Below are 72,089 nucleotides of genomic sequence, written 5' to 3' on the forward strand. Positions count from 1 at the left end.
TTTCTCGATTTATTTTTAAAAATTTATTTCCGCCATTTTACTCATTAGGTTAAGTACTTTCGATATCAGTTTAAAGTTTTTTGTTATCTGTGATACTTACGGAAAAATCGCCTGTGCACACTTAACGATTACACCCTGTATAATGATGCGCTCAAACTGTTAATCTACATTTAATTTAGATTATTATTTGAATTACTAAGTAATGTAGAATTTAAATCAAATTCATGTTTTCCTCAGATTTACGATGTCCTCCGATTTTAAGATTTTCTTATCAGAGTATTCAATTTTAATGTAGTTTATTTTTATAAGAGACAATTAAGAACATTAAAAAATAAAGTGTCACGTATTTTTTTTAAACGACGAATGACGAAAAACGACGTAATCGCGGACGAAGTCGCGGGCAACAGCTAGTAATAAATATTCCCTTTGAATTTTACAATTTTGTATTTATGTAAAGGCAAATAATTTCCTGTTTGATGGAATATAAAGCTTTTGAGCTATTGGTGTGCAGCGATTGAATCTAATATATCTAATAATATATCTAATATCACGCTATGAAAAACAATTATTTTTGCTACGTAGGTACCTACTATACAACAAATAAACAAAAGAATTCATAAGAAGCTCGACTGGAATGCATCGGAAGCATATAGTACTTTCCATGCAAGATTCCAATAATAAATTAAGCCTTGAATAATTTAGCCTTTTGTAATTTACTTTTACTTTTTACGCCGATGTGAATATAGCGAAATGGCCAAGCTACATATTTTGACTAAGGTGTAGATTAAGCTTGGCTCTACATGAGATCTGATAACTTTTTGACAGTGCGAGTCATATGGGCTCGTCTTGGCAACATTTAACATGAAAATGTTTTTGGTGGGACATATTTTATTAGTTTGTTATTGATTATTATTTTTCATGTATAATCGTGTCTAGAGAGTAAAATAGTATTATCCAATTTTGTGTGAAGACAAGAAGTATTCAGCTGGTGATTGCTCATAAATATTTAGAGCCACCGTACGATAGTCGAGCGGGTGCCTATAATCAAACATCATTCCTTTAGGCTATTAATCTGAAACCTTACATTTTGTTATGTAATAATATAACAAATTTTGTAATATGCGTTTGTGAATTGGCATATGGAGTGGAATGCAAAGATATTATTTAAATTCCGAGTAATGAACTGCAGATTTCTATAGCTGCCCTAAATTATCATAGATAGGTAGTAGGTATATGATACTGATTTATTAGGTAGTTTTTTAGGTAGTTCTTTTCTTAACTTACCGGTTGTCTGATAAAAATTATAACCATTAAGTTAGTTATTAGCCTTCAAATAAATTATAGCAAATACTCGTCAATTTCAAATATGTAATTAGTGCATTTCACGCAGTGTTTATTCATTCATTAGTAATATGATTTTAAATAATTGATATTCCAATTGATTTGTGTATACGGTTACAAGTTACATGGGTAATTTAACATCACTGTTGTGAGAGAATGCTTTCAAAACACTAGCAGAATATCGATGAATAGCTGTACTAACTATAACTATAGCCGGGTTGAAATATCTGCCTGCATTTGGATTACCCCTACCCTTGAATCATTTAACACATTTTCCTCAGTCGGATTAGTATTTCATTTCAGGGTATATCAGCTTTAAATCGCGGCTGGTTAATTGAATGGTCATAATATCTCTGTTACATATATTATATTATATTATATACTTATAATTTAACTGCTTATGCATTGAAATGAAAAGAATTTTATATTTAATAACCTTTAGCGCAAATCGCAATCGGAAAAGGGAGACAAGTAATGAAATTAAATGAAAGTAATGAAGTCAAGTGAATGTGAGTGTACTTATTTTAGCGCGGATAACACGGGTATTAATGAAAAAGGCTTTTATAAAAGAAGATCCTAATTTCCGTATTTTTAAGCTATACAAAATTGAAAACTGCACACTGATTAGCTATAATTTCAAAGTACTATTTTAAAGTACACTTTTTTGTCCGTGTTTAAATCAAATAAAGATAAATATTTTGTAATTCATAGATTTTAAATTGGCCTTTGTACTGAAGAGAACAAGGATTAGCTCTCTAATTAGATCTCAGCCGATTACTGCCTCTTATTAAAATAATTATAGCCATGAAAACAGTGTTTCAAAGGGAAAAATACCTTATTTGAATTACTCTGTTAATTTGTCGTATATAATTACAATGCATAATGAAAGTTATGATTTGCAATTATAATTCAATTAATGTAAATATTGGGATTCATTAAAATGGGCAACTACATTTTTAATCACCACAGTAAAATATACCATTTTGCCTTTCACATATCAACAAGTCCATTTGAAATTCATGTTAATTTTACAGCCTATACAACCCACGCTTCGCTTCAATTTTACAGAACAAACAGAAGAGGCATTTCTCATTGTAGACTCAATTTGTATATATTATTATAATATGTAACAGAAACCAAATCGCAATTGTTAAAGTACTCAAGTCTTCTTTTATGGGTGGAATTGCATAAAATAAAATGTTATATGTGTCGTATTCAAATGTAATGCATATCGGCATATTTTTTCAAAAATTATTATCAACAATGTGTGTTCAATCTCACTGTGTTCACTTTAATTACACACTTATACAAAAATGCATGTAAAATTTCGTAAATTAGTAATCAAGCAATAAAAAATACTACAACTTATTACAGTAAAGGCATCAGGCATGATCTAATTGGTATTGGACTTCACTCCTCGGTATGTACAAATGAGTAAAACTGAAGATTCATTTGCCTGAAACCTGGGAAACCTTGTATCTGAGCTACTGAAAATGTTTTTAAAAACAAAATAGATATCTCTTAAACATTTATACATTGCATTGAATCCAATATTCCTAGCTATGTCTTTATTAATAAATAAATTTGTCCTTTATTAACTACCAATAAGCTCATCGGAGCTTTCAGTCTTCATCTGAAGAGGCAGACGTTATTTAGTTGTCCATGCAATCCCAGTATTAGATCCATATTTGTAGAACTTACCAGAAATTATTATCCCATATCAAAGTGGTTATATTTAATCTAATTGCGTTATTAGTATTCTTAATACACTTCCAATTAAACAACTGAAGCGTGCTCATCTGCAATGCAATATCGTTAAATGTTTAGCCAATCTATGTTATGTCTAGGAACGGGAGTTATACAGCATATGTCCTATTGTATGTTTATGCTTTGATATACCCTATACAGTCCTTTCGGTTTTGCAGTTTCTCAATTCATATCTTGTGTAAGCATAAGCCTCGACAAAACGTTTAAAAGAGGAATTTCATAGATTTTAAAATATTATATTTGTGTATAAAATATTACAAGTGAATGTAGAACGTGTTAAAAAAGCTAATATCTACTCGCTAAAATTAACATGAAATGAAAAATATATGGCAGAAAGTACCCAGCTTATATTTATTACTTTTATAGCATTTATATGCAATTTAAAAACGTATAAAAAGTTGGAAAATTCCGCCGTGAGGCAGATTCCCGCCCCCGCCTTTGATCCCACGTAAGGATTGAATTTTTTGCGCCTTTTTCAGTGTTTTAAAAATGTAATATAAATACCTTAATATATTTCGTGACTAGTTTTTTTATTTAAAGAAAATGGACCAATGTAATTCTAAGAAATACGTCAGTTTCTTGTCCTGCTCAAGAAGGCAGCTATTCACTTTATAAAAACGTGACCGGTATTAAAATGACCAACGTTTTTATCCTCTCGTAACGCTATAAACAATTAATAAAGTAAGAAATTTGAATACTCCATTTTAGCAGAAGTATTACATCAAGCACTTTAGATGATTGCTTTAACATATTGTTTCAGTGGAAGTCTATAAACCAACAATTATTCAAACATCGATTTCTATTGTTGTCGACGTGAATGGCTAAAACCAAATGGTTTTGAATACAACCTATTGTACATACAGCTTCAATATGCATTATTCTAATAATCTATCAATTGTAAACATTACTCGTATTATCGTTAAATGGTTTCATGTACAAGAGTTTGCTTGATTAAAAAAATGTTCTTACTTTCTTTCTTTTTAATAAATGCATCATGTGTCTATACAAATTCCATTGAACCAAAGTTACACTGGTAATGGTATGTAGGTAATCGCATAAAAGATTCCGGCAATGTTAGAGGTCCAGTTAAAAGGGAATAGTCAGAAATGGGTCTAATAAATTTCGAAATAAACTTTTAGGACTTTTTCTATATTTATTACATTACTGATTTGCAACGTCGCGTTACTGCGTTATCATTTTTAAGAATATTTTGTTCCAGCCCTTGCTCAAATATACATAATCTATACATATAATAAAATCGTAGGAAAGTCAAAACTGTACATTGAATATTTTTTTAAAAGAATACATAATCCATGATCTATAATCGATATAGAAGCCAAAAACATAGTTTTTAGAATTTTTGTCTGTTTGTCTGTTTGTCTGTTTGTCTGTTTGTCTGTATGTTTGTCCAGGCTAATCTCGAAAAGTACTGCATAGATTGACTTCAAATTTTGCATGAATATTACTAACAGGTCGGGTGAGGCTTTTTTAAACATATTATCATGCTATCACCTCCGGGGGAGGAGCTGTGAACCTTTTTTTTTCTTTCGTATTCCGTGTATTACGACAGCGTACAATCTAAAGACTCATGTTTAAATGTTGGTTTCGGGTAAGCCATGCTATTATCTAGCTTTACACAATAAAAACTATGTCATTTACGTAATTTGGGCAGAGAATCAGTTTAATGAATTTATTAGTATACAAATTTGAAACAGCGCCATCTATGAGATTTCGTAAAAATCAAATCAATTTACATGTTAACACTACTGAACACAATGTTAAAAATTAATAATTTAAATATAATTATGTTATTTATTTATTTAACTCTTTAACCCATATCTTCCCTTCCCTATAAGGTGCGCTTATAATTCGTGTGAATATACTACATTTTTAAAAGTGAGGGTAGATGTTTATTATTTTAAGTCAAACTAGACACCATTACAGTTAATCTAATATTGATTGTGTTCATTGGTTACATTTTTAAAAATCTTCGTGTTTTAAAAATTCGATAACGAGGCGGGACTCGAACCAGCATTCTTTAGTGGTCGAATTTTTTCTATTCTTTATAAATTTATTGTTTATGAATTTATATTTATAAATAATAATACAAAAAGCTTAGTTCGTTGATAATTATTATTCCTTCATCATTTACATGTTGTAAGTAAAAATTTACTTTGACTGTTAATACTTTTGTTCAGTATTTACCTGTATGATTATTGCTTGGTAATTAATATATTTTCATGTCGTATACCTAATTAAAAACATAAGTTTGATGTGAAACTAGCTGGATTTATTTTTACACACTCACAGTCTTATATTTTGTGTTAATGTTAAAATAGTATTTATAGTGTAAATCATAATATTTTTTCACAATTAAAAATATTTCCTTTTTTTGATGGCATCGAATTAAACCGCGCTGTCGTTTCGTTCACAAAAAGTGAAGTTATGAGGACCGAATATGTAGCCGCCTCAACTTACGGAAACGAGAGTAACCTGCGTTGTCTGTTAGTTATTGTATAGTCGAGTTTAACGTTACATGGAAATTGGCATCTAATTATATGAATAATACTTATATTAAATCTGTAGAGGTCAATTCTGTACATGAAATATATTTCCTAAATAACTATCACGAGGTGATTAGGGATCGACACTGACGCCAAAAATTTTTGTCCGTCTGTCTGTCTGTATAACCGTTATAGAAACAAAAACTACTCGACGGATTTAAACGAAACTTGGTACAATTATTAGTATGAAAGAAATGTTCTCCATATTATATAAAAAATATCTCCCGACATCATAATTAATGTCTATCTTTTATGGTTGAGCTTAGGAGTTCAAAGCTTTCTGATTATATTTGTCTACTAGCTGTGCCCGCGACTTCGTCCGCGTGGAATAGTGACTATGGGACCTATGACCATGGGCTCAGGGTGGGGCAACAATAATTGTTTTTATTTTCATGCTTCCACTCCCACGCCCACTCCCAGGCCCACGCCAACGCCCACGCCCACTCCCCTTCACAATTGGTACCTACCAGATCAAAGCCAGGGTAAGCGCCCCACCCAGCCCCACCGTGGCTACGCCCATGCTGAATTACTACTTAACATACAATTATTGAGTAAATACGTACTACCATAAATAATTAAAAGAATTGTTATTAAAATTTCTTACTAAACTGAGCTAAAAAACTTACGTACCAACTTATTAAATAAAATCAAGAAATGAAATGCCTAACCTATACCAAATAGTTACTACATAATATTGTAATTAAAAATTATGATTAGTATATAATATCGAAAATCAAAAAAGAAATGCCTAACTAATTCTACGTAAAATTTCTTTTAAATTATGTCATATTATTTTTTAGGAACCAGGGGGGGAGAGGAGCAAATTCTATTTCCTTCCTTTCTTAAATGGATGTTTTTAATAATGTATGGTGTAGCCACTGATCAGCTTAATCGATACTCAATTTTTATCAAATCCAGCAACAAATCCAAATTAGATGTTTCCTGTCTCACGCACGTAACTAAAGGCTGAAGAGAGAGAGAGAGGGAGCACGTAACTTAACCGTTTAGACGAAGAAAAGTGTATAGAAAAAGGAATAAATAATTTCATAAACTTCCCAACGATCTTTAAAAATAAATTATTATATCATTTTTTTCATTCCCACTTTTACCCCTATGTAGGTATAATAAGTGGATGAACCGATTTCGATACAATTTATCTAAGAACCAGCGTCGGAAAATATGCTGCCTAACAAAAAAAAGCCGCATCTAATTCGGTTTACCTCTTAGCCAGCTACGGTGCCATAGACAGACACACACACACACACACAGAAATACATAGCAGTCAAACACATAACACCCGTCTTTTTGCGTCGGGGGTTAAAAATATAATACGACATAATTTAAAGGACATTTTGTGTGGAAAATTTACCTATTAGAAGTAACCATAATGTTAATTTGACCCCGCCCCCCCTACTACCTCAGCTTACCCCCAAACCCTTGGGGAATTTTGATATGATTATCTGGACATGTAAAGGAATAACTGTAGCGTATAACAGATAAATTACGTTTTATCGTACACTGTACAGTGTACAATAGAATGCCTTAGCAAATGTTCGCCGTGATTACTTATAAATTGTCATAACTTTTTTATTTATGAACCGATTGACATGAAATAAACACTAACTGTTAAATGAAGATTACCACAATACATTAGTGAAAACCGCATCTAAATCGGATAAGCCGTTTCTGAGATTAGCGTGCACAAACATACAGACAAATAGACAAAAAAATTTTTAACTACAGTTTTGGGTTCAAGATCGATCTTAGATCGATTTAATAATAACACCTGCTAATTTTTTTCTACATATTTTCATTGTACAGACATCGCTTTTCCACAATTTTATTATATGTATTGATGATGATGATGATTGATGATTATAACACTCTCAGTCCGTTTTAACTTAATTTTTATTTACTCGCATCAGTGCCACCTAAAAAATCTTTATATCGAAATTCGAGCAAAGCTAAAAAATGAGAAATAAGAGTTCTCAAGGATCGTTAGGGGATTTTCCGAGCATTTCCCGGGGATTTTCCGGATGTTTTCCAGACATTTTCCGGACATTTCTCTGGCATTTTCCGGGGATTTTCCAGACATTTTCCGGGGATTTTCCCACGGCTTTTCCGGAAATTTCCACGCATTTTCCGAGCATTTCCCAGGCATTTTCCGGTTATTTTCCGGGATTTTCCCAGGCTTTTCCGGGGATTTTCCGAGCATTTTCCGGGGATTTCCGAGCATTTCCCGGGGATTTTCCGAGCATTTCCCGGATATTTTCCGGACATTTTCACGCATTTTCCGAGCATTTCCCAGGCATTTTCCGGTTATTTTCCGGGAATTTCCCAGGATTTTCCGAGCATTTCCCCGGAATTTTCCGGATGTTTTCCAGACATTTTCCGGACATTTCCCTGGCATTTTCCGGGGATTTTCCAGACATTTTCCGGGGATTTTCCGAGCATTTCTCTGGCATTTTCCGGGGATTTTCCAGACATTTTTCGGGGATTTTCCCACGGTTTTTCCGGAAATTTCCACGCATTTGCCGAGCATTTCCCAGGCATTTTCCGGTTATTTTCCGGGAATTTCCCAGGCTTTTCCGGGGATTTTCCGAGCATTTTCCGGACATTTCCCTGGCATTTTCCGGGGATTTTCCAGACATTTCCCGGGAATCTTCCGAGCATTTCCCGGATATTTTCCGGACATTTTCACGCATTTTCCGAGCATTTCCCAGGCATTTTCCGGTTATTTTCCGGGAATTTCCCAGGCTTTTCCGGGGATTTTCCGAGCATTTCCCAGGCATTTTCCGGTTATTTTCCGGGAATTTCCCAGGCTTTTCCGGGGATTTTCCGAGCATTTTCCGGACATTTCCCTGGCATTTTCCGGGGATTTTTCAGACATTTCCCAGGAATCTTCCGAGCATTTCCCGGATATTTTCCGGACATTTTCACGCATTTTCCGAGCATTTCCCAGGCATTTTCCGGTTATTTTCCGGGAATTTCCCAGGATTTTCCGAGCATTTCCCGGGAATTTTCCGGATGTTTTCCAGACATTTTCCGGACATTTCCCTGGCATTTTCCGGGGATTTTCCAGACATTTTCCGGGGATTTTCCGAGCATTTCTCTGGCATTTTCCGGGGATTTTCCGAGCATTTCCCGGGGATTTTCCAGACATTTATAAAAAAAGAAAAAGAAAGCTAAAATCTTTCATATTAAATGTAGGTATATGGGATATTCATATTTCATACTTAATGTATGGGAGGGTTTTAAGATATTTTTTTTGATATTTCTCGATTTATTTTTAAAAATTTATTTCCGCCATTTTACTCATTAGGTTAAGTACTTTCGATATCAGTTTAAAGTTTTTTGTTATCTGTGATACTTACGGAAAAATCGCCTGTGCACACTTAACGATTACACCCTGTATAATGATGCGCTCAAACTGTTAATCTACATTTAATTTAGATTATTATTTGAATTACTAAGTAATGTAGAATTTAAATCAAATTCATGTTTTCCTCAGATTTACGATGTCCTCCGATTTTAAGATTTTCTTATCAGAGTATTCAATTTTAATGTAGTTTATTTTTATAAGAGACAATTAAGAACATTAAAAAATAAAGTGTCACGTATTTTTTTTAAACGACGAATGACGAAAAACGACGTAATCGCGGACGAAGTCGCGGGCAACAGCTAGTATTACATAAGTAAGATACTTAAGATTATTTCAAATTGTTCAATTAATTAAAAACCTCTTAGAGGAATTTTGCAATGAAAAAATATTAATATAAACAAAACTACACAAAAAATATTAACCTTAAAATATTTCAAAACAAATACCACCTTGTTTTGAATTGGACCATAATTGGAAAAAGCTAGAGCTATATAAATATAAATTTTTTGAACAACAAGCTGGAGCTATTTATAAATTCCGTCCTTGATAATATTACGAATAGCATGATTCATTAGAATGAAAAATTGTTTCAATTTTCAAAGGTAATATTGAAGTGGAATATTGTTACGTAAAAAATATGCAAATTATAAAAATGCTGTGGAAATTTACGATATTGAAAATTATTTGCGAGCCGTATTGACCCATCACGTCTAACACCAAATTAAGAGGATTAGGGTTCGTTCGAATTCAATTGTACAAGTGGCTTACTCCAACATATAACTAAGTTATTGTACTCGTTGGCGCGACAGCTATAAACTCATTGTGAACGATAACCAAATCAAGCGCACCGAGGAATAGTCGCTAGCTGATGGGCTTCACTTTGACAAATGCGTCATGCAAATCCACTTCATTTACATTTCACACTTTATTTGGATACGTATATTTGCCGAATTGACATCTGTTTTTACAGATTTATTCAGAAGTTCAGGGGAGTTCGTCGAATGGAGTAGCTTGTAAGTGCTATTGGTATATTTACTATTTAGGTATGTATCAGTTTAGATTAGTGATGACGTCCACGTTTTGAGATATTTATTGTGCCTCAATAACTTTTTCAGATAATATTTAATAAACTATAATGTATATGCGAGTAATTCGGCTTATTGAAAACAGTATTGAATATTTTCACATCCAAACTGATTTTATTATCACTAACTAACTATTGCTTGTTGTCCCACGTTTGTTTATGTATATGTATCCAAACATGTGCGAACTGATCATGCGGGTTGATTTTAGCCTATCAGGAGCGTGAGGAAACAGTGTGACTGTTGGTACTTGAGCTAAGCTGTGAACAAGGAGAATTGGCATCGTTAACTAGAACCTCACAATAGGACTGTTTACGCACTTTTGGCATTGACCTTTTGAATATGATACATGCATTACTTTCAAGGTTTTGTTCATTCCTATAAATAAAATAATAATTTTATTTTATTATCAGCCTTCTTAATTGTATAAACAATAATTCTTATGTGTATATAATTATAATGGGTATTATGTAGATATGACATTAATCGAACAAACGAAATTGAGCAGTCTGTTTGTTCCTTGTCAATGAAACATTTTCCTTATCGTCCGATTTCTTATTAGATTGTTCCAGAGGTACTCTCACGGCAGAAGAGTTTTCCCTTATTATTTTTATTTGGTTAGAGGCAGAATAGCCACTGAGGCGAACAATACTTAACTTGTTATGTTTTATTATATTTCTTATCACATGTTTTTGTTTCGCTCCTACGCTTCATTGCATTCATTTTGGAATATTATCACAGTATTACAATATTATTTAGGAAATATGGTAATACTGTGATATTAATATGAGAGTATAATAAACAAACAATATTTATAAGTTTGTGTGGACTGGTTATAACCAGGTACAAGTCAATTTTATTATATTTTGTTGTTTTAGTCTTTCGCTTGATCTTTTAAATATTTTACTTTATCACTCATGATGGAAACCAAGTGGATGGCTCACGTGATGCATGACATTTTGGTTGAGGAAGTATATCTTTTTTCAACATTTTTTTGTTTATATTTAAATATTTTTTGTTTCTTGTACCCTACCTGTATACCTATTTTATACCTTTACTTATTGTCTGCATTGTTTAGTCTCTGAACATCTTAACAAAGGAAGTGTGATAAAATTTTATGATTTTTGACTGAGTAAACGGATTTTAATATTTTTTTTAAAGATGATGCGTCTCTCATGTGGTCCTATTAAAATGTGCTTTAGTTTTGAAAATTTTAAGACGGTTAAGTTTTTTGTTTAAGCAAGAATTATTAAAAATTATCTTTACGATATATCTTGTCTTGGTAATTAATTCATAATATAATATATTATATAAATGTTATAAATCTGTGAACTTTCGATCATGCGCATCGCCCACAGTGACCGACGATGTCGAATGCAGCCATTCAATAGAAGATACAGTCCATAATATAGGTAATTGTATGGTGTCAATCAAGCCAATTTTTGATAAAATATTGCCAAGTAAATTAAATCCTGGGACGCTATTTTCATTGAAGATACTTTTATAACTAAATCTAAAGAGATAGCATACAGAATATAATTTCTGTTTGTTGCAATTTTACTTAAAAACCTGTCCAACAATTTTATTTATTGTTAGGGACGTTGGAAGAGGCGTGTATATGTATCGATTAAAATATGGATATACATATTTTCTTTTTAGAGTTATTAAGCTGCAGGCAAAATATACTAGTAATCGTATTTAGAATTATTGTTAAATTAACATTTTGATTTCTCAAATATATGTTTCATCGCGTACAGTGGAAAGGTAAGCGTCTTTACAATGAGAGATGCGAATTTTAATCACAAGGCGATTCTAGGAATTGTTGATAATACGAACTTTATCATAATGAATATTTCCAGAATCATATTTCAGAGAATATAACTTAGTGGAATATAATTGGGTGGAGTATATCTTCTGTAAGGTCAACAAGAGGTTTCTCATATTCGATCTTAAAAGTATATGTATATTATGTGAATGCGACGATTCCAAATTATTAAAGTTACGCTTAAAGTTTGAGTTATTAATTTATTACCGTCAAATTATTCTCATGACTAGTTTTCGTAGATAGGTACCTGTATAAAATTAATATAAGATATTTCCGAATTCTTATAATCAGCTTATATTGAAGGCTCTATAAGAAAGTTTCCTTTGGAAAATTTCAGGTCAGGCGTCACACTAGCATATTTTTGTGTTATATAGAATGATGTTATGTTGGATAAAACATACTTGTGCTCCTGTTTTTGACGTGAGAAGATATTTTATAAAACAAGGGCAAGTCCTGTTACTTTAATGCGATTTTTCTTAGCGAACAAAAAAATCGGAGTATTATCCGTCCAGATAAAGTATTCAGTAAAGTTGGTTACGTTGTTAGAACTTTGCCCCGGGCACGATAAAGAAAGTGTCTTAAGATTCGTAAAGCTGTGAGAGGTTTAGAAGACATTTGAATTTTATATTCTTCGCAACAGAAATCATGCTTACACTTCTTAATTCATACCAAAGAATCGCTAACTCTTGCGTTTATCAAATTTCTTAATGTTACATTTTTGGGTATTTCTGAAGTAGAAAGTAAAAAGTTTTTTCGTTCATATTGAATGATTTTATCTGACTCAAATTCTTACGTTTAATGCCGTTATATTTATTGCAGATCACAATCTATACATATAATAAAATCGTAGGAAAGTCAAAACTGTACATTGAATATTTTTTTAAAAGAATACATAATCCATGATCTATAATCGATATAGAAGCCAAAAATATAGTTTTTAGAATTTTTGTCTGTTTGTCTGTTTGTCTGTTTGTCTGTTTGTCTGTTTGTCTGTTTGTCTGTATGTTTGTCCGAGCTAATCTCGAAAAGTACTGCATAGATTGACTTCAAATTTTGCATGAATATTACTAACAGGTCGTGTGAGGTTTTTTTAAACATATTATCATGCTATCACCTCCGGGGGAGGAGCTGTGAACCTTTACTTTTCTTACGTATTCCGTGTACTACGACAGCGTACAATCTAAAGACTCATGTTTAAATGTTGTTTTTGAGTAAGCCATGCTATTATCTAGCTTTACACTATAAAAACTACGTCATTTACGTAATTTGGGCAGAGAAACTGTTTAATGAATCTTAGTACTATAAAGACAAATTTGATTCAGCGCCATCTATGAGATTTCGTAAAAATCAAATCAATTTACATGTTAACACTACTGAACACAATGTTAAAAATTAATAATTTAAATATAATTATGTTATTTATTTATTTAACTCTTTAACCCATAATAAATCTTCCCTTCCATATAAGGTGCGCTTATATAATTCGTGTGAATATACTACACTCAGAGCAATAAACCTATTATTCCTCTGAGATACTACATTTTTAAAAGTGAGGGTAGATGTATATTATTTTAAGTCAAACTAGACACCATTACAGTTAATCTAATATTGATTGTGTTCATTGGTTACATTTTTAAAAATCTTCGTGTTTTAATAATTCGATCACGAGGCGGGACTCTAATACAAAAAGGTTAGTTCGTTGATAATTATTATTCCTTCATCATTTACATGTTGTTAGTAAAAATATACTTTGACTGTTAATACTTTTATTCAGTATTTATCTGTATGATTATTGCTTGGATTAATATATTTTCATGTCGTATACCTAATTATAAACATAAGTGTGATGTGAAACTAGCTGGATTTATTTTTACACACTCACAGTCTTATATTTTGTGTTAATGTTAAAATAGTATTAATAGTGTAAATCATAATATTTTTTCAAAGTTAAAAATATTTCCTTTTTTCTGATGGTGTTGCCATCGAATTAAACCGCGCTGTCGTTTCGTTCACAAAAAGTCATGTTATTAGGACCGAATATGTAGCCGCCTCAACTTACGGAAACGAGAGTAACCTGCGTTGTCTGTTAGTTATTATATAGTCGAATTTAACGTTACATGGAAATTGGAATCTAAATATATGTATACCTACTTATATTAAATCTGTAGAGGTCAATTCTGCACATGAAATATATTTCCTAAATAACTATCACGAGGTGATTAGAGATCGACATCGACGTCAAAAATGTTTGTCCGTCTGTCTGTCTGTATAACCGTTATAGAAACAAAAACTACTCGACGGATTTAAACGAAACTTGGTACAATTATTTTTCATATTCGTGAGCAGAGCAGCAACTCCATTTTTAAGCTTTCGTCGCGTGTGCGTTCTTAATGCGTGTATCTTAATGGTTAAAGCTACACAGAAATCAAGTATGAAAGAAATGTTCTCCATATTATATAAAAAATATCTCCCGACATCATAAATGTCTATCTTTTATGGTTGAGCTTAGGAGTTCAAAGCTTTCTGATTATATTTGTCTACTAGCTGTCCCCGCAACTTCGTTCGCGTGGAATAGTGACTATGGGACCTATGACCATGGGCTCAGGGTGGGGCAACAATAAAAAATCATTTTTATTTTCATGCTCCCACTCCCGCGCCCACTCGCACTCCCACGCCATATGCCACGTTCAGTCCCAATCCCACGCCCACGCCCACTCCCCTTCACAATTAGTACCTACCAGATCAAAGCCAGGGTAAGCGCCCCACCCAGCTCCACCGTGGCTACGCCCATGCTGAATTACTACTTAACATACAATTATTGAGTAAAAACGTACAACCATACTGTACTGTTGTACTACCATAAATAATTAAAAGAATTGTTATTAAAATTTCTTACTAAACTGAGCTAAAAAACTTGCGTACCAAATTATTAAAGAAAATCAAGAAATGAAATGCCTAACCTAAGTATACCAAATAGTTACTACATATTATAATTAAAAATTATGATTAGTATATAATATCGAAAATCAAAAAAGAAATGCCTAACTAATTCTACGTAAAATTTCTTTTAAATTATGTCATATTATTTTTTAGGAACCAGGGGGGGGGGAGAGGAGCAAATTCTATTTCCTTCCTTTCTTAAACGGATGTTTTTAATAATCTATGGTGTAGCCAGTAGCCACTGATCAGCTTAATCGATACTCAGTTTTTATCAAATCCAGAAACAAATCCAAATTAGATCTTTCCTGTCTCACGCACGTAACTAAAGGCTGAAGAGAGAGAGATAAACCGTTTAGACGAAGAAAAGTGGAAAAAGGAATAAATAATTTCATAAACTTCCCGACGATCTTTAAAAATAAATTATAACTTTCATTTTTTTCATTCCCACTTTTACCCCTATGTAGGTATAATAAGTGGATGAACCAATTTTGATACACTTTATCTAAGAACCAGCGTCGGAAAATATTCTGCCTAACAAAAAAAACCGCATCTAATTCGGTTTACCTGTTAGCCAGCTACGGTGCCATAGACAGACACACACACACACACAGAAATACATAGCGGTCAAACACATAACACCAGTCTTTTTGCGTCGGGGGTTAAAAATATAATACGACATAATTTAAAGGACATTTTATGTGGAAAATTTACCTATACACCAGGGTAGATAATTTTTGAAACAAAAAAAAATCGCAGTAGGATGAAACCCATTAGAAAAGGATATGATAAAAATGTAAGGAAAAATAAATTACGGTCAATCGGAGTTCGGGAAGTGGGAGGGGGGGAGCTTTTAAGAGAAAAAAATGGTTTCTCTCGATTTCTCGATAATAATAACACCTGCTAATTTTTTTCTACATATTTTAATTGTACAGACATCACTTTTCCACAATTTTATTATATGTATTGATGATGATGATTGAGATTATAACACTCTTAGTCCGTTTTAATTTTTATTCACCCGAATCAGTGCCACCTAAAAAATCTTTATATATCGAAATTCGAGCAAAGTTAAGAAAATGAGAAATAAGAGTTCTCAAGGATCGTTAGAGATAAGAGGCTTACTATTGACCGAAAACAACATGTGTTATGCCGAACCTGAAACCGCTTCACAACGAGAATTGCGGCTCACAGCTGACCGCGAACGGCATGTACTATCCTGTGAGACCGAAACCTTCACTGAGGGTATATATAACGTCTCACAGCTGATCGCAAATGGCATATTGTACTATCCCGTGAGACCGAAACCCTCACTGAGAGGGAATTACGTCTCACAGCTGATCACGATCGTCATATTTTATCTCGAGAATTCTGAAACTTTTACTCAATATGAAGACCGTTTGACAAATAATAGGGTGCACCATAATATTATTCGATCTCTCGAAGATGAACATGAGCATAAGCAATGACTAGAGTAGGGACGCGAATATTACCATTATTTGAGACAAGAACGATTAATAAGTTTGTTTAATGAAAGATTAAGAATTGAAACTATTGGTCTCTTTAAACGGACGAATAGCGAGAGGCCCGTCTTATTGCAGACAGATTTCGACATAGTCTTAATGACTTAGAGGTAAACATAGAAGATCAATCTACAAATTCGGTGGTGTGGTCCGACAAAATAATATAAAAGTGGGTTTGCTTATAACCTCACAATTGATTACAGATCATCTTCTGTATAGGCGATATTAACGTAGTATGTTCTTTTTGTAATGCTTTAAAGTGGAGTAAGGAGTCGGCTTTCGTTTGAAGATACGCCGGAACCTTTGAAATCACTACTTTTAAGTTTTAGAGGAACATGTGCAATCTAAACAGTTCTTAGACAATATTAGCTCTTATAGTATTGCGTTTTAAATGATCCTTTGGTGCTCAACAATTATCAGATGCTCCTTTCATTCTTACTTTTAAGATACAAGGTCAAGTTTATCATTTGATAGGATCCCTTTTGCCTGAAGGCCAACCTAAGTTTCTTTAAATATATTTTGTATTCGACTACGACGAATAATCGAATACAAGAAATCAATATTTCTCGAATTTAAAACTGAACTCATTTCACAATTTTAGAACATGTTAATTCATCAGGTTAATCCGTATATATGCGTTTTAAATCGACATTAGAAGCTTTTCCTCAAGATGGTGATATTAATATAAAATTGGTATAAATGCCGATAGACGGAAGTCTATCAACACTCAGGAATTCCCTGAGCGTGTTATAACGCCCAGGCCGCTGTATTACAATTTTTCCTACAGTAGGGCGACGAATGTATTTTCGCATAGCAACGGAGGGGAACTCGTGGGGGGTAAAGTGAAGCGGGCCACGTACCACAAACATGTTTAGTTTGTGGTACCGAGCGCGAAAGAAAGTCATCGTGTTTTTAGTAAAGTTACTATGTAAACTAATGTAATTTATTACTTAGGTACATATTCTATAATGGTGCGCTCAAACTGTTAATCTACATTTAATTTAGATTATTATTTTAATTACTAAGAAATGTAGAATTTAAATCACATTCATTCATGTTTTCCTCAGATATTCGATGTCTATGATTTTCGATGATTTTAAGATTTTCTTATCAGAGTATTCAATTTTAATGTAGTTAAATTTTATTAGAGACAATTAAGAACATTCAAAAATAAAGTGTCACGTATTTTTTTTAAACGACGAATGACGAAAAACGACCGAATCGCGGACGAAGTCGCGGGCAACAGCTAGTAATTAATAAAAATCTGTATAGGCCGTTAAGGCCAGTTATATTCTTGGATTGGTTAAGAAGAAAAAATATGAAGATAAATAGAAAGAATAGCAGAAAAACTATATAAATAACGGGAAAATGTGCAAAAAATTATCCGCGAAGAAAATTCTCGGAGCGTAAGGTTTTTCGCTGGGTCAACCAGTTTAGTATATAACATATTCATCATTTCATTGACCTTTTATTTTATTCTTATCCATCAATAGACGTAGATGTAGAAAAGTTTTGATCGATTCTTATGAATTGTTGCTTCAGGTGAAATTCAGAATGGCAAAATTTCGCAAACTTTGGTATTGCTTTGTTGACCTTTGAATGTCAAATAATTGGTCTTCTTAGAACTGATTCTACGGATTGTTTGAGTTTGTTCGAAGATAAATTGAATGCAATATAAAAATTGAAAAGCCATAGTAAATACTTAGGGAACATAAACATTGCTTGCTAATTAAATAAAACAGTTTTCTGTTTAATGAAAAATTATGACACAAATCCTACATTCTACGGGAGTAGGTACTATAATATTATTATGTTTAATAAAGCCCTAAGCTCATCGCATAATTCCTTCTTCTATATTTGCTCAATGAATCTACCGTATTACAATTAAAATCAGTAAAATCAAAGTTTCATTTAAATACAATTTACACGATGAATTGAAAATTGTATTGATAGCATATTATCCATAATAGGAATCTATTGGGGATTGGCGCAAAGGCTAAGTCTCAACCTATATTGTTTAAGACATATTGTAGCCCGGGAAGTTTATTATAGGGATCTTTCATCTATTATTTAGTAATACTATCATATCTTCTACGGATTTATTGTAAGTACATTATGAATTGATGGTCAATTCGATAAAAATAACCGATAACTCGAATGTTTTGTTGCCCCTACGAAATTGTTATTTTTATGAACTTCAAATATTATGAAAATTATTGTTGTAAGATTATTATAGTATTTGTAAATGCGAAGCTACTAATATTGTAACAATCTCATCATAAATTCTATTACCCATGCTTGTATTAGCAATTTCAATAGTATCTGTGACGAAGCGAAGATGATGTCTGAGATAATATTGCTACTTGACCGTTTTAATGATGGGCCCTTACAGGCAACAAGCATGTATTGTGTTTCGTGTGCTTTGACTGAGTAAACTCAAGGCGCCAAACACTTGAGATCAGAGCAAAAGAACAATGCTCTTTGAGTAAAGTGTACAATATCTTTTGTAATAGACTAAAAGCTTTAAAGACTAAATTCTTTAAAACGGACCGGCAATTTTATGAATTCTGAGGTATGTGGTAATTTCGTATGCCCTTTGTTTAAGCAATACATGGTACTGCGGATGCATTAAAGAACTGACTGTAGATTATAAATATAATACTTCTACTAGTTCGACTCATTTTTAATTATAACTCACTGATCCGATGAACCGTACTTTCCTTCCGACTACGCAATCGAAAAAAATATCTGAATCGTTAAATTTATTTAAATTGTGTATTTGTTTTTAATCAAAGAAAGACCGAGTAATTATGGGTCTGAAAATATAGATACATAATATAGTTAAGGGAAATAAAAAAATATAATTACATAAGAAAAGCAGCATGAATATAAGCATTGTCTGTACACAGTCAGGTATTGTAGGGAAGAGCTTACATCATCGAAATATAATAAAATCATGATTTTCGCTACGGCATGCATCTTGGCAGAAACGATTCCAGTGGGGTTTAAAACTCCCTATCAGAGGATGGGAATATTCAAACTCAAACTCAAACTCAAACATTTATTTATTCAATTAGACTTCTTCTAGAAGCACTTTTGAAACGTCATTAAGTACATATTTTAACATTTACCACCGATTCGGAAAGCAGTATCTACGGAGAAGAATCGGCAAGAAACTCCATAGTTGCTCTTTTTAATCATGTCAGATTTACAATTTTACAAATTACATATTAGACTAGAGTAGATAATTTTTGAAACAAAAAAAAATCGCAGTCGGATGAAACCCATTAGAAAAGAAGGGGAATATGATAAAAATGTAACGAAAAATAAATTACGGTCAATCCGAGTTCGGGAAGCGGGAGGGGGGAGCTTTTAAGAGAAAAAAATGGTTTCTCTCGATTTCCGACAAAACTACAAGTCCTATAGAAAAAAGTTCAATGGCAAAGTTGTAGGTAATTAAAAGTTCTACAACTTTTGTATTCACAATTTTTTCACATAACCTAAAAATTTAGGTGAAAAATTCAAAAAACCAAGTTTTTGGTCTTTTATTTCTATCTACTTCAAAATTTATTTTTTTTCTACGAAATTTCGTGGAAACTTACTTTATTATGTCCCAAATACACTGTAATTTATTTGATTGAAAATATTTATTTTTTCGCCTTATTTTGAATTAATACCAAAAAAACAACCTAATTTTCAATCGAAAAGTCACCCGTCAAAATATCAGCTTTTTTCAAAAACTTGGGGTGCCTTTTATTCATTGAAATCTCTACTTTCATATGGTGTAAAAAAAATAAACACCACCATAGTAAATGTTCTCAGGAAATGCATACAAACAGTCTGAAAATTAGCTTTTACTAAATCAGGCACACTTCTCGAACTACCTGAAATGTTTTTATCGACATCATTTTGCTTTTGAATATGCTGTAAAATATTAAACTTAGAACAGATAATTATTTTTCTTTTGAAATATTACCGAAAAGCCGATACAAGAGAAGATATAGAGTTCAAGAAGTGTGCCTGATTTAGTAAAAGCTAATTTTCAGACTGTTTGTATGCATTTCCTGAGAACATTTACTATGGTGGTGTTTATTTTTTTTACACCATATGAAAGTAGAGATTTCAATGAATAAAAGGCACCCCAAGTTTTTGAAAAAAGCTGATATTTTGACGGGTGACTTTTCGATTGAAAATTAGGTTGTTTTTTTGGTATTAATTCAAAATAAGGCGAAAAAATAAATATTTTCAATCAAATAAATTACAGTGTATTTGGGACATAATAAAGTAAGTTTCCACGAAATTTCGTAGAAAAAAAATAAATTTTGAAGTAGATAGAAATAAAAGACCAAAAACTTGGTTTTTTGAATTTTTCACCTAAATTTTTAGGTTATGTGAAAAAATTGTGAATACAAAAGTTGTAGAACTTTTAATTACCTACAACTTTGCCATTGAACTTTTTTCTATAGGACTTGTAGTTTTGTCGGAAATCGAGAGAAACCATTTTTTCCTCTTAAAAGCTCCCCCCTCCCGCTTCCCGAACTCGGATTGACCGTAATTTATTTTTCCTTACATTTTTATCATATTCCCCTCCTTTTCTAATGGGTTTCATCCGACTGCGATTTTTTTTATCTTTTCACTATTTTCAAAGGCTTCTACCCCAGTCTATATGTAATAATATCATAATATTATATTATCATAATATGCCAAAGAACTGTCCTGTGGTTTTTACGCGACAACCCTCCATGGGTTTTTATCTTCCATATATTCCTTAATACTGTAATAGGCTCTCTTGACAAGTACATTTTTTATATAAGATTTAAATTTAGAACTACTTAACTCTTTAATATTATGAGGAATTCTGTTGTAAAAGCGTATACCTTGGCCCATAAATGAATTTTTAACTTTAGCTAGCCGGAATAATGGCATTTCAATTTTATTTCTGTTTCTTGTGTCGTAACAATGTCTATCTCCTACTTTTGTGTGTAAGTAAGCGTTATTATGTACATATAAAATATTATTAAATATATACTGCGACGGTACAGTAAGGATACCAGTATTCTTAAAGAGATCTCTTAGTGAGTCTCGAGCACGCAAATTATATACAGAGCGTATGGCTCTTTTCTGTAATATAAATATAGTTTCTATATCTGCAGCCCTGCCCCATAGCAGAATTCCATAGGACATTATGCTATGAAAGTAGCTAAAGTAAACCAATCTAGCCGTTTCTTCATCGGTGAGATGCCTTATTCTTCTAACTGCATATGCAGCTGAGCTGAGCTTAGCAGCGGTGGTGGTAACATGGGCCCCCCATTGAAGCTTCTCATCTAATGTCAAACCAAGAAAAACAGTCGATTCCACAGGGTATAATACCTCCCCGTTTAAAATAATATTCCTTTTCACCTTTTTTACATTTGGGAGGATAAATTCTACACAATTTGTTTTTTTTGTATTTAATAGTAAATTATTAGCATTGAACCAATTGGATATGCGTAAAAGAGCAGAGTTTACTTCGTCAACATTTGTGTCATGTCTATCCACATTAAAAATTAATGAGGTGTCATCTGCAAACAGTACTATTTCACACATATCCTGCAAATAATAAGGTAGGTCATTAATATACACTAAGAACAAAAACGGTCCTAAGATAGATCCCTGCGGAACACCTATGTTAATCGGCGCACCGCGAGATTTCTCTCCATTAACGACAACGGTTTGTACCCTGTTCTGAAGATATGAAGCTATAAGATCCTGAGCTAAACCTTTGATACCATAAAAATTTAGTTTCCGTAATAGAGTGGAATGTTCTACACAGTCGAAAGCCTTAGAAAGGTCGCAGAATATCCCCAAAGCATTCTTTGAATTTTCCCATGCTTTGTATATATGTGACAAAAGAGCTACTCCGGCATCAGTTGTAGAGCGCCCCTTTGTGAAACCATACTGTTTGGCGTGCAGTAAACCATTTGTTGCAAAATGACTATTTAATTGGTTTAAAATTAGTTTCTCGAAGACTTTGCTCAAAGTTGGTAATATGGAAATTGGCCTATAGTTATTACTGTCTTCTTGGTCACCACTTTTAAATAAAGGAATAACTTTGCTAAACTTTAGTAAATCAGGGAATATACCACAGTCGCAACACTGATTAAATATAAACGCTAGTTGATTGGCAATGTTTTCTATGATATTATTTACTAAATTTACAGACATACCCCAGAGATCACAGGTTTTTTTTAAATTTAATGTTTTAAAGGTTTTAACAATTTCATCAGCAGTCACGTGTCGCAATTCAAATAATTTGTTACACTCAGCAACGTGATCCCTCAATAAAGACTCTGCAAGCGCTGAAGACGAATTTAAATTCTTAGTTAAACTAGCAGGGACACTACTAAAGAAATCTTCAAAAGCAAGCGCAACATCAGCACTTTTGTCAATGACCCTACCAGAGTTGACAAGTTTTATGGTACTATCGTTTGATCGGATTTTGCCCAATTCACCATTAATAATTGTCCAAACCGTTTTAACTTTATTGTCAGAGTTGCGTATTTTGTCTCTGATATACAAACTCTTGGCAGTGAAACAAACTTTTTTAAATGTTTTTGAATAATTTCTAACATAACTAAGAAATGACAAGTCTTTGTTATATTGTTTCATACCATATAACTCGTAAAGAACGTTCCTGCATCTGTGTATACTAGGAGTTGCCCATTGGCTGAATGGTAAATCCTTGGTAATAGTTAAAGATTTAATTTTAAATATTTTTTCATATTCACTATGAATGAACTTAAAAAGATTTGTAAACATTTCACAAGGATTTTTAAGAAAGGATTGATTATTCAGGTCAGGTAGTTTATTATCAATATTATTTCTAAATGTATGAATGCCTTTTCTAGTTATAGGCCTAACATTAATTCTTTTAAATGTAGGTATGCAATCCCATTCAAAAACTACTTTCTGGCCACAGTGATCCGAAGTTAGCGTGTTGAGAATATATTTTTCTAAACATTTGCAATCACAGTATATATTATCAATACAAGTTGCAGAAGTAGGTGTTATTCGTGTGGGCTCATCAAAAAGTTTATACAGATTAAATGAATGAAACAAATTAACTATTCGTGTTGCCGTTTGTGTGTGTGAAAGTAAATCAATATTAAAATCACCACATACTATTACCTTCTTTTTGCTCCTGCCTAAACGCTTTAATATTTCTTCCATGACTGTCTCAAACAAATTATAGTCACTGGAAGGAGGTCTGTATACGCAAACAATAATGTAACGCTCAAGCTCAACACAGGACAGTTCAATGGTGCGTTCTACAGAAAGGCTAACAATGTCAGTTCGTTCCTTGCATTTTAAACTATTATGTACAAAAATAAGAGAACCTCCATGAATAGCATTTGTCCTAAAGTATATACTTATTAATTTATAATTATCAATATTTATTAACAACTGACATTGTTTAAGCCAATGTTCTGTTACACAAAATATTTTAATTCTATTATGATTTAAAAATAATTCTATTTCTAACAATTTGCTAGCCAAGCCTTGTATATTTTGATGTACAATGGAAAAAGGCTGCTTAGCTGTTGTCTTACATACTAGTTTAAATCTAGCTTAGGGCTAGTTTGTCTATCAACACTTAACCTAGGTTGATGTATATAATTACTACTACATAAAATTATAGTAGATCGATGGTCTGCTACTGAACATGTATCAGACTGGTTAATAATTTTATATGCTATTAACATAGCAAGTTCTCTCTTATATCTAGATGGCAGATACACTGTATTCTTTGTCAAACAAAAAGATTTTGTACAAGAATTTATGTCAAAATATATAAATGCATCACTATGATGATTTGTTAAATTATATAATTTTAAATTGATATTATAGATAAATTTGTTTTGATTTTGTGTCAAACCAGGCAAATATGGCAATGTACACAACATAAATTTGCATTTTGTCTCACTACTAATTTTCAACATTTTTTGAAATCCTATATCAATGTCATGTTTTTTTAAATTAAAACTATCTCCGTATAATATAATAACAATACTATTTTCCTTAAAACTAAAATTATCTAACGAATTCATGATATATGTAAATGAACTATTAGGAGTGCAAAAATTGGTTACTTTATGCCCTAAGTTGTTAAGCAAAGCGCCAAATCCCTGACCTATATTATCTGACAACACAACAATTTCCTGCATGGAAAGATGTTTTGTTTTACTAGATGAAATTGTTGCCATTGGTTGAATACTATGTATGTCAGTGCAGTCAATGGGCTTATGGGGCGACGGTTGCTCATTGTCACTTATAGAACACTTACATACATAGTTATTGGTCATAGACTCGAAGCGATCCATATTTTCATTGCCTAACTTTATTAAGTAATCTGCCTCTTTTATGTGTTCATTAATTTGTAACTGGGCAGCAGAATATTCTTGTTTGAGGTCATGCAATGTATCATTTAATGAGTCTATTTTCTCCTGAAGTTCAGTAGTTTCTACTTCATATATCATTTTATAATGTTCTAAGTCCCTATGGTATCTATTTAACTCTTTCAAAAGGCTTTTATTTTTATTTTGCAATTGTGCTACATTTTTTAATGAAAACCTATTTCTAATAACTAATTTAGTGCGTTTAATAAACCTACTTAATTTGAGATATTTTTTTTAATTTATTGTGTGAATTTAACTTGATTTTTCTATTGTTTTCAAAGCCACTTAACTGTCCACATTCAAGCAGTTCACCAAAAAGACTGTTGGATGAATTGCATAGCCGCTTGGAGTTATCCTCCTGAACCTCCATTAAACTGCATTCCAGTTCAACGATACGACTGAGAGCCTTCTCGTGGTCATTGGAACACTGTTGGAAGCTGTCAACAAGGTCTTGAAGGGCTGTGCATTTGTTTTGGCTGTCCATATATTGAGTGTGGAGTTCAGCTAGCTCGGCCTTCAGACTAGTATTCTTGTTTATTATTTGCTGGATTTCTACCTCGTGTTCCTCTCTCTCCAGCAAGAGTTGTTCACACAGGGATTGAGAAGCCTTTAAATCCTGTAGTGTGGCCTTTAGTTTGTTTTCCATATCTTTGGCCACTGCCTTGCGGGTCAGCATGTTGTAATTTTAGTTGCTGAAACAGGTGAAATAGATGTTAAAAAGTGTATATAATAATATGATACAATTAAAACAATTTTGCTTGTGTTAGATAGGCTTAATATGGTTTAATTATAAGAAAAGAGTAGATAGTGAATGGATAAGATATAGGTTTTGTATTAGAACTGAAGTATATTTTGTCTGGAGCTATTAGTTTTTGTCCTCTAAATTGCTTCCAACTTGTCAAGCAAAGTGAGACGATAACTATGCGCTCATGTATTTATTGTGACGTTACTCATAAAATATGAGCAGTGTTATTAGTTTAAATTAATGTGAATGTTGTGTGTATCTATAAATAAGACATATTAAAACTAGTACTCCCCTGGTTTTATCCAAGAAGAAATTCGAATTTGAATTTCCGTTGCCGTTGACATCCACGTTATACAAAACGCAGCTTCAGTCACGTAATTATACGTATTTCACATTAAATAACACTTGTACGTTGATAAGATATTTAACTATTACTAATTTATACTGTTTTTACAAGTAATTATTGAATTTAATATGATTTTTGAATTTAAAACTAAGGAGCTGATATTCACTCAGCTGTTGACATCAGTATTCGTTGTTCTATATTAAGTACCTATTGAATAGATAAAGATACATTTGGGAAATTTCAGTCACTTCATTATTGATAAAGTATAGATAACTAAGTCATTAACTTAGAAAACTAGAGACTCAATAATTTTATAGAGAATTATTTTAATGTGTGTTGTAATATTGTAATATACATACAACAAATTAAAAACATTCCGTTTTGTTTAAACATTTAATAAATTTTATTTGATCGCAGCTGTGAGTGAAACTACATAGGTATTTGTTTATGAGTTGTTTCGTAGAAGAGCAGATAATACTGAATAAAATTTTAATTAATGTTCACATACAAATGTCGAACTAGCAACCTTAGTCAATTGGAGTGACGAATTCGGGCTTAAAATCAATCCCGCAAAGAGTCATGCGATTATAATTAGTAGTCCTTATCTCGTCTCTGAAATTGACTGGGGTGCGTTGCCCAGTGTCTGTCTTGGTGGCGTCACAATTCCGAAGGTGGTTAAAAATTTAGGTATTTTACTCGACCAAACGCTATCATGGTCTCATCACCTGCAAGATATCAGTCGAAAGGTGTATGCGGCTTCTAGCACTCTCCAGCGACTACGTAACTTTTTGCCCGTCCCAACTAAAATTATGTTAGCTAAATCCCTTCTTTTCCCTATCCTCGACTATGCGGATGTGTGTTCTCCTGTCCTTACGGTTGAGAATATGGAGAAACTTGAGCGTCTACAAAATCTTTTAATTCGCTTTGTATTTGGCCTTCGAAAATTCGACCACGTCTCTGACTACCGCAAACGGCTCAAGTGGCTCCCTATTCGCCTCCGACGTAACCTCCACTGCCTTCAATTACTCTACCGTATGCTCTTTGATCCCTCCTCTCCTTCCTACCTTAAAAACTACTTCATTTTTCTACACTGCGAAAACTACTCTCTTCGATCAGTGGATAGACGTATTCTGTCTATCCCCTCTCAACGCACTCATTTCTACGCGGGTTCGTTCGCTGTCTCTGCTGTCAAGCTATGGAACTCTTTACCTTTAAAAATTAGACTTGCTCCTTCCCTATCCTCTTTTAAATATCAAGTTCGTAACCATTATCTCTCAACTGCTTTTAATTCGGATTAGTATATTATATTTATGTACCTAGTATTAGTATATTTATATATATTTTTATTTATATAGTTACTACTATTTTGTATGTATTTGTATGTATATATAATATGTATGTATGTGTGTCTTTAGTTGTATTAATATAATTAGTTTATTATAATATATAGTATGTTGTGTGTATCTTGTATATGCATTTTATTGTATTATATAATTACTTCTACTCAATCCAATAATTGTTTTTTTTTCTCTTCTGTTTCTCAATTTATTATCTCGCTTCTTTGCCTTCTCCCCGTGGTTGCCTGGCTGAAATCACTGCATAGTGATAAGGCCGCCCTTTGTGCTTTTGTTTATTGTAAACTGTTATTTTATGTATCTGGTTTATTGCACAATAAAGTGTTAAATAAATAAATAAATAAATAATACAAAACTAGTATTTGTTTTCAAAATATTTAATTTCCCTATGCTAATCCCATTAAATACCCACTACGGTTATTTCCTATTGTGCTAATTTGAACTAAATTTATTCAGTATACTTATCACTAAACAGATAGTGTTATATTATGTGTGCTATAAAACAACATTTACGATGCCATACAAGCTTGAAGCAATTTCTTTTCAACCACAAGATATATCTTTTATACCTTGCATATTTCTAATTGTTAAGTCTAATTAAAGAGCTTTTGTTAATCTCGTTTTGTCCCAGCGCTATTGAGGTTACCAGGAAATGCGAGCTTATATTACGCGAGCTGTACACAAAGTAGATTACATTATAATCCTTAAGTAAATGCCATAATGTAAATTATTAGTGTGTTCAATTATATTGCCAGCTGATTACACGGAATACGTTCAATGACCTCGAAAATGATGTAATAACGCATTTGTTTTGTGTAAAGAAGTAAAAATTCATTTTTAATTAGCATTGCTTTGCTGTACTTTAAGCAAATACTGACCTATTATACTGGATATTGAATAGCAAATTACCTAATTTATACTGCAACTGAATCTTATCACAGTACACGGTACTAAGTATTTAGGTATTTAGTATCTTATTCTAAAAACCGCCCGCCCTAACTTGAAATTGATCTAAATTCGAAAACTTTATTAAAATTCCTAGACAATATTCATTTCAGTTCGATTTACTTAAAATTATTTCCCAGAACATAGTAAAAATTGAATTCAATATTCTAAAAATATTAAATGAATAGTGAAAATGATATCTAGTAGTATAGTAGTATATAAGAGTACCATTGGAAAAGTGTGTCATAGGTAATCAAGTCATCAAAATTCGTTTACAATACATACCTTTGTCTCACAAATTGCGACCGCTACTAAAATTTAAAACCCGGTTTATATTATATAACTAAAATAATATTTCAGTTTCAGCACACCTCCTTCATATACCTGGATAAAAAGCAGCTTACAAGCTTTTGTAGCTTTAATCTGTCTGCATACGAAATTTTAGCCAAATCCGATCCATCTTGATAAAATATACGTGTAGAAACTTTCAGAACAAACACTCTTTCGAATTTATAATATTAGTAAGGACTAGTTAAGAATATTTTGTGAGTTTCACAAACTGTAGGATGTAGGGGGTAATTTTTTACTTTTATCAATCAAAAATGATTCACATTTTTTAGTTGTCTGTACCCAGTAACATTTTTAAAAACCAGCTTTTTTATCGTGGGCGATACCGGGCTAAGCCGAGGCATAGTAAGGCTAATTTTATACAACAAAGGTTATACATTTGCTTGTTATGATCATTTTGACGATTCCAGAAGAAGTCTAATAGAATAAATTAAGTTTGAATGAACAATAAAATATATTTAACCTATGAGTAACATATAATGTTTATTTTTAGCATATTTAAATACGTGTAAACAAACAATACATTTACCTTTGATAACTTCTAGTAATAGCTGCATTCCATGATAAAATACAACATTCGTGACGTCGTTAAACTACCTATTCCGTTTATTCGAAGCGCTATTATGATGATATCAATAACTACAAAAGTAGACGATTATTGAAAGGGACAATGGCGATATGAACACTATTGTTTCTGGGTTGCGATTTGAGCTGTGTGTGCTTGCGTCTTTGTCTTAGAAACGCGATTCCTTTGTCCAGCGGAATATTGCTGCCTCAATTGCTTTTCGTACAAACCTCCTACACACGACTATGCTATACTTTATAATGTATGGGTAGCGCTTTGTTCTCAATGATTGTCTTTAGAAACGGTAACAGCGATGGCGATGTGAATGGATTCTTGTAGAATTGTTTCTTTCATTCCTTTTGCTAATGCCCTGTTATTGTGTAGAATCAAAATTATCTAAATTAGGTTTAGTTTAGAATATTGTATCGAACTTCAAAGCCAGTATGTTCATATTTCACAACACGAGTAAAGCGGGAAGTGCGATGCTATCAAAAGGGCCGGCGGTATTATGCCCGTTGTTTCGCAACATGCGGTTACGCGCTCATTTCTTTGAAACATCGTAAAAGAACGATCATTCTTTTTACGCCATTGTTAATCACTTCCTTGTTTTAAATTGTATTTATTTTTAAGTTTTTATGGTAACGTAAATCGTAACTCTTCAGCTCGTATATCAGTCAGAATTTAATCTCTATAATTATTTTAATATCGGAATTAATTACCTATATTGAAATTTACAAACTTAAACCGTTGTGAAATTCAGTATTCAATAAATGGTAATATGATACGATGAAACAAATTATATCCTATCGAATTAAAAAATAATAATAATATCGACTCTACAAAAAAAACTAAATTGTTATACAACTTTTATTTCGGATTTACTTTACACTAATCATTAGTATTTAATTAAATTCGATGCTAAATATGAAGAGCGAAGACCCTTTTGATGTGAAATTTATTTGTTCTAGCAATGTTTTATTTATAACTGAGCGCTTAAATCGGTAACGTCGCAAATGTGTTTCTATTTTGGAACAGAGATATCCTCATTTCTTCATAGTCAACGAGAAAACGATAGGATTTTGATTATAGTTGAAAGGAAATTCAAACATTACAAAGATATTAACTGAAGATATGCCAGCTGAGATAAATAATAACTTTGCAAAACATTTAAGTGCTTAATTCGGTAAGTGAAAATGAAACATGAAAGCGTCAACTAAATATTCTCCTTTAATATTTGTATCAGATTTTGACATAGCGCCTGAAGCGGTAACGTGCGAAACAAAAGCATGTATCATATCATGTTATCTAAGTTATAAAATAACTGAATCATTCTTTTGTTCATATGAATTTTTATATATCAACATTTCAATGACAATAATAAGTGGCTAGCAAAATTAGACATGTAAATATTTTTTGCCCCGAAGATTGTTAACTTTATAATATAACAATTGTTAACTATAAAAATAATATTGTATAATGCAAATTTAGTCTAAAATCTATTTATCTAGATAGCGTAACCACCCACAGCGCCAAAGTCAATTTTAAATTAGGATTAGGCATCAATTTCAATTGGTAATGAAATCTATTCAACCCCGTAGCGAGAAATCAATGTATTGACTTAAAATTTTATTTGACTTCTTGCTTTATCGAGATCGCAATCGATGGCGAGCTCGGAAATCGGTCTAAATGAATGGATTCTCTTGAGAATCAATGAATCGTGACACTTGATGCTGAATAATTCATTTAATCAATTTAATACGAACAACGTACTTGTAATCTTCTGTATTCGAAATACGTGTCCCTGTGGAAATAAAATCATTGTTCTGAAACATGTGTCATATTTCTCGCCATTTTTGTATCGCGTGTTTTCGTTGAATAGATTCACATTTTTGTGGGTTCAAGTTGGAGTTAGTTTTAACATTGCTGTATTTTAAACTGATTGCCTACCACCTACATGTTCAGTACAATATGCAATAATATATTCAAATTAAAAGTAATATCAAAACCGATATTTGCATTTAATACTGTGATATTTTATTTTTGTTAGAATAATGTTAACTTATGCTAGAGTTTTTAAATGTAGATATGATTTTTTATAAAAAGAAAGTAATTTCATTTTAAAACTTTTATTATTAACGCTACAATTTACAATCTAAATTTAAACAAATTTTTATTTTAATACAATTAAAAGTTTTTGGTACATTTCGGTAATACTAAATTAAGTCTGATATTTTTTATTAATTACCTTTATTTCCTTGACATAATATATATCACTTAAGTAGTTATCGTAGTTAAGTCAACTTCATATTTACTTTATACTTATATGCTAAAGATAAATTATTTTCCTATTTTTTTACAATTGCAAATATGTTTTACATTTTCTTCAATAAAATATATTATACAAAGATTAACTTAAATCATCACGTTTTATAAAATTAAGTTTTAAAATCACAATCATATTAAACACTAGACGAAACGTTATACGTTTGGAAGATAATAATTAAAGATATATTTTCAGTTATAGTACACTAAATAGCATAAAAAAGATTATTTTGAGTATCTTATGATTACTTGTATCTTAATGCATGATTATACATAAAAAACAACGATTTCAAAATGTTATTGGCATGAATTTCTGTCACCTCGTAGGGATTTCAAAACAATTATTAACGTGTTTTTAATTATGGTTTTATATCTGCTAACGTATTTATATCCATATCTGTTGTTTGAGCTTCAATATTAGGAACGGGGAAATTATCATAAGAAATGTATTGTGGCGCTTGCTGTATCTCGGTTTTTGTAGCGACGGGTCTCTTTTTGGTCTTCATATAGCCTAAAGCTGACACTAAAACAATGAACACAATAAAACCTATACAGCAACCTACGACAAGGCTGAGCCGCCTCGTTAATATGTCAGCAATTCCCATGTATGTGTTAGAAAAGGGGCTATCTAACGACGTTCCGAAGATTTCTATTGTATTCACGCTCGTACATTTGCTAGTCTGAGAGTCATTCATGTAGCCTCGCAAGTGATTAAAGAGGTGTTCGTCACCGTACAATTGAGCACTGTTGTTTTCTGATGACGTAGCGATTCGTGCGTCGGGCAAGGAAGATCCGGCTGACACGCCGAAGTTACCCGTAGCTATGACGCAAATTGTATACCTAGCCCCTGGAGTTAAATGATTCAGTCTTGTCATTCTCGCGGTTGTGTTCAATATTTTACCTCGTATCTGAAAAATAATACAAAGTTAAAACAAAAAATGAAGCCGCTATTTGTACGGCGTTAAAAATCGCGTGTCGTATGAACAATTGTTAAAAGGAAGATTTAAACGAATTCACTGTACAACCAAAATATCCACGGTCGAGGAACATAAATATTTTTTATGGTCCATTGAAGTGATGCACAGCCTTTGTATTCAAATGTTTGTTGTAATGGTTGCTCTACTCTTTTCATGTAACACGTTTCAGTCATTACATTTCATTATTAATTGTAATTTGTTTTCAGGTGAATATGAAATTGTGTACGAGGATAATTGGTGTTACGAGATTCATGAAGCGTTTTGTCAAAAACAAATCGTGCTCAATACTTACTACTCCTGGCATCTGTTCCTTGTAGTAAGCTACTTGGTATCCACTTAAGCCGCTCTGATTGCGGCTCTGCCAAGACACTATTACGGAATAGGTTTGTATGTCTTGTATTGCGATACGAATTACGACCGGCACGTCGCATAGCTTTTGCGATGTCAGCTCCATAAAACTGTAGCCATGTAGTTCTTCAGGGTGCTCACATCGTAAGTTGCTGCTTCCTTTTAGCACAATTTTGTAATGATTTTGCATCCATCTCCATAACTCTTGAGATTCACAATTACACGTTAATGGGTTTTCTGCAAGATAAAATGCATGTGCATTAACTAAAATAACAGCTTAATGTACTAATTGCCATAATATGTAATAAATTAAAATGGAAGAAGACTATAAAACTAAAATTTACAAATTTTAAGACAATTTTACAACAATACAATAACAACAAGAAGACAATAAAAAAACTATTTTTGTATTTTATAACCTACCATCATATGCAATTGATTTAACTTGTGCTTCTATTGATACTAACAATTTAGTATTAATGACTTCGAAGTAGTTCTTGCTCAAGTCTATGTGCACAATTTTGTGAAGCATCCTGAAAGTGTCCGTTGCTATAAATGAAAGCCAATTTCCACTCAAGTTTAATTCAGCGAGGCTGTACAGGTATCGGAAAATACTCTTGCTTATTCTTGTTATGTGATTGAAAGATAGATCTAGTTTTTGCAGGCTTTGTAGGTCACCAGTAAATTCCTCAAGCTCCCGTATAATGTTTTGTGATATATTCAATACTCTTGTAGAATAAAGGCCTTGCAGTCTTTCTCTAGGAACATTTTCTAGTTTATTTTCGCTCATATCTAAAATCTCCAAGTTATGAAGTTTAGAAAATGCACCCGGCGATAATCGAATCAGACAATTGCTTTTCAATATTAACTTTTTTAACGACGGAAAATTTTCAAAATCTTTACTCGTTATTATCGTAAGATTAGTTTTCGTGATAATAAGTTCCTCCAACAATGGAAACTGTTTGACCGGATGTGAAAGCATTAACTGTTCTAGAGAGTTGAAAGACATATTTAGCGTTGTTAAAGCTGGCAAGACTGTTTCAGAGAGACCATTACTCGGTACATGTTTGAAAAAATTATGTGACAAGTCTATTTCCTTTAAGCCCAATGAATGCTGAAAAAAATTCGGTGGAAGAACTGTAAGCAAATTATTACTCAAATTCAATGTTACTAAATTTTTTAGGGAAGGAGAATTAAATCCGTTGAGAACGGAAATGCGGTTGTTGCAAAGATTGAGCGTTCGTAAGTTCTGTAATCCAGTGAATCTAAAAAAATCTATTCCATGTAATTGATTATCGCAAAGGTTTAAATTTTCCAATGAAGTTACATTGAATAATGCAACATGTGGGAAATCAGAAAAGGAATTTCCCTTTAAATTTAGTTCTTGTAATATAGTCGTATATGCAAACACATCCTTATGAAGATCTTTTAAATAATTATACGCTAAGTTGATTTTGATAAGATTTTGGTTCTTCGTAAAAATTGTCGGAGATAGTTGAGATATATTTGACATTTCCAGTGATAAGGATTGTAAAGATGGTAAGTGGGAAAAGGTTTTGTTTTCGAGAAATGTAAAATTATTATAGGACAAAACAAGTGATTTCAGTCCATGTATTTGAATGTATGTGATATCCTCCCAGGTAAGAAAGTTGTTGTTCATCTGCAGATCATTTAAATTTGGTAGAGATTTTATTGAATTTGATTCAATGATCGATATTGAATTAAGGTTCAAGCGAAGTTGCTTCACCGGCAACGTTGACATATCGAAATCTAAAATTATAATTTCATTTTCTGACAGATCCAATATCTTCAATTTTATTAAATGTTTAAAAGTGTCCTTTTCAATATGACTTATATGATTTTTATGCAAATACAATTCTTCCAACGTAACAACCTTATAAAAAGTCTCATTACTTAAATTTGTAAGCTTATTACTACTTAAATCTAAATATTTTATTTTTTGCAGATTCATAAAGGCCCTATTTTCAATATGTACAATAGTATTATTCTTTATATACAATCTTCGAATATTAAATAATTCGTTAAATAGATTATGAGTAAGTATTTTTAAGTTGTTCTGTGTCAGCCACATTATTTGTACATTGACTTGACCCCGCAGTGAACTGTTTTTTAAAAGTGAAAGATGATTAGAACTAAGTTGTATTGAAACTAACGAGGAATTCCTATTTGGAAATACATCGCCTATCGTAGTTAAGTAGTTATCTTGAAGGTTTATATGTTGGAGTTTCCTTAAAGTGATAAATGCATGTGAATCTATGCTTTGAATAGCGTTATTCTGTAAGTGTAATTCTAAGAGCCCGGGTAAGGGGCTGAATACGTTTCTTTTTATGTGACTTATTCTGTTATGTTGAAGCCTTATTTCTTTTAATTCTTCTAATTTATCAAATATCGAATCACTTATTTCACTAATTTGATTATTATCAAGACTTAAAGTTACTAACTTGGAATTTGATTGAAAGATTTTATTAGGAAGTTTCTTTAAAAAATTTGTTCCCATATGTAGTTGGGTTAAATTATATAAGTAACTAAAACAATTTGGTTCTAAACTTTGTATTGCATTATGTTCTAAGTTTAAAACCGCTAACGATGAAGCATTGTAAAATACATCGTTAGAAATTTCTAGAATATTATTTTCTGAAAGAAAAATTTCTGTGAGTTGAGTCAAATTGGAAAAAACTCCAGTTATATAATGTAGGTGGTTGTGACTTAAATCTATTGTACGAAGATTTACATTTTTGTGAAAAATATTTTTAGAAATACTTATTAATTTATTTCGACTTAAGTCTATTACTTCTAGGTTATTAAGGGAAAAGAATGCTTCCTCGTCTATGTGTTCAATTTGATTACTAAAAATTGTTAATGTTTTCACATGCGGCATACAACTAAGCCAATTCCTCTCGATTCTTGTAAATTCATTGAAACTAAGATCTACCGATAATAATTCCTGAATTGCAATATTTGAACTATCCGGTATCGATTGAATTTTATTCCACGCTAGTCGTAAACTGTTAAGTTTGGTCAGGTTCGCCAAAGACTTCAGAGGAAAAACGTTAAGAAAATTTTCCGTAATATCCAACTCCGTTAAAGTTTCTTCCAGATAATGAAATGCATTTTCTGAAATATTTTCAATTTTATTGCCTTTCAAATTTATTTTACTCAATCTAAGGCCTTGGAAAGTGTTTGTATCTATTTCTTTGATGTCGTTGAGTTGTAAATCAAGTATTTCAATATTTTGCAGTTGAGAAAAAGAGTCCTGTGGAATTCGTTGTAATTTACTGGAAAGTATACTCAAAGACTTCAAAGAGTCTCGGATGGATGTAAAAGCATTAGGATTTATTTCACTAATTTTTGATTGGGAAATTTGTAAATTAATTATCTTCACGTGTGGTGGTAGAAAATCTGATCTTAAATCAGTGATTGAGCTATCGAGATCGTAGATGGACAGCGACTGGATCGTTCCTTTTATTTTAGTTAATACATTTTTGACAACATTCGGAGTTGCGCTGGGACATTCAAGAAATAATCCTGAAACAAATTGTCCATTAGAATCAGTTCTATAAATTAACTTAGTAGTATTGAATTATGCAATCGATTACCTTCTTTAAAATTGTAACATGGACATATAGGATTTTCTGTGAGGCTGGGGCACTGTGGCTGTTCTTCTCCTTGCAGTATCGGGATATTTGTGATGATAAAGAATGCGTACAATCCACAATTTACAATGGATATGAGAGTAAACATGCCCATATTGACTTGACATCATTTCATGACATGTTGCGTTCGCAGAAACAATAATTATTTTACATGCTTGTATATCTGCAACAATAACACAGTTGGTAAGCTTATCGGTGAATATGGTGAACATACATATTATCTTAAAATGCAAATGCCTTGCTGAAAAAAACTGTACCTATTAAAGTTAAGTTAGTGAGATAATGAGGTATCAGCAATCAAATCTACTTATTAATCTTATGATATTTTAGGTTTAACCACATGAAATGTCCTTTTTTGTCAGGTAATACCCTATATTAGAGAAAATAATAAAATCGAAGTTACCAAATATCAGCTGTTAATTAAAGATAATTTGAAATACGAGTACCTAAATCAGTTTTAAAATTGTATAGACTTTGTTTGTTCCTTGATAAACAAAAGGCGCTATTGTAAAACCACTATAATTACACAAATAGAAATGGTTGCTTTCTAATTTAAGTAAACCGCCAGGAAGGGGTTTAATTTATTGTTCCGAGTAAATGCACGGTCTCTCCTTGTAGGTGTATTTAGTACGGTAGCTTTTATCCTCAATTTTTTGAAAACATGAGCTTTAGGAGAGTACGTATGTGTAATCAATGGAACATGAGTTAAAATTCCACAGATTTTAATGTTATGTTATGTTATGTCATCTAATGAAAAACCTACCTTAACGTTTTCTTTATATTCTTTGATAATATGTTAAATTCATTGTCTATCTGAGTCAGCTGATAAAGATTTTTACGACAAGATCAAGAAACATTGCGGCCATGTTAAATAATTGCAAGAATTAAATGTGTAAAATAAACATTGACATTTATTAATTTAATTAAGACACACGTATGTATTGTTTATTTAAACTCTTTTTAGAAAAGGTAATGTTGACTTAAGGACCCGTGAATCCACGAAAGGCCTATGTTTTGACAGGATAAAAGGAAGTCAAGTCACCATTAAAAGCGAGAAAAGAGATAAATTAAAAATCGATCTACTCTCAAAACGTTTATTTTAGGTGAAGTACCCTTGAGGCCACTGGAATATAATAAAGTACAAAATTACCTTTCAAGCGTAACTTTACTAAGTGAGGGGCCATCGCGGCTAGTCAACGAAGCCACGAAAAACATCTTATTCACGATGCTAATGTGTGTAACGCGGGGATGAGGTTAGGTTCTTTACAAGGTAATAATCGATTTTTAATGACGTCTCACACGAAAAGAAGTAAATGAATATAAATGGAGTATTAGGGCAAATTAATCTTATATATTTGGTACGTAACCGCTTTTTGTATCTTCAAACGTTGAAATTGTTAGTTAATATCACGAATTGGATACGATTCTAAGAATTTGTATTATTTACATGGCTAACTATAATATGATTGTATTTCGTAGGTAATTGCTTAATATTGTAATGTAGTTCAAACAAAAACCGCTGTTTGCTTTGGAACTATATGGAATTCTGTGAATTTTAAATTACATTAATTTTAATTATCTGTTTTGTTCTCGTTATTATAATATAAAATATCTCAATAGATGATCATGCTCTACCGAGGACCTTACAATATACAGGCTTCACATTTACTAGCAATGCCATTAAAGTCATAAATTTAACACGGAGTGTCCCAAAGTCCAACGTGAAATTGAGTGAAAAAAGTATTTTGTAATATTTCTATAAACTGTATATCGTTACTTATAGCAAATCTTTGAAGAGGTCTATATCCAGCAGTGTATGTTCCAAGGCTGAAACTTCAACGAAACTGCGTAAGCCTTCTAATTACTGATATTAAAATTCTAACAAAATCTCTGCCTTTGTTGGAATCCGTTATTAATTTAATAGACCAATACTTAATCCTATTCGCCGTAAATTAAAAAAAGAATTCGTGAACTTCCATGAAAATAAGATTAATTAAAATATTATTAAGTTTCTCTGTAACTGTTAGAACATGCAATAAATGAATATTACAGCGAATCAAGAGAAATGTAAGGAGCTACGCCCATTCATCATACGATTATTCCGAAATCACAATATAATTACGCTAATGCCTTGAGCAGAGCGCGATTCATCACTGTTAATGTCGTCCAATTAAATTTTGGGCCCTTAAAATAATTTTCAATTATTTTACACTCTTACTGAATTTTGCTTGAAAATTAATTAGGCAACGGAACTCTTACATTACATATTGTTAACGGGAATTCTATATAAATAAAATGGAGGTATCTATGACATGTTGTCTCAGTATATTTGGTATTTTGAAAGAAATAAAATATAAATATGAAAAAGCAATTTTCTTGCTTCAAATTTACGAAAAATCTTCTCCCTAATTACATTATGGAATAAGCACCCGCAGTTACCTCAACTATTATACATAGTACCTATATATTTCTTAAGCGCGTCACAAACGGTGAAGATACTATAATATTTTATCTTAAGATACTGTATTATTTTATATTACCGTATCTTAAGGTATCCGGTATCAGCGTTCTGACCATCATTTTTCTTTTTGTCATTGACCCGAAATTTTGTGGGTCATTTGTAACAGGATGGCGGTTCTACAGGAGTCTTAGTACGCAATGACAAAAAGAAAAATGATGGTCAGAACGCTGATACCGGATACCTTAAGATACTGTAATATAAAATAATACAGTATCTTAAGATAAAATATTATAGTATCTTCAGCGTGTGTGACGCGCTTTAAGGTTGCCTATTCTTTACAATGACTTATTATGTGATGATGATACGCAGGTATATAGATCAAATTGAACAAAATATAAGCTCTTTATTCTGTAAACATTCAGAGGCCTTTTATTACTATTAATACTAACTAATAAAAAACTCGCTGTTCTATCTCCATAACCATAGCCGTACGTAATTCCCAATCCCGATATAAAAAGGTGATTCCCTGGTTGTTTTACCACATGTTTTTAATTTGGTCGTTATACCTCTTTATCACAACTAGAGGTTGTAGTGTTTTTAGAGTCTAATACAATTTATGTATAATGTAAAGAGAATAAACGATCGTAATATTAAAAAGCTTTCTATAAATTATGATTATTTTCTTGTAACATTACAAGCTATTTTATTTTTTGTTTAAAACAACTCAAGATTGTTATGAAAAAACATGTCAATCTAAAACTAGGTTTTTTTAAACGTTTAAACATGACGAATAATTACTTCGATATAATGGAGTCTAATTTTATTTTATTTCTCTTCATTTTATTCCAATAAACGTTCGTTCAATTCTTTCAATATTCTTTTAAATAGGTACTTGTAAGTTATCATTCTGGCAAATTGAGCGTAATTTGTGAATATATTTCATTTTGCTAAAATATACCAAAATATAATAATTATGATTCAGTCATAATATTAATATGTGAAATTCTTTTCAATGCTTACTTTTAAAAATGATAACCGAATATGAAAATTTACTTATTATATTTTATTTTATCAATAATACATGTAGATTAAAATATAAAAAAGTAATATAACAAAAACATTCAGAGTCAGGTACGGATGTGCGGTTGAAACGTGAAACCAGTGTTGTAGGAACAAACGAAGTAATGTACTGATACAAAGGTTTTTGTTTAAAATAAATATTGAATACAGGGGTACATTTTGAACAAATATCAAGCGAATTTAATGCTTTAAATACAGAGTTCATTGAACCTAATTTTATGCTTATGTAATGAGGAATTGAATTGGTAGGTAACTAGTTTTAAATTAAATGTTTACCGCCTGTAACATTGTTTTATTTAATTGTGTTAAATATTGGTATTTATATAAAATATGGTTTAATCAGTTTTATGCTATCTAGCAGTAGCTAGTTGTTTAACAAAGATCAAGAATTTCTTTACCTTGTACCTATCTACTGAGTTTTTAGGAGGACTACATGATGCAAAGCTGGGGTAGGTATATTATAATAAATTATCTAAAACTAGTTTTTTAACCATTTTTAAATCGAAGCAAGATTTTTTTTACACAACGGACATAATTCAAAATTGGATGCAGTACCTAATCTTAATATATAAAAATCTCGTGTCACATGTTTGTCCCCAATGGACTCCTAAAGTCTAAACTATGAAAACGCGGAATAACTCTTCTCTGAAAACGCGGGCGAAGTCGCGGGCGGAAAGCTAGTTGCTTAATATGTTTAAACCTATGTTATAATTTATATATGTTATAATAAATAACTTTATTTTATTGGTAAGTTTTCATAATGTTTTAATTTCAACTGAAAAAAATAAAATATCTTACCCAGTTCGATTTCGTTATAAAGCTATCTATTGTTTTCGAACTTTACCAATGTTTTAGGAATAAAACTCGATACAGAGCTTTTCAAGCAAATATTGATTTCATCGAAACGTAGTGAAACAATGTTTTATTATGGTCTACCTACTCGCTTTTCCAACATAGATTTATTTATACTTGTTTTATAAAATTGGGCGGTGAAGAGCATTTTTTTTTTTTTTGTGTGTGGTGTCTCTCAATGTTAGCCAGAAGGGCTTCTACATTTTAACGCGGACGCGTGGGTGAATTGAAGGTTCACCCTGGTAGCGACATGCGTAAGGGCGTGGCGTCCCCCCTTGACGGAGATCTCGAACCTCGGCTTGGGCTGTCGCTTGAGTGGAGGAGGGAGAAGTCCTAGTCGGACGGGAGAAGAGCATTTGTGATACAATCACTCTTCAATCAAAATGTACTTTAAGAATGTTGTTATGATTTCCATTGATCTGCAATTGTGTATTTTCTAGAAAAACTTTTTCATTTCTTCAGATTTTAGTCCTCGTTTTAATCGGTTTTTTTCTTTGATAAGAGATCGAAGGAAAGAAACTCTATGACACCAACATATTGTTTACATGCCTTGTACCTAATAGTTTGAAGACAAGACGTACCTACTCTTGGTCGGTGCGGTGGATTATGGCTTTGATCTTGATAGGACAGTGTGTTTGGAGTATGAATAAAAACTATTGTGAAATTCATGATATTCCAAATCTGACCATTTGCAGCTCATTCCTGAATTACAACAATATTTTATGAAAAATCAAAAAAGTAATATTTGTATGTAGTATACAGTGTGTAAGACAATAATTCAGAATTATTATTTGTATTTTTATAGTGATGTAATCAGGCGGGAATACGGGTCATTGTTGACCCGTGCAGTGTACAACTCGAAATTACCAACCCCTATAGCAATACTATAATACTTTTTTTAAATATTCGTTCTGCCATTTTTAAGTAATATCTAAGATAATATTGAATTTTTAAATTTATTGAATTATTTGTTATGGTCTCGGTGGTCACAACTCACAAGGCCTGGTATGACAAATTATAACGCGCCGGTATAATGACATCTAATCTTCTATAATATAAAAATGAATCCCAAAATGTGTTGGTAAGCGCATAACTCGAGAACGGTTGAACCGATTTCGATAATTCTTTTTTTATTATATTCCTTGAAGTACGAGGATGGTTCTTATGTAGAGAAAACGTAAATATGTACCACGGGCGAAGCCGGGGCGGACCGCTAGTTTACTATAAAATTATAAGATAAGCAAACAAAATAATTTACTGCCGAATTTTAAGCTATATCTATACTAATATTATAAAGCTGAAGAGTTTGTTTGTTTGAACGCGCTAATCTCAGGAACTACAGCTCCGATTTGAAAAATTATTTTATCGAGGAAGGCTATCAAGTATATCATCACGCTAAGACCAACAAGAGTTGAGTACTGCGGGTAAAACCGCAGGGCGCAGCTAGTCTAAAATATATTAGAATCATTTGAATACTATCTTCATTTCAAGCTTATCAACTTTATACAAATGACGCGTTTCGTACCAAATGTATTAAAAGAACGCAGAGCTGCTACATTTTCAGACCTACTGAAATATTTGTTAGCAGTTAAATTATATTATGCACCTGCTGTTTTTCAAGGTTTTCCTTCATACTTTTCGATCCATCTCAACTAACTTTAATCAACAAAAGTTTAATACAAATTATATATATCTTGCTTTCAAGAATAATCAACGGCAAACGAAAACTTTCAGGTTACAAAATGAAGTATTAAAAAGCCAATTATATAATTTGCCGAGTAAATTTATTTATAAGTCATGCTTGTACAACAGAATTTAATATTGGGAAATTTTAGTTGCGTCAAGAACCTGCCATGACAAGAATATACATTAATATTAAAAAGAGGATTTTGTTTTATACATTCCAAGCAATTTTCATAAATTTTCTTTTTGATATAATATTATCTCCACCTAAGAAGCGTTGTCGTTTATATTTTAAGTATTTAGCGTGATCGATATAACTGGTCATAATGAAATAATGATTTTAAATGATATTTTGTCTTATTGTGTATTGTGATAAAAAAACATCTCAAAAGTATAAAAACTATAGCTTATCAATTTAATTCCCACAGGAATATGTTAATTATAATTAGACATCGGATTATATGCACTAACAAAATGCCAAAATATGCATGCAAATATGCACTAAAAAAGGCCGAAATATGCACTAAAAACGACTGATATGCCTAAAATATGCACAATACAAAATCAAAAAATCTTTATTATTTTACATATTATTTAAATCAAAGATAAATAAAAAACAGTGATATTTTCTTGAAATTAAGTATAGTTTTTGTGCCAAAATACAATTAAGCATTTTTACTTAATTTTTGAGCGCAAATTTGTGATGTTTGTCACCCGCGAGCCCAGTGTTGCCACCTTAGACCTTTCCGGGCTAAATCTAGCCCTTTTTTGGAATTCAACCCGTGTTTTAAGTTTTTAGCCCCGAAAGGGTAATCTAGCCCTATTTTGAATGGCTCAAAATTTACTTAAAATGGAGCCCATTTTGTAATTTTTCGCTATTTTATCATGCCAAAATAGGGTTTGTTTACTCGCTGAGCGTTTTGATTGGCTAATAAAGGTTAAAACTCCCGATACTTAACGAAATATGCACGATTCGGGAAAAAGGCTACAATATGCACTAACGCCGTAATTAGAGAGTTTTATGCATTTGCATATGCAAATATGCAAATGCATATAATCCGATGTCTAATTATAATCTATAAATTCGTATATTTTTTTTCATACTGAGATAGTCCGTTGTCATGTCAAAGTTGAATAAATTATGTAGAAAATAGTAACTGGTAAAAATGGTCATAAAAGGGTTAGCATGCGATATCGGCGACGCGACGAAGATCGCATGCTAGACAAGGCTAGACGCGAAGATCACTAACAATGAGTTGTATCGAGTCTATAGTGCACTACGTACGTACTTTTCTCGCTTCGAACGTGATACTACTTTTGTATAAAATCTTGATTATTTTATTAAAAAGAATAATGACTAAGAACTTTCGCATCAACATTTTGTTGAATGTTCTACACAATTGAACGTACAGACTGGACTGATTAAGTTAACGTACTTCTTTTGAAGAACTTTCAAGGTTTTAATTAAAGTAACGTTTATTCTTTGCAAGGGTTTGAAACTTTAATTTGAGCAGAGTTCCATTAATCTATTGAATTAGTCTCGTGAGCATTACACAAAGTGATACTGCCTTGTCACGTTATGTTTAATACGTGACTGGGGAAATTCCGAATATTTTCGGCGGCAATACCTTCATGTTATCGTCGTGAAATAAAATGTATTGAAGTGGGAATATATCAAACATTAGATATCGATAATGTTATAATAAGTAGGTTCAATTATTTATCTTCTTATTTTTCATGTTAGTGTCCTCCGAAATATTATCGATATTTTAAAGAATCAAATTTCTGTGAAAAAGTCTGGATTATTTATTTATTTTAAATTGAAACAAAACATTTATAAACTACCTACTAATCTGTATTTAATATATAAACTGATCCCTAGAGTCGGCCTCTAATGCTTTGAATATGAGGTACCTAAACAAAAAAAGAAGTTCACTTTTTTAAAGTGTGAGTACCCTTTGTAAGTGTACAAACTTTTAGTTAATTCAAAATAATTTATTTTATTTTATTTGACGCTTCTGCATACCTTAATTAGAATTAAAACAAGAATACTTAACCGACTCGGTATTATTATATGACTTGAATGTGAATTGTTTACTGCGCTTATTATGGAGGCTTTTTCTTGGTTTTTAATCATACCCTCAAAGTTGTACGCTTAGGGGAATACCTTTATAAAGTTTTATATAGCTCTATAAGATTTATTTATTCAAAACGTGAGAGCGCTAGAATAATGGCATAAAAGAATATACGGTCAAGCGCGTGTTGGACAACACGAAGAAAGACTTTCTAGTACCGTATAAATCAAAATAGCATTTCACAGTTCAAATTATAATATCAGGTAAAAAGGTCTGAGTTGTGTCATATATCTATGCATCGATAGACTGACGAACTGATGAACACGACGAACCAGACAATTTCATTTATTATAGGGGTTCGCATGTTTCATAACACACATGATATAGATATTGGCGTAGCAGTGACTTCACAACAAAGTCCCAAAACCTATTTGCGCGTGATATCTAAACTGCTCCACCACGATAGTACTCCAACCCATGAAAAGATGATTACATTGACAAATGGCCCGTCCCTTGAGCCTTCCAGTCGGTAATCTACTAGCGAATGTAGTCCAATTAATTCTCCGCGCTATCTTTACTGAAATTATTTCTCTGACGCTCACATGCTCAAGAAAGAATTCGCTATATCTATTGTAATTAAGATCATATATCATACGTATTAATGTCTTGTTATGTTATCCCAGAGTGAGTTCATTGTTGGTTACGATATTCGAGTAAAAGGTCCGCTTTGTTCGGTCAACTGTGGGTTGCTTTGTAGATTCATCTGAACGCGATTAATATTGTTATAACATTATCTAGTTTATCAAACGCAAATCTGATTGAGCCACGATTACTTGATGAGTTTAGGCTAATGAAGGTTAATGTTAACTCAGTTGTTAACGTTTTGGATAAATAGGTTTTGATAATTTGTATGTAGTTTGTTTATTAAATGCTTTACTGGTTTTGTTAATAGATATAATAAACTAGCGGTCCGCCCCGGCTTCGCCCGTGGTACATGTTTACGTTTTCTCTACATAAGAACCATCCTCGTACTTCAAGGAATATAATAAAAAAAGAATTATCGAAATCGGTTCAGCCGTTCTCGAGTTATGCCCTTACCAACACATTTTGCGATTCATTTTTATATATACGATTTAAGTTTATTTTAATTCTTAATTTTTTTCAATATAATATTATCAGTTTAAATTAAATATAATCTTTGTAAGTTTACGAAAGTTAACATTATGAGTTATGACCCATAAAATAAAAATGTGTTAATTACTTCTTGAAATATGGCATATATAAATATAAAAAGTAATAACAATACATTTATTTGAGTTTTGTTTTACGCGAGTAATATAAACATTAAAAAAATTGACGAAACGAAACAACGCTACAAATAATAAAACGATTGAATCACGTATGAGCGCCGTAAAGTCTTATAATATTTGAACATAAAAAATAATTACGGAAAAATTCTAATCAAACGGCTGTGTTAATTGAAAAAATGTAGTTTCATGTGGGCATCGCGTGCGGTTGCCAATTACAGATGTGATTGTAATCTCGGTAAGAACGGGGTCACAGAGCATCCGCAGATCCCGGCTAGACGCCAAACTATCATATCATGTTATGTTGTAATACCGCCGGTTCAAGCTTATTTGTACTGGACTGAAACTCTTATAGAATTGCATTTAATACACTCGCTATTTCCTCGTTCGGATCTCAAGTGTGCTATTACAGTAAATGAGAAAGTTGAGAAAGTGAATAAACATGCCCGCGACTTTACGAAGAACGCGGAACTTTTGGAAAGTAAAGGAGATTATTGTACGCTGATTATGCTAAGATAGTTAAGGGTTGAGAGATTAGTTAAATTCGGTACACCTTTTGAATAGTCGCTACTACCTTACGTGACGTACGCAATATATGTATTTATCCTCAGCTCTATATTTTAATTAATACGTTGTATACTTATTTATTTATCTGTAGATGGCAAATAATAATCAGTCTACTTAAGCCTGAGGCGGATCTCGAAGAGCTTCCTCGGAAGTATTATAACATACTAGAGGTCCGCCCCGGCTTCGCCCGTGGTACATATTATTTCGCAATAAAAGGTAGCCTATGTCCTTTCTCGGGTATCAAAATATCTCCATACCAAATTTCATGCAAATTGGTTCAGTAGTTTAGGCGTGATTGAGTAACAGACAGACAGACAGAGTTACTTTCGCATTTATAATATTATTATGGATTAAATTAACGACCAGTATGTTTAAAATACTGAGAGTTACAATTGCAAAGTAATTAATTAATTATTATTTTATTTTTATATTTCTAATCTTTACAAACATATAATTTATATATTGTCACATGTGTAGGGTCAGGGAGGAAACAGTGACTCAGGCGGCTACAGTGACTCATTACTAGTTCGGCTAGAATAAGACGTACACTGTTGTTGTCTACCTCCCTCGTTTGAAGCTAACGGTCCTCGGACTTGTACAAACCAATCAGCCGGCGTCTCAAGGGCCGAACAGTGGCGCCACCACGTGTTTTTGTTTTAGTGCTCACAAAATTATATTTTTAACGTAAGTTTGATTGATTTTAATATCTAAAGTATATAATAAATGTTGTAATCATTTTTTCTGTCTTATAGTTATGTTTATGCAGATTACCTTTGTATGTTTAATTTAGTTTATTGATTGATTTTTCGATCCATTTGAATATGAAATAATCAAAATGACGGAGTTGTGTACAGTGACTCAATTTGAAGCGGTACACAGTGACTCGTGAGCCACTGTGTACCTACTTCAGTTTATAGTATGCAGTTCTATGTTTTCCTTTTGATTTTTTAGGTAATTTGTTTAATTATTATATTTTGTTGATAGAATACCACGGCAAAAATCTGCAGAATGAAAAATTGATTATTTATAAGAAATGGAGACTCGATAAGACAAGCATCTAAAGGGTCGGTGTTGCATTTGCTACCCTTAAAAGATAATATTGAAAGACAAAAAACTGTGAAACTCTTGACGATCAACAGTTGGAGCCCTAACGAACCTATAAATTTCAAGACAAATGAGTCTACCCTACCACTTACATTATGTGTCTTGGAAGAGCCAATATTTTTCAAAGAAACTGTAGAAGACAACCAACCGAATGCAAACATTATCTCAGAAAACCTATTTCCAGCCTTCATCAACATGCCATCGACTTCATCCATTAACATACCCTCAACTTCGCTTATCGACACACCATTGACTTCATATAATAACATACCACCGAGTTCATTCGTCAACAAACCACCGATGGCATCCTCACAAGTTTCTTTTAAAAGTCCGTTTGAATTCAGAGATCCAATAAAAGCCAAACCTAGACAAAATAACAGAAAACGTAGGAATCCTAGACGCAGGCTAATTGCTGAATACATCTGAAAATTTGTTTTTGGAACAAGAAAATATGACGCAAAGAAAAGTAAAATTACTCGAACAATAAGAGCAGCAGTGATGAAGAAATGGAAAATGAAGAAGTATTATTACAAGATTCGGATGATGACATGGAATGGCCAACAGATAACAATCATGGATATGAAAATGACGCTGACACTGATAACGAAAACATTATTTTAACGGATGAAGATTTAAAGAAACCTTTACCTCATTCACCTCGAGAAGGCGAATGTGTTAGAGGAACGAAATGAGAACATGGAATTTTACATAATATCATTTTTGAGGCGAAAGCCTGGTACTGACTACTGATAAGTTTATTATGCCAAATAAGCCCGATCTGTCTATTGTAAAAGAGGACGATTTAAAATTTATTCTACCTAAACCGTTAATGATTGGAACAGCTTCGAGACCATTTTATTATTTTTCAATCGATGATTAGATATAAAATGTGTTTTTTTTTGTGAAATTTTTTAATGTTTTTTATTTTATTTTATTCTAAGACTAATGATATTAATTCATATATTGAAGTTCCTACATTTGCATTAGTCATTTTATGAAAGATAATAAAGAATTTTGATTAAGTATATCTTTTTTATTTTCACTGAGCCACTGTATACTATTAGAGTCACTGTGTACTACACTATTGAGTCACTGTGTACATCCACCAGTACACAGTGACTCAAATCTATTTTTTTATATTTTATTTTTTAGTTTAATTAATTTAAAGTATAATGAAAATATAATGACACAATAATGAAATGTAGTAACCTGACTTCAAGATCAAAAAAAATCACTTTGATTATATATTATTTACTATATTTTTGAGCGTATCGAAAAAATCCGAGTCACTGTTCCCTCCCTGACCCTACTATTAGATAAAAATTGCGATAAATGATATTAATTATGTATTAATACTGTATTGTTTTTACACATAATAATATGTAACATATTGCATTAACTGTGTACTTGAGAAATAACAATACTTTTTCTTTATTTATTTAAAAAGTTAGTGATAAATGTCTCGTTTTGTCTTGGTACTCAAAAGGCGCTTATCCTCTTGAGATAAACGCTCTCAGCAACATAGGATTTGTCGTTGCGAGATACCACACACACAATATATCTCTTAAGCCCATTGTTTTTATCCTCACGAAACAACAATAATTTTCGTGGACACGACTTTATGTTATTGTCTATTGAACTCAGTCGAAAGCAATTCGCTTAGTAAACAATACCTTATAGAATTACCAGCACGAATAAGATATATCGACGAGCCAATAAATATTATAGGGGATAAAATGAAACTACATATTTATTAATGTACGTCAACTCTACATAAAAACAACGGAAAAATGAATTTAAAGTATTAAGTGCCGTAATAATAGCTCTCTGTGCTACATTACTGCAATGAATAGGCATTTGCATTTTAATTTGGCTGCTGTTATTGCCGGTTATACAGCGTTAATTGAGGGAACTTGCTGAAAGTTTTTTATGTTCACTCCATAAATTTGTCACCTCAACATTTAAGCATTGTTCGTGGAGCTAGTAAACAACGTCGTTTAGTACAATACCTCCTCTTGGAAACGCTTAGGTCCGGGCAAATTTAAAACGTGAATATTAAACGGTTCTTTTTTTGAACAACCACTTACCACTCTTTATTTACGATTATAGTCAAAAAAATCCGAAACTTTTAACACACTCCCTCGATATAGGATATTTCGAAAGCGTTTCAAATTTAGCGCGCGAACGATGACAACGACACGCTTCACGAGTTCACTCGGATATAGTTGGCGAAATATAGACAGGAGCGATCGGGAGCGACCGCTGTCTTCCCACTCCCGAAGTTCACTGGAACAGGGATCTCGACGGAGTCTGCGTAATAGGACGGCATCCCTACAGATTGGTGTATGGGAATAAACGATAATAAATTACGAACATCGTGCACGCGTGAGTCGAGCCCGTGTTCTTGATTAGTTTGAAGTCTCCGCTAATGTGTTAGACACTGACAAGGAAGACGAGACACGTGTGTTAAGACATCAACTTAAAAGTTTTGTTGAGGCAGTTTATGCCAATGAGGGTTTCAAACGTTGTTTTGAAAGTTAACCCGCATCGTACTTGTAGATTGCATGTTCCGCCTTTCGGTTATCTTTCGTTCTTTGAAGTATTTATAAAATTTTAATAAAAGTTTATGTATATATGAGTTTTGTAAAAACAAGGGCAAGGTAATCAACCTCAAAGCTATATTTTATGATGTTCTGTCCGTTAATAATTTAAAACTTCAATTTTAAATAAAATAAAATTATAACACGTTAGCTCTTTTAAAACACTTTCACGTAAATATCAAATTTTAAATTCCTGATTGCATTTCCCCCTAAAAATATAATGTTAAATTTATCATATTTACATGGTTTTGTTGACATAAACATTCGATCCAAATCAATCATTCGAAGAACCTCAAGTAGGATAAATCCATTTAGATTCGCACATGTAGAACCATCAGCGGAATGTCTCATTAATCAAACTCCATGGTCAATAAACACTGAAATGTTAGCATCATGGATTTATTTTTTGGTGCCAAACGTAAAAGGGGACACAAATCACAATCCACTTTCTAAATTTCAAATGTATAATAGATATAGATCTAGAGTTAGGAATAACTATTAATAGATATATAGAGTTAGGAATAACTATTTTAGGTTTATTCGTCAAATAGGAAATAGGTATGTTGCTTTATGAGCTCGTAATAGAGGAAAATTCGATAATAGTAATTAGATTATAATTTAACAAATAAGTCACCCATAAAAAAACAATATCCATATCTTTATGACGGATACTAAAAAAAAACAAGCATTGCAATTTTTAATGGAATTTTTAGGATTAAATTATTTTTATTTTAGGTTCAATAACCAAGAGTATTTTATCTAAACATATTCTTACTTAATCAAAGTTCTGAGCCAAACTACTTGAATCTATTTTTAGCGCGTTGGGAACAATTTATATTTACATTGAACCTTACAGGGATAAACAGGGATAAATTGTAATTATGTGTGTTCATTCCTACGCACGCACTTGATATAGCTATTAATTACATAAATATCTAGGTACTTGCATTTCCAAACAGAAAGACTTTTTGAATCAAGGAGTACCTACCTACTTACTAATAACGACGCATCAAAACAAATATTGTATTTGTAGAATAATTTTTCATTTTCATTTTCATCAAAATATTTTCTCTAAATATTGAAATTAATTTTCATATTTAAAAATCTATAAATAAATAAAACATTAAGTAAGTATTTTAGTCCATGAAATAATATGATATCATGTGTCCAACTCAAAACGCTTATTATTTATAATTATTATTCGCTATGAAAACTCAAAAGCGTGGCAGTTGCAAACAAGAACTTATTTTAACAAGGCATCATATTAAACATCAAAATGATATGAACTGGTGTAGGTTTCTGTGAAATTCAATGCAATAAGGGAAATGTTTTGTCTCTGTTATTTTTAGCATTTATGTATCGTTTTCAAACATTGGATGTTAAGTGCAATTCACAAATTTACTTTAATTAAATCAAGCATGAAAATTATTTATCATGAAAAACGAATATTAAAATCATACTGGATAAATCCTAATTGCATTTCGTATAATGCCTCACTAAAATATAGATAACAGAAAATACAATGAATGCCGATATAACTATATAAACAAAGTTTTTTAATCTATAATTAGCTTTTCTTTTTTCCATTATAAATTATGAAATACATATTATGACTTTCTTTCATTTTTATCTTTCTACTCGGTAGAAATTAATATGGATAATAAAAAGAAATCACTATCTGACAAATGATAATTTCTATAATGTATTGAATTAATAAGCTTTTTTTATCCTAATCGGGCTCTATGTTTGATTCTTACACTCAAGCTATTACTAACCCCGATAACATTTAAATTACGAAGTACCTTCCTAGTTACCTAAAGGGATTGCCGAAACTACGGGTTAACAACCCTTCTCTAAATTGTCCGAAACACAAAAACATCTTGTAAATATGCCATTACTTTAACGTTTGGTACGTAGGCGTGGTTACACTCCAATAAAAGTGTGACCAAAATCCATTTGGAATCATGTTCGAGCCCAAGTTCCATTAATAGAATATTGTTGTAATAAATAAATAATTTTCTTTCCTTACGTGCACCGCCTACAGCTTTGTTTCGGTCCTTTTCTAAATGGTTCTGTTGAAATTGTTTGTTAATGACAAGATCGTCTGTTTTTAATAAATTATTTTGTGTATAATCTTATTATTTGCGTATATTTTTACTAATATTTGTATGTTATTTATAAAAAACTAATAATCATTTAATTTTTATCATATACAAGTGTTTTTATTTCTGTTAAATCTTCTGCTCTATGTTCATAAAGCAATATATAACTGTTATAATACGAAAAAGGGAGAAAACGTAAAAAATCAATTACCTACCTCTTCCAAATCTTAAAATTACTAAATCAATTAACTACTACACTAACAAATTCATAGGAGGGAATATTATTATGTTATTCTGAATTTATTATCGGATATCATAAACCACTTAAAGTGCAGAGCAACAAAACACTGGGAGCGGTTTCAAAACTATACGATATACAGCTTTATAATCGTGGAGAATAGATAATATTAGAAAGGTATACATACTAAAATCATAGAATACGTAATACTTCATACTGAAACAAAGTGGCTGATCAAACTGATCTGATTTGAACAATATTAAATTTAAACCTTACTACATTACAATAGAGCACGTAATTTAATGAATTTTCTTTTGAATTGATAAAGAAAATAAGAGTTATAATTAACGTATATTACAATCTCTATTCATAAAAATCATAAAGTACCTACAACAAGAAAATTTGCTATTAACTAAAGAGTATTAACGTTTACATATTTTTTTAAGGTAAGGTTATTAGATCTTATATATTATAATAGATCTTATTATGTGTCCAGGAAAAAGGATAATATAACATTATCATAACTTTTAAGTTTTAAAGAATATTTACATAATATTTCGGGGAAAGCTGATTTTGGAAGGTGGCTTAAGTACCGGGCCGTTTAAAAACCACATCCAGCGAACTATTATTATTTTTTCATTACTGTTTTTAATATGGACTTTCTTCTAACATACCAAAAAATATTTATTTTTATTTAGTTTTGATGTACCTACCTAATGGATTTTTTCTATTCAATTTAAAAAATTACCGGAATACATTTGTTATTCTACCTGTGTTCACAATAATTATTTAATGGTGAAGTTATTTTTATTTAACTAAACCGTAAGTATTGACGAGAAAAATTTTGAGTAAAATCGGGAGAAAATCGATTTACCTACAACAGAGAGTATTCACTTATAATACCACAAGAGCTTCAAAATTATCGGGTATTTTCCGATAGGTTCGTTGCAAACAAATGAAGGAGTCAAGTTTTTAGTCAAGGTTAAAAAATCACGAGTGCGAAGCGCGAGTGATTTTTCCTGAAAAACTTGACGACTTTATTTGTTTGCAGGGAACACAATTGAATCACAATTGAATTGAACCTGTCAGTTTGACGTCAACGACCAGAGAAAATTTTCAAAAAATTATCAGTATAGTACTATGTAGGTTGTACCACGTGACGTCGAATGGTGCAATTCTATTGGTCGATATTTGGGTCGGAAAAATAATTGTCAGTGATGTGCTTATTGTCTGTTACTGTCTACTTTTGATAGATGTTTAATTGTAGACTTCCTTATTATTCACCCCTTGATATTAGTACAACATCTTTGGTAAAGTGTTCCATAGCATTTTAATTTAAACAACAAAAAAGGGGCCTAATTAACTAACGTAAATTATCTTTGTCGTTCGTGTTGTTTAACTTCACATCTTTTCAGCCTCAGCTCAATGAATTTTTCATCAAATTATAATTCAAAGCATTCAAAATAAAATTTAGAAAAAGTAGAACGCTCCAATAAATATAGGATATTCCATAATTGCCTCCAAAACAAAGGCATGCAAATGAAACCGTGGGTGTTCTGTCCGAAATTTGTTTTTGTTGTCAATTTCGTTTTAAATAATACGTTAATTATTTTGTGTAAAATTTATGAAGTCAATAAATACAGAGTCTAATTAGAGAAACACGAGCTCACAATACTGTGCAGCGAATTTGGCAGTGTGCATTACATACCTCATTCCGCTCCGTGCTTACTTAATTTTACTGGGAGAAGGCACGTTTAATCTTATTAGCCTGGCATCACCCCGCTGCGGATTACTAACTTATGCCACGGAATATGAATTTTATAAGATTTGTGTGTTTCGAATAGACAAATAATTAATGTTCTTAACAATCTCTTTACTCAAGTGGAGGCGAATTACGAAACTCCTAATTGTAATATAAATGGATCCCATTAAAATTAGATTAAATATTGATGAAGTTTTCCCCTTTGGAAGTTGATATATTAACCTCATAGCGCTTTACGAAAAAGGACAAAAAGCCGATACTTTCAAAATTTTACCTATAAATTGCGTGATACTAGTAATCCCCAGAGGGTCGTGGAAACTTAGTCTAAGTGCCTTTTCATTCTGTAATGGCAGAGCAAGTGATCGTTCGATAGATAATAGAAAAGTGTGTTCAAATTATATAATGAGGTATACAAAGAATTACTATTTCTTAAGGTTAATAAGAGGCTTTTAAAATATACATTTTGTTTAATGAAAAGAAATACGTTTCTATTTTTAAATGTATTTCATGTCTTACAGAATAATACTCTACTATTTAGAGTACAAGGCAGAAGCTGTAATCCTATTATATCGTTCATCTCTCACTGAAATGCATTTGCTACGCATTCGATATATTCATGGAAACAGGTATTATATTCATTGAAATAGCCACGGTAAATTTATATAGCAAAAATCATAATGTATTTCAAATACTTACCACATTGCTAAGATACTTTTCCAGTAAAATCTTATAAAAGGAAATGGCAAATATGTACGTAAAATCTACATATTCCATTTCATTTTCATAAATTGTTTTAAATATTCCTTTGATTTCAATATTCTTTAAACTATTAAATTATAATAGTTTTATAGTTGATGCTTGATTAAGTTAAACAACTTGTGACAATGAATTTATAGTTTATAAACATTATCAAATCAACTGATTATATATTTTTTCAATTAATTATTTAACAACAATGGCTTAACATAAATATGTATTATCAAATTTCTGTATCACATTTGACGATCAATTTTACAGAGGTTTTTGAAGTTCGATGCTCATTTGAATGACTTGTTACACGCTTCTTGATAATTAAAAGTAAACATGTTTGGTTTTTGGAAAACATAATTTTATAGTTTATTTAGACAATAATGAATGTTGTTATAGTATAATAACTTTTTATTTAGATATGCTGTAACCAATTAGTGTATAATTAATTATCAGCCGATTTCCAAAAAGTTATGTATTTCGATTTCTCCGTCAAGCATAAACCGATTCTGTTTGATATTTTCAATTTTGTATTAAATACTACATTTAAGATATTTGCATATAACACAGGTTTACAATTAACAAATGTTATAAAAGAATTTTATTAGAAGAGCGCAATTTTCGTTCCAAAATATTTTTCTCCGGAGATTGAACCAACGCCCCTGGGAGCAATATATAGGGTCGGTATCCGCTAAGCCAACTCCCTATTTCAAGTACAGAACTGCGAATAGTTTACTGATACCGTTTCACTCTGCGGAACAACAGACTTGGATATATTAACAGTTTGCCAAAGCTATTATACAGGAGTATCAATTTTCACTAGAAATGACAGACTCGAAGTATAGGTACGCGCATTGTAGAGTTCCTAATCAACCATAGGAACTAATGCGAAGTTTCGTAAGTTATGACAATCGAAGTTTATACTTAGCAAATAAAAATAACTTCGTTAAAAAAACCGACTTCAAAAACAAAAAAGTAATAAAAAAGATTTGATATTATTCATTACTACATACATATATTACTATTTAGATGTGCTATTTGTTAAATAGGTTTGAAGTCGGTGACAAGCACTAAGAATATTAAGCCCGTGTAAGCCGTTAAGTTTTACATTGGTTTGGTTTTTTTAAAGTAGTTATTTTTATTTAATACTTTTTAGTGTATTTTTCAACACGAATCAAACGAGCCTAAACTCGATAAAGTTCAGTCAATTAATAACTGAGTTCCTATGACCAACTTCCGTTTCCATCATCAAATCGGCTCTATGTCATGATAAATTTTCATCGCTATCCAATTTACATACGTATACAAAATTTCAGCTCAATCGGTAATCGGGAAGTGAATCAAAGTAACTTGGTAGATTTTCAATTAAGTCATCGAGATCGGACAAAATGCTCATAAAATAAAAACTACTGGGCCTACCCGAATGAAATTTTTATGGGACCGATTCGAAACCATTCCGCATTAAAAAAATAAAGAATCACGTAAATCGGTTCAGAAACCTCAGCGGAATCGGTGTACATACATAAAAAAAAATATACCGGCCGAATAGTACCTACCCTCCTCTTTTTTTTCAAGTCGGTTAAATAGTACGTGATGAATTTATGAGGATAAAATAGTAGTTAAAATTTTAGGAAAAAATAACAATTGCGTTAATAATTGAATAAAATTTTATAGATAGGTATTTTTAAATGAATATTCCGAAGTCTCTTTAAAATTATATTATAGCTTAATCTTAATAGCTATTGATTTATGATACTTGAATATAACTCTCTCGAACAAAATGGAATACAAACGAATCCATTATTTATTATTTTGTAGAAACATAATTCCAAACATTTTCCAAACAATTATTTATATTTTGCGAAGCGAGTTATTTTTGATACAATAGTACTATTATAATAAATATTGCAAATATTATTGATCTGTCGGCTTTTTCTCGTTCCCATATTATTGTCCTTGATACGCATTTCTTGTGAAATAGACTGGGGTAGAAGCCTTTGAAAATAATGAAAAGATAAAAAAAATCGCAGTCGGATGAAACCCATTAGAAAAGGAGGGGAATATGATAAAAATGTAAGGAAAAATAAATTACGGTCAATCCGAGTTCGGGAAGCGGGAGGGGGAGAACATTTACTATGGTGGTGTTTATTTTTTTTACACCATATGAAAGTAGAGATTTCAATGAATAAAAGGCACCCCAAGTTTTTGAAAAAAGCTGATATTTTGACGGGTGACTTTTCGATTGAAAATTAGGTTGTTTTTTTGGTATTAATTCAAAATAAGGCGAAAAAATAAATATTTTCAATCAAATAAATTACAGTGTATTTGGGACATAATAAAGTAAGTTTCCACCAAATTTCGTAGAAAAAAAATAAATTTTGAAGTAGATAGAAATAAAAGACCAAATACTTGGTTTTTTGAATTTTTCACCTAAATTTTTAGGTTATGTGAAAAAATTGTGAATACAAAAGTTGTAGAACTTTTAATTACCTACAACTTTGCCATTGAACATTTTTCTATAGGACTTGTAGTTTTGTCGGAAATCGAGAGAAACCATTTTTTTCTCTTAAAAGCTCCCCCCTCCCGCTTCCCGAACTCGGATTGACCGTAATTTATTTTTCCTTACATTTTTATCATATTCCCCTCCTTTTCTAATGGGTTTCATCCGACTGCGATTTTTTTTTGTTTCAAAAATTATCTACTCTAGTCTAAAAGGTCGAGTTCTGATATTAAAGTATTTTTATAAGGTACTTTTATGAGACAAACGTCAAAATTCAATCATGCGCAAAACAATAAAATATATATTGTATAATATATATTTTATTGTATAATATATAATATATAATATATATAATATATATATTATGCTTTATAGATACGAGTATATACTTACGAGATCTATAAATTTTTCATTGTTAAAGTTCCAAGAAGCATCCATGTTATAATATGTCGACAGTAAAGTCAATCGAACTAACATTACTTAATATTATTTTTGTGGTCAGGTGATAAGAAATTTTTTATAAAATATAAATTACAGTTTTATGACTAAGTATCTTAAATTAAATAAATATAATTCGACCAAGTAATATATCTATGCTACATTTCATGTAAAGAGGGCTGGCCTATTATGAATAGAATTTATGTTCTTTGCGAACTTTAGCAACAGCATTCAAATGCACTAACCTTAGAAACTGAATATCGAGGGATTTTACTAGAGTAGCTTCATCTCAGTTCTATTTTTCCAGTATCGGTACAACTTATGTCCTCTGTAGTTGACTTATCCCCAGGGAAATAAGGAAAAGCAGGAAATACGCTCGAGACCTCACGCAAAATATGTCTTCAAGTATTATCTTCATAAAGTGGTTGGCTTTAGGAGATATATGAATGTTTTATTTTGCGATTTCGACCAAGTCCCTATGCAAAGAAGTCTTAACTCTTATTTTATTATATCATCAGAAAATACTTTATGACATATACGTAAAAATAAGATAAGTAATGTTTACTCTATTGAAAGCTTTTTTGTATAACACATTTATTTTAGAAAATAAAATGCAACAAGAGCAAAGATTTTAATTAACAAGTTTACAGCTATACCGTATATAGATATAACAGCTAAAGTTGCGTTCAACTTTAATATAATATTCAATATTGTTAAGCTTTTATATTCACTGCATGCATAGCGTGCAATCTCTAAATACTATTCGTGAATACAGAACATAATATGAACCCCTACAGTTTATAAGAGTGCAGCGTGGTTTGATTTTTTAAGACGTAAAATGTGGCACCAGCTGCCTTCTTATTAATTCTATATAAGTCCAAATAAATTTAAGGAAACGCTAACAACATCCTAGAGAAATTTGTTGTTTAAACTTGGATAATATTGCCCATAAAATATAATAAAGTAAATAACTTAGTTAAACTATTTAATAAATATGGCGTTAATAATTCCAAAAAAATCAATCCATTCTTTAATCAACTATTAATAACTAAGTATTGTTCATTTGAAACTTTGGAATTAACTTGAAGTTATTCAAACTCAAACTCAATTAATAATAACTTACAACAAACTCTCTTATTAATCCATATTAATATTATAAATGCGAAAGTAACTCTGTCTGTCTGTCTGTTACTCAATCACGCCTTAACTACTGAACCAATTTGCATGAAATTTGGTATAGAGATATTTTGATACCCGAGAAAGGACATAGGCTACTTTTTATCCCGGGAAAATGACGCAATCCCGGAAATCCCACGGGAACGGGAACTATGCGGGTTTTTCTTTGACTGCGCGGGCGAAGCTGCGGGTGGAAAGCTAGTTAATAATAACTTACAATGAACTTTTTTTAAATTCTATGTTTTTTAACCATTTTAACTTTGTAGGCGCAGAGACCGCAGTGTATAACAATTAAAAAACAAAAATAAATGAAAAACAAACATGCATGTGCGTCAATATGGTAACAGAAACATTTTGCTTATCCTAAAAAAATACGGATTACAGATCTAAAAAAAGATTTTATTTACCTCAAGGGATTAAGGTGCGGTTATAAACTTACGGATTTCCTTGTATACCTCCTCATGCAGGCATTATATCAAATGCTATACCAAATATCTTACTAAAATGGTATAACGGAAGTAAGTATTGAGTAAGTTTTTGCAAAGACAATTGCACTATGGATATACTTACATGTTGATTTGAGTAAATTATTAATGATTTAAGTAAAAGACGGATTCTCTTTGAGCAAATAGTAACTACCGCCTACCGGGTCCAATCATTACCCAATTCTATGATGAAAATACTGAATTTCCTCTAGTAACTCAATAAAGCTTAAAGAATTCACGGATCACAAGGTTCACTAACATGGTATAATAGCAACCAAACTTTACCCTAACTCGTTCTTACACGCTGCCTTCGGGCTTAGCCTTTGAATACAGATTCGATTTTGTGCTATTTCTTGTTGAAATAATTGTAAAATTGAACTAATTTGAAAGTCTTAATATTTCCGAACAATTTCTAAGCCCTTTAATTCATTCAATATTTAGAAATCGCATCGTGTATTTTGGTAATAAGACGTTTTGAAAACAATCTGTTTTCGATCTTCTACTTTATAATTATCTAGAGACTCTAGTTTCGAAAAGATTTAATGCAGGTACTTGCATTATTTCCACAATTCTTATTCATACAATTTAAGAAAGCAAGTTAATATGAAGTCATTACTAAACCAATTATAACTTGTAAAACGATGATAAGGCATTGATATAGATCTTGTCCAAGACTTGGATATAGGCATTGATAAATTGAATATATTTGGTAATTATGAGTATATTCTACGACTCTTGTATATCCACGCTATGAGAACCCTTTGTGTCACAAATTTTAAAACATTTTTTCTTAAAGCAACATTTATTTTAAACAAATAGATATAAAACGTAAAGAAGAAATTTGCTCGGCTTCATTTCTCATTTCTCAGTGGCTTGAGTTAACATAAAATAATATTAAAATGCTAAGTAAATACCACAATGTGGGTAAAGCTGGTGAAACAAAAAGCGTGAAAAAATACGAAGTGCAACAAACTCTAGTAATTGAGTGTGCCAGTGCCCGGATGTTTGTGCAGTAAGAAGTTTTTATCAGCCACGATTGGCTCGCCGTGTCGCCCTAACTGCTCTCTAGCTATAGGACTCTTATATTACTTCGAGTGTAAGATAAATTTAATACGGACAAGCTTAATCAGTACTTCTTTATGGTTTATTCGTGGGCTATTGGTTAATTTAGCGAATAGTCTTCACAATAAAATCGCGTCGACTCGGAGAGATAATAATTGTGTTGTTGCCCGGAAATGAAGTGTGAATGAAAGATTAAAAATAACGATTTATTTTTATTATTATTATTTAATTTCGAAATAGCATTTAAGTCTTGTACATTTTTGATGATATATATAGAATATTCTGATGTACGAAACTCAAATAAAATTAAATAGCGGATAATGTTAAAGCTAAACGTTTGTTTATTTCCTATTAATCCATAAGGGATCTAATATGTGAAATATACCTGCCTCGGGCCCTAATGGGAAACCTTTTGTTAAGCTTGACATCATTATAATATACTCATATCGCTAAATACTGATTTCTTGTCGAAATCGTATTATCTCAAACCATAATTATGTTTAAAAACATTAATAAATGTTTTATTTAGCCTTCAAAAGTATTTACATATTATCTTAAATACTACTACTAATAACATATAAAGATTAATAATTATGAAATAATAGAGGTTACTTATTGTTCTACAGAACAAAGTGTTTATTTACAAAAATTGTGCTTTGACATTTACAAAAAAATAAAATTGCACTTAGTTGATCATAAAAGCGGATGAAATCTCATTATATGTATATTGTAGCATAACCAATTAGTAGAAACCAAGTACGCAGTTCGCACGCTTAAATAGTGAACCTCAAATCCTATAGAAAATTAAGCTCGATACAGAAAACTAAACTAATAACACTAAAACACACAACGTTTTATCGCAGTTGGCATTAATTGGATTCTGCTTTGCATTGTTTAATCAATTTTGGAGCATACAATCGAACATAGATGTGAGTAGGTTTTCCATTTTCTATGTCAATTTAGGACAATAATTGCGAAACCAACAAACAAGTGATTGATTTTTCACGAAAATACTTTTGATGGAATGCTTTGCTGAAATCACAAACTTTGTGTTTTAATTTAAGGAAATATAGTTTAACTTTGAAATGAATTTATAGTTAGTTAGGTATTTATGTATGAAAGATTAAGAGATTTTCTCAACAAAGATAAAGCTGACTTGCTATAAGACGCTTGAAGATTACATACATTAATATTCTATTAGCATTAAAATTTATTATCCGAAAATATTTAGTTTGCTGCATAAAATTTGATAATTTAAATATTTACAACTACATAGTACATACAAGCAAACTTAATAATGTATTCGATAAACGTGGTAAAGTGCGAGCTTATTTCTACTGATATATAATTATAGAGCAAATGCGCTACTTGTACAATGTACAAACTAGTAACTATGTGGTTTAACGATTCTCATTTGTACGTATATACTTGCTCGTAGTGCAACGAAATATAAATACTTCGATTAAATATTATATTAGGCGTATTGAAAGACGAAAGCCAACTTATCTGAATACCCGTTTCTTTTTTGTTTTTCCGATTGAAATCACCACTGTATTTGGATAATGTGCATAAAAAGAGCTACGAGACTTTGTTATAACGTTCGGGAGAAACATAAAATATTAAAATTATCCCGGTTATAAAACGCTTTTGGTATCCCTATATATGATTGTAGCCCTTCATTTGTAAAGCGAAACAATGTCGCACAATACGCGACCCGACGCCCTAAAATTATTTACCTTTCATTCCGTTCACTAAATGAGTAGGTTTATTGGATTAAGTCCAGAAAGCTTTGCCCTTAATTGAGGCTTTCCGACAAATAACTTTACTGTTTTCTCAAACTCGGACAGCTCTTTAATAATGCTCTTAATTAAATTCGAACACAAAATTAACTATTGAGATAAATAAATACACTTTGGAACGTAATTTGCTGTTTTTACGACGGCAAGACAAGATTGTTTAAATTGTGAGAATAAATCGGAAGTGTCACGTTTCAAAACAGATTTTCAGTTTGCAAGTTTATATTTAGATTATTACATTTTACTACTATTTGAATATTTCCAATAAAAGTTATTTTATTTTTACGTATGTTAATCTATTAATATAAAAGGAAGCATTTATAAATAAGCCAGTTCCCAATTCTGATGTCACGTAGAAAAAAAAGGTTCCTTGAATCAAAAGTTTATTTATTCAGCTTTACAACAAATTATCCTCTACCAAGCATTTCCGTGCATGAATTAAATATTTTTTTCCTTTGTTGTCAATTGTCATTAGTGTTATTTTCGTTTTATCTATAGCAGTTTCTCTTTACAAAAATATTTCTTTTCTTTATTTGATTTTTGTTATTTTGGGAAGGTGTGGCATTTATAGAAATTTCGTCATGTAAAAAATCAAGTTCACGGTATAAATGAGAGTTTTGCAAGATAATTTTGACCCCACTAAACTCAAAATGGTGGCCGAAAAATATTGATGTAAGTACTTGTTTTAAGATACGACTTATGGGATTAACAAATTACTCTAGTACATATGGGATTCAAATTAAATTAAATTAAATTAATTTTTTTTCAAAAGCTTGAAGTAGAGCGAACATTAAGAAAAAATATAATAAAATATAAGAACAGCTTTGAAAAAAAGCTTTATATTTATTCCAAGGGTCAGTTATAGTAAGTGAAAGATAATAAACTTAACGGTAAATTGAAACGGAAACTTCTGTATGTAACTTGAACTGAAACGCGAAAGATTTTGTCCAAATCTCGTTTCTTGAAAAACGTTATATAATTTGAAATTTCCTCCCTTATAAATGTGCTGTTATTCAATTCTAATTCTGGTTCTATTGTAAAAATTAGGTTGTGCTTTGCCTTATTAGGAATCCGTATCGGCAAAGTGAAAAATGGAAACGCGGCAGTACAAAGGCTCCTGTCTGCTTTCTTGTCTCCAATAATTTTTATATAGGTATAATATTACTGACTTCACATAAAGGTAGCAAAACATGTAATGGTTAATTGATTTGTTTAATTTTTATTTAGGTTATTTATTTTGTGTTTTATTCCATGAAATCGACACAGCTAAGACGATTCTCTTGTAATGGATTCCCGAAAGAACGTTAAAATAAGCCCTTAATTTTCCAGAAATATGCAGATATTTTGAAATTGAGGGTGAAGAACGTTGTATAATATTCTGAGAAAGACATTATAAATAGCTCTTCGATCCTCTTACGGTGCATTTACATCAACCTACATAGAGCTAGAACAAGAAAATTATTTCGTGTTAGACTACAGCGCGTGATGTATGATTCTTTGTGATTGTGATTATTCTTAAACTTATAACAGAAATGGTAATTGCTGACTTTATTTTCCCTACATTTAACGTAACCAACATTTTATGGACATGTTAATGTCTCAAAGTTGGCGCTAAAATTACAAGTTACCGAATTAACATTAACCCGAGCGCATTGAAGCGTATCTCTACTCGCTTTTAATACTCAGCGAATAAATTACATGTGAAATAAAATTATGCCACTGATTTATACTTAACAAATTTCTATATTTGTCTAACTGAAGCTTTTTGACGTGACAACGTCTTATAATTCGATAGAGCCGGTTGCACGCACGAAAAACATGACTCATGCGGCGTTACCTCGCTCTGAGGCGTTCCATGTAAGGCTTGAAGTGCAAGCGAGAGCGCGGAACGAGTGACAAAGAAGCACAATCGGACGTTATCACGTTCAACTATCGTCAGTAAACCGACTCTACGGACAACCAATTTTTTTATAATATATTAATGATAGCTGAACTTACATTGAGATAGGACACAACTCAGTTTCATCTACTTATATTTCAAAATTTATTCAAATAGGATGTATTGAGCCGTGCAGGCTTTATTTCCCAGATAATAAATAACTACCTATTCGAATATTTCACATTTTTCTATTATTTCTTATTTTTCATTAGGATTTAATATAAAATTATTTTCTAGAATTTTCTACATATATTTGGAAATATTATTCCTGAATTTAAAATGGTTATATATAAAAATGTATTAAAATTCAAATAACGCAATATTCTGAAGGTATAATATCTACTTTTGTCGTATTTAATATCCCATTTAATTTTAAACCTGACTCAAACAGTTCTGCAAGAATTGTAGTTTCATTTTATTATGTTGAACAAGCATTTTAGATTTCTTGATTCATTTTATATTAAATGATTATGAGTATCCGTATACGTTTTTAATAAGTCGTCTATAAAAGAGAATATTTATACACACAAAAAATTACATGAAACATTTTCAGTAGGAATTACATTACAGTATTTATGATATTTTGAACTCGCGAAAATTGAATGAAGAAACTGCAACATCATTATTTTTTAAATATTACCCGGCACAAACGTAGTAAGTATAAGCTTCTGGGTCGTTTTTACCCAATGCGTCTATTGGATAGAAGAGGGAACGACCATATTTCACCTTATGTGTAAATTCTGCAGTCTGTATAATCTTTTTTTTTTTTTACAGTACCTACAATAGGGGAGCGCTTGGCCACGATTTCGCCTGATGGTAAGCTGAGATGTGGCCTAAGATGGAGCGCGCTGCCCTAGAATGTACCTGTTCACTCTCCTCTTGAAAACCTCCATATTGTACTCATCGGGGAACACAGATGCAGGAAGCATGTTCCAGTCCCTAGCGGTTCGAATAAAGAATGACGATCCGAACCGCTTTGTCCGGGTACATGGAACATCAACCATATAATAATATATAATCTATATATATATATATATATATATATATATATATATATATATATATTTATCCCTCAAACAAACAGCCGTCCTCTGAAGACAAAAATGCATTTAAACTGGCGTCCACCTGCTTTTGGCGTCCGAATACTGGACGCCACTTTGATAGCCAGTGGCATTTACGTCCTATTGGTCCTGACAAACCGTAGGACAAATATCGATAGATGCCAAAATATCGCTTAAATGGCTGCAATAATATATTAAAAAGTTCCAGAAAAAATCTTAGCGCAGATGAGGCGCTGCTGTCGCGCGTATATTTACAGTCGTATAACTTGGAGATTTCTTGACTCCGACTCCGCGTATTTGGCGTCCACAACTGCGACGTTGCCAGCTCGTTCGCAACAATAGATCACAATCATAATATTTACCACTGACTGCAATTATAACAATATATTCGCCGTAGGAGGTGTACGCGTTGCGTGTCATTAGGAGCCCGAGTTTATTTAAAAACTTTTAAAAAGTCAGTGAAAGTTTCAAAAAAAAATACGTGCAGTTACTGGATTTTTTTAAAAGAATACTTGAGGCGTGATCTACAATCGATATAGAAGCCAAAAATATAGTTTTTAGAATTTTTGTCTGTTTGTCTGTATGTACGTCCGGGATAAACTCATGCATGGATTTACTTGAAATTATGCATGAATATTACTAAGAGGTCGGGTCAGGCTATAGGCTACATATTATCAAGCTATCACCTACGGGGCAGAAGAGTTCGTTTGTTTGGTTGAACGCGCTAATCTCAGGAACTACTAGTACGATTTGATTGATTTGATTCTTTCAGTGTTGGATAGCTCATTTATTGAGGAAGTCTATAAGCTATATAATTTCACGCTAAAGCTAATAGGAGTGGAGCAGTTATGAAAAATGTTACCAAATTGGAGGAAATTTAAGCGACGGTAGTGGGTGAAATTCTTTATAAGCCATAAGATTTAAAGCGAAAAGACCACGATCGTAACTTTCAGTTAAAATAACAACATCCATACTATATTATTAATATTATAAATGCAAAGGTAACTCTGTCTGTCTGTCTGTTACTCAATCACGCCTAAACTACTGAACCAATTTTCATGAAATTTGGTATGGAGATATTTTGATACCCGAGAAAGGACATAGGCTACTATAGTAGTAAATATGTTTATATTGAACGGACGTACAATAGCTTTATACGGACGGCCAATAGCTATATATACGGACGTCCAATTGCTATATACGAATGTTCAATTCAAATCTAGTGGGATATTCTCAAAATCTCTCTTCTTCTCTCTAAAAATATATCTTCCTACTAAATGCCAATAATTCCCATTGATCCCGGGAAAATCTGTGGGGACAAATGAGAATAATCCAATATGGTGCAAGTGATGCAACACGATTGGTAACAGTATTTCCATCATACAGTAGCTTGTAGCCAAACAGTACTGCCTTAAATAGTAAATTATCCCTCAATCGTAGTTCGAAGCGTGTCGAGGGGTTTCATCCTTTCATTGTGGATATCCCTAACATTCGAACTCGTCGCTTCGAGTCCTCTTTCATAATTAAAACAGCCAAACAATGGAATTCACTCCCTACCACTATTTTTCCTGAGCAATACAACCTGGACCTCTTCAAAGCTAGGGTGAATAGGCTTCTCCTAGGCAGACGTGTACCCAAGTAGACCACATCGTCGCTTTTACTCAGGTGGGATTGTGGTCAAACGATGGCCTATCGATTATAAAAAAAAAAATGTGTGCGTGTACTAGTGTACACACGTAAGAAGTGAAACTTCTTTATGACCTTATTTTTCAAAAAATAATTTACTATATGCAACTTTACAGAAATACGTCGAATCACGCGTGGTAGGCATAAGAAAATGGCGCGTAACGAGAAAATGTTACACTAAATTTTTTTCCCACCCCGATAAAGAAGTTTCACTTCAAAAAAAATAGTGCCACATTTTTACAATTAAAGTAGCCAGGTTATTTAACGTCCGTATATAGCTATTAGGCGTCCGTATATAGATATTGGACGTCCGTATATAATATTTGACGTCCATATATAATGTTGGTTCACAAATAAAGTTATTACCTACCTAATTTTCTTATAAAAAAATAGACTAGATAAACATGTACATAATTATATGCTTGTTATTTTAGCAACTACCTGCGATTTTTCATGTAAAAATTACAGACATGAGCTTAATTTTCTTTCTCTTATTATAAACTATTTGTGTACTAAACTTTATCAAAATCCATTGTTACTTAGTTGTGTAGATAGATAATAATAAATGATATAAAAATAATGTGCATCCGTATATGTATAGATCTTACGAAATTAGTATCTATAAATGAAAAGACAAGCGTTAATAAAAGAAACCGAAATCTGGCAACGTCGCACTCGCAAAATATGCCGTTCATGCTATGAGGACGCTAGATAGTCGATGCGATAGATAAATCACGATCAATATATCCAGGACGCCTATAATTTATGAGCATGGTTCGGGGTTCAAAAATGTTGCGGCACGAACGCAAGAAGAATATGGCGAAAAATTAAATTATTCGAAAATGACGTACCCCACGGAGCTGGCTATCGAAAAACTAAGCAATATTCATTAACACATGTTAAAAAAAGCAAGGGGAACTGGGGGACGTCGTAATGATGCACGACGTGCATGACGCCAAAAAGATTGTATGATGTAAATATATATATATATACAAGGTGGCCCAGAAAGACCGAAGTGGTGTGAATTGCTTATAACTTTTTATTTAAGAGATATTTTTTTAATTTTTTTTTTTTTAAATACATTAAATTTATGGGGAATATTTTTGGATTAGTTATTAAAAATGATATCCCGCAAGTGGTGGCCATATTCTGCTTCGCACAAATGTGCTCTTTCCAACACATTTTCCATGACCTTTCGCAAAACTTCCGGTGGTATGTTGTTAATTTCTTCTCGAATATTGGTTTTTAACTCCTCAATAGTCCTAGGCTTATTAACATAAACTTTTCCTTTTAAATAGCCCCAAAGAAAACAGTCTGGAGCGGTTAAATCCGGGGAACGCGGAGGCCAATTAAAATTGCTGTTACGAGAAATTATTCTTTCACCAAAGATGTCGCGTAAAAGAGTCATTGTGGCCCTCGCAGTGTGCGCTGTGGCTCCATCCTGTTGGAACCATATTTGCGGATGGTTTTCCACGGCTGGCCTTACAAAATTTTGCAACATGGCCCGATATCGATCACCTGGTTGATGTTTCTGGATCCTCCCGAATACTCTCCTGTACCACTTGAATATTGTCAGCCGTGTGAACAGTTCGGTGTCTGCCGGGACCAGGAAGGTTCCTTACTGCTCCTCGTTCTCGAAAATTTGCAACCAGACGGTTTATTGTTGACTGAGAGGGTGCAACCCGCACATTAAATTTACGACGGTATGCACGCTGAGTCAACACAATGGACCGTTGATTTGAAAAGTAAATTTCAACAATTTGGGCACGTTGTTCAATTGTGTATTGCTCCATTATAAATTATCCAAGTCTTCTTTACAAAATACTGAAAAGAAAAGAAAAAAAAAAATTATAATAAAAAAGTTATAAGGAATTCACACCACTTCGGTCTTTCTGGGCCACCCCGTATATATATATATATATATATATAATAATATATATATCTATCCATATATAATCTCCAATCATAATCACCGTAATTGTATTATAATCCCACATTTTTTGGAAGGATTCATTCTAAAGCTAACATCCATTTTATAAAATAATTACTCGTCCATAAAAACGTTTATAATTAAATTGTAGTAATATAGTTTTTAACGGATATTATTCAAGCGTCAATATTAAAACCAACAACCGTGAGATTCAAAACGTTCCAAAATTATATTAATAACATATCAGATATATTTGAACGCAAAATATTTTAATTCATCGGATAAATTGTACCTACATTGAATAATACATTAATTTTTATTCGTTATTTATTCGCAACCAAATTCATCCAGGTGTAAACAACCATTTCGTTGTCTACAAAAAAGGTTGCTCAGAGCACGTTTCATAAAGCGAGACATTAAAACAAATGGACTGGTAGGTATCTTCCATTCGCATGTTTGAATAATTCATGTATACAATCTATAAACCAGACAGCAGAGAGCATTTTACAAAATACACAAATTTTATTGATCTCTCGGGCGTGGTTTGTACCTACACAATAAAATATTTACATCTTCGTAGTACCCTGACGTGGCCAGTAGTAGCAAAAATAAACGAATAAGTAAAATATGAACGAAAATTAAACTATTTGTTATAAAAAAATAGCAGGTAAATTGTGTCAAACAAATCATTTTACCACGGGCTTATGAATATACAGTCAAACATTTATTTTGAATAGCTACTCATAGTTTTAAATAACAAAATACCCTCCATGGGACAATAAGTCATTGATTTAATGTTTTTTACCACTTAAAAAGAACATTCATTAAAAATAAATATCCTAGATAGTTGTTCCAATTCGATGGACTAGCAGTTTAAAACTCCGTTAGTGCAAGTTAAATTATAAGTTTGATCATTGGAAACTGATCACATGTGTTCAAAGTTAGTCAAAAGCTGTTCTGAAACAATGAAAACGTTCATCGCACGCGTTATTCATTCCCATGACGTGCAAGTTTTAACAGCATTGTAACTTTTCACTTTTTTCGCTTTGTGTCGCGTTGAAAACCTGCAAACTTTGTTTTCTATTTTACTGTTGTTTGCCGTACACTGCAGCGTATGCACGAAAATATTTCGGTGACGATTTATATAATAAAGCGAGTGGGTAATGGGAGATATCTGTCGGCATCTGCGGTACGGTATTAAGGTATCAATAAAATGGGACGCCATGAGTATCGAGAAGCAATAAATTCGTTTTCAGCTACGTAGAACTAAGAGCTCGGATTATTTCACACCATTTACTCCTTTCATCCACAGTCTTCATAATACCGCTCCTATAAAAGGACCTTCCCAAAGATTGAAGTTTTGACTATACCTAGAGCTTAATCGAATTCCGAAAAATCTCTTACAAAATTTTTCTGATATTAATTTTAAGGGAAAAAATTCTTAAAGTTATGAAAAGCGTCGAGTATTTTAAAAATTCTTTTTTGATTTATGCTGTAATTAAATGAGAAGGGAGGTATTCAAAAAATTGGCTGTTTATAATGCTGCTATAAATATATAACAGTTTTGAATGTGTGTTTATATTTAATTTAAAATGCTGAATATTTTAATAAAAGAGTGCGCGGTGATTGTGGCTTTTTCATAGAATATTCAAAGCAGCTTCGCAGGCTGCTGCGCCCACTTCATATCAACTTTTTTAAACCGCTCTCGATACACCGTATATGTTATTGTAATCGAATGGAGTACAGGATTCATAAATTACTCGCTCGTCCCATGTTAGCTTTCACGCTTCAATCAAACCGTCTGATATGAAACCGACAATATATTGAACTACCTTCCGTTTGACGTTGATATTTTAAAAATATTTTTTGTAATAGTGACCGCGCTTGTATAGTAAAAATAACGCGTTTAAATATATATAGAAGCAGTGCTTGGAATTATTACAAAATATTATGTTTTTTTGTATATAAGTGTCCTGTGATTTTTTTATCTATCTATATATATATATATATATAAAACTCAAAGGTGACTGATATAGTGATCTATCAACGCACAGCCCAAACCACTGGACGTATCGGGCTGAAATTTGGATTTCCCGAAATTCTTGCGGGAACGGGGAAAAACGGGGATGCACGTACAAAGTCGTGGGTGGAAGCTAGTTATGTATAAAACTGTCTGTTTAAAATTTATTTATGCGTACGTTATATATGCGTACGCAGCGTGTGTATCTTGATACTCGGTACAACATAACTAGTATAATCATAATATTATTTCATTTTGACATTTTATGCAAACTTGTTAAATCTTAATGCCCGAGTATGAATAAACGACTCAATTTATTATAGAAACATCTTTCTTATATGTATAAATTACCATTATAAAGCACTGTTACATGATACCATGTAACAACTAACATGTGCACTAACAGTATACAAAACCATGTCTAAAAGGACTTCACAACACTTCAAATAAATGGGTATACTGTTATAAATGAAACAGAAGTATTTTTAATCCTCTTTATAAAGAAGATATATAGTGACGTCCGTGTAATAATATTTCTGCTTTTTACTCTTATCTTGCGAGTTACTTCACTGGAGGACAATTCATACAGGGTATTCATTTCATTTTGTTCTAGGATAAATTTATTTTTTTACTCAAAATGGATCGATTGATGCGATTGCCTGGCAGAGACCACTGCATAGTAACAAGGCTGTCAAATTCCCGTATCATATTGTTTCTTTTGAAAATATCAGGAACTTATTAAAAGCGTGCTTGTGGTTCGAACTGTTTATTAAGACTGACTTACATTGCTTAACTTATATTTTGTATATTACATTAACAATGACATAACCTAACTATTTTAGTTCACGTATGTACAAAATGTAGGTTATAGGTACATAAAATCTAAGATATTTTCATGAGTTCCAAAAATACGGCGCAGTAAGCTTCACCTGTCTCA

The 72,089-nt window shown here is 31.9% G+C and overlaps 2 protein-coding genes across 2 annotated transcripts; both read right to left on the reverse strand.

The window, feature by feature from the left end:
• Positions 1–24,942: 24,942 nt before the first annotated feature.
• LOC149905142 (uncharacterized) lies at positions 24,943–26,108 on the reverse strand. Its single transcript, XM_090106241.1, has one exon. The coding sequence runs from the start codon at positions 25,530–25,532 to the stop codon at positions 25,068–25,070; it is 465 nt and encodes a 154-aa protein (XP_089962367.1). The 5' UTR covers positions 25,533–26,108; the 3' UTR covers positions 24,943–25,067.
• Positions 26,109–31,363: 5,255 nt separating this feature from the next.
• LOC149905143 (uncharacterized) lies at positions 31,364–49,873 on the reverse strand. Its single transcript, XM_090106621.1, has 5 exons — positions 49,698–49,873; positions 36,425–36,644; positions 33,231–36,353; positions 32,752–33,044; positions 31,364–32,390 (listed from the first exon to the last, which is right to left on the reverse strand). The coding sequence occupies exons 2-5, from the start codon at positions 36,573–36,575 to the stop codon at positions 31,842–31,844; spliced, it is 4,116 nt and encodes a 1,371-aa protein (XP_089962747.1). The 5' UTR covers positions 36,576–36,644; positions 49,698–49,873; the 3' UTR covers positions 31,364–31,841.
• Positions 49,874–72,089: the final 22,216 nt, after the last annotated feature.

This window comes from Colias eurytheme, chromosome 10, assembly GCF_061535395.1.
Source record: "Colias eurytheme isolate Ceu_HAF_F1 chromosome 10, ilColEury1 Martin Lab GWU primary, whole genome shotgun sequence".
NCBI classification, from domain to species: Eukaryota; Metazoa; Arthropoda; class Insecta; order Lepidoptera; family Pieridae; genus Colias; species Colias eurytheme.

Coding starts and splice junctions, on each gene's coding strand:
- LOC149905142 (XM_090106241.1), bottom strand. CDS start 25,532: ATGCTGACCCGCAAGGCAGTGGCCAAAGATATGGAAAACAAACTAAAG.
- LOC149905143 (XM_090106621.1), bottom strand. CDS start 36,575: ATGGGCATGTTTACTCTCATATCCATTGTAAATTGTGGATTGTACGCA. Junction 33,045..33,230: donor TAAATCAATTGCATATGATG/GTAGGTTATAAA, acceptor TTTATCTTGCAG/AAAACCCATTAACGTGTAAT. Junction 32,391..32,751: donor AGGAACAGATGCCAGGAGTA/GTAAGTATTGAG, acceptor ATTATTTTTCAG/ATACGAGGTAAAATATTGAA.